The 57246-nt window shown below is 39.0% G+C and overlaps 6 protein-coding genes across 11 annotated transcripts; 3 read left to right on the top strand and 3 right to left on the bottom strand.

Annotated features, from left to right (window-relative positions):
- Nucleotides 1-200: 200 nt before the first annotated feature.
- LOC116312715 (phospholipase B1, membrane-associated) lies at nt 201-12663 on the top strand. Its single transcript, XM_031730172.2, has 21 exons — nt 201-215; nt 314-414; nt 555-636; nt 726-830; nt 3380-3475; nt 4360-4431; nt 4613-4690; nt 7253-7313; nt 9087-9145; nt 9239-9306; nt 9386-9429; nt 9800-9899; nt 9988-10039; nt 10130-10210; nt 10296-10361; nt 10440-10534; nt 10787-10868; nt 10947-11051; nt 11129-11224; nt 11372-11446; nt 12165-12663. Exons 2-21 carry the CDS (start codon nt 371-373, stop codon nt 12438-12440), a joined length of 1737 nt encoding a protein of 578 aa, XP_031586032.2. The 5' UTR covers nt 201-215; nt 314-370; the 3' UTR covers nt 12441-12663.
- Nucleotides 12664-16482: 3819 nt separating this feature from the next.
- Nucleotides 16483-24984, top strand: LOC116312749 (serine/threonine-protein phosphatase PP1-beta catalytic subunit-like). Its single transcript, XM_031730222.2, has 8 exons — nt 16483-16881; nt 18724-18855; nt 19300-19530; nt 19978-20082; nt 20384-20455; nt 21579-21730; nt 22096-22230; nt 22319-24984. The coding sequence occupies exons 1-8, from the start codon at nt 16830-16832 to the stop codon at nt 22421-22423; spliced, it is 984 nt and encodes a 327-aa protein (XP_031586082.1). The 5' UTR covers nt 16483-16829; the 3' UTR covers nt 22424-24984.
- Nucleotides 21595-31113, bottom strand: bpnt1 (bisphosphate nucleotidase 1). 4 transcript variants are annotated; one of them, XM_039598427.1, is made up of 11 exons: nt 30912-31113; nt 29518-29643; nt 29308-29412; nt 28143-28250; nt 27946-27994; nt 27671-27754; nt 27443-27534; nt 26374-26571; nt 25490-25595; nt 25217-25369; nt 21595-21714 (listed from the first exon to the last, which is right to left on the bottom strand). In XM_039598427.1, exons 2-10 carry the CDS (start codon nt 29635-29637, stop codon nt 25218-25220), a joined length of 1014 nt encoding a protein of 337 aa, XP_039454361.1. In that variant the 5' UTR covers nt 29638-29643; nt 30912-31113; the 3' UTR covers nt 21595-21714; nt 25217. The 4 variants fall into 4 exon arrangements, with proteins under 4 accessions (XP_039454361.1, XP_039454360.1, XP_039454359.1 ...); XM_039598426.1 differs by lacking the exon at nt 21595-21714 and adding an exon at nt 24599-24706 and having other exon boundaries at nt 30912-31111; XM_039598425.1 differs by lacking the exon at nt 21595-21714 and having other exon boundaries at nt 24599-25369; nt 30912-31109.
- Nucleotides 31114-31345: 232 nt separating this feature from the next.
- On the bottom strand, nt 31346-33521 carry saysd1 (SAYSVFN motif domain containing 1). The gene is made up of 2 exons (XM_031730226.2): nt 33282-33521; nt 31346-32550 (listed from the first exon to the last, which is right to left on the bottom strand). The coding sequence occupies exons 1-2, from the start codon at nt 33483-33485 to the stop codon at nt 32227-32229; spliced, it is 528 nt and encodes a 175-aa protein (XP_031586086.1). The 5' UTR covers nt 33486-33521; the 3' UTR covers nt 31346-32226.
- Nucleotides 33522-33626: 105 nt separating this feature from the next.
- On the top strand, nt 33627-39019 carry grcc10 (gene rich cluster, C10 gene). The gene is made up of 4 exons (XM_031730227.2): nt 33627-33751; nt 34198-34251; nt 37004-37180; nt 38532-39019. The coding sequence occupies exons 1-4, from the start codon at nt 33664-33666 to the stop codon at nt 38669-38671; spliced, it is 459 nt and encodes a 152-aa protein (XP_031586087.1). The 5' UTR covers nt 33627-33663; the 3' UTR covers nt 38672-39019.
- Nucleotides 39020-39142: 123 nt separating this feature from the next.
- Nucleotides 39143-47687, bottom strand: LOC116312769 (cytospin-A-like). 3 transcript variants are annotated; one of them, XM_039598423.1, is made up of 12 exons: nt 47037-47687; nt 46088-46206; nt 43938-44330; nt 43176-43249; nt 42322-42899; nt 42154-42241; nt 41973-42048; nt 41852-41888; nt 41447-41543; nt 41187-41303; nt 40012-40071; nt 39143-39891 (listed from the first exon to the last, which is right to left on the bottom strand). In XM_039598423.1, exons 2-12 carry the CDS (start codon nt 46125-46127, stop codon nt 39802-39804), a joined length of 1650 nt encoding a protein of 549 aa, XP_039454357.1. In that variant the 5' UTR covers nt 46128-46206; nt 47037-47687; the 3' UTR covers nt 39143-39801. The 3 variants fall into 3 exon arrangements, with proteins under 3 accessions (XP_039454357.1, XP_039454358.1, XP_031586114.1); XM_031730254.2 differs by having other exon boundaries at nt 39144-39891; nt 43938-44411; nt 47037-47684; XM_039598424.1 differs by lacking the exon at nt 46088-46206 and having other exon boundaries at nt 43938-44411.
- Nucleotides 47688-57246: the final 9559 nt, after the last annotated feature.

Genomic DNA, 57246 nt, shown 5'->3' on the forward strand with positions numbered 1-57246 from the left:
GATCACCTTTTTCATTGGAGGAAATGACCTGTGCGAGCACTGCTACAACTCTGTAAGTACTGGCTTGTAGTAATAAGTCATAGGTCATTTTTAAGGAGCCAAAACGTTCACCAAACCCAAACGTGAAAATGTTATATCTTGGTTTACAGCTACGTTACTCTACAGAAAATTATGTTCGCAATGTCCGAGAAAGCCTGGATTATCTTCACAAGGAGGTAAAATCATCAGGCAGGCTGTCACATTTATAGATGCAGTATGTATGCTGGTCCTGGTCAGTGTTAGCATTAGCATTAACTCAGCTAATGTCTGATAGGTGCCTCGGGCTCTGGTGAACTTAGTAGAACCTCTGCAGGTAACACAACTAAGAGAAATGCACAAAGATCCCTCACTTGAATGCCCAACCTGGCTGGTGAAGTAAGTATCACTTTTTTGTATTCTGAGATATAAAAAAAAATATGTAGGTAATGCATTGCTCAGTTGCTCTTTTTATCGTCCACAGTTATCATTTCATAAATAATCTTAAACTGTTGTGTAACCCCTTGTTATCTCTCCAGGATTATGTGTCCTTGCGTTATTTTGCCAAAGTCCAACTCTGAGGCTCTTCAAATGTTGGAAGACCTCAACAGAAGCTATCAGGTAGAAAAGTCCAGAAAAAGGAAATCTCATTAAAAAAGGAGCCCTAAAGTCAGTCCCCATTGATCGTCATTGTTTTCTCTATATTTCAGCGAGTGCTACATGAACTCGTGGAGTCCGGCCGGTATGACACTCGCTCAGACTTCACTGTGGTTATCCAGCCTTTTTTCAGAGACATCATTTTCCCCAGGCTGCCGGTCAGTAATAAAGCACAGAGCACAGGATTTACGGGTGTTTATCCACAGTTCACCTTATCCAGTATGTAACAACATGGCCCCTGCAGCAGTACACAAGGATTTTGTTGTTATTCCACTATAAAACCACTGAATCGATGGCTTCCACATAGTTTGTTCAAGCAATTCTGTATTCTGCAAAGCATAAGGTCTAATTTTAATTACGTTAAATCATCACCAAAAGATGTGAAATTTTAAATACTAGCTAACAAGAGAAAGGACTATGGAATTTCTGTAGAATGGTAGAATGAGATTCTTGTGAGAAATTGTTTGATATTTTGTTAAATACACTTGTGATTGACTGACTGATTGATTGATGCTATTCCAAAGTTAAAAAGCCATCAACCAGCACCTCTAAAGGTCAGTCTATTCTGTCTGCTTTCAATGGTTTAATTTAATCTGTATAACAACTGAAATATTTGTAGGAAGGCTGTATGCCGTGTCTTTATGTGATCTTTAAGTTAAACTAAGCAGCTGCCGGCTGTAGCTCCATATTTACTGGATGAGGGTGGACTCACTCTTCCTGAGAAAAGCTGACAAACCTCTAATGCTGCTAGAAAAGTTTTTCATATATAATTTAGCATTCGTTGCATTATTTTAGAGTGAGAGTGCTCCTTGAAACAGTTCAGATTGTGTATTTTAAAAGTATATTTCTCAAAATGACAAATTACTCCCTTAACATTTAACGTCAATGTTAAATGGTAAGTTCTTACAAAAACAGCTTTATTGACATTTAAAAAAAAAAAACAAAAGAAAATACTGCAGCTTCTTTCTTTTCTTTTCTTTTTGTTTTTTGAAAGATCTACTGGTCCTGATCAGATATCTACACAGTAGTTACAGTTAAGCCCATAATTATTCATACCCCTGCCAAATTTTGACTTAAAGTTACTTTTGTTCAACAAGCAAGTTCTTTTATGAGCAGAAATGACACAGGTGTCTCCCCAAAGATAATAAGACGATGTACAAGAGGCATCATTGTGGAAAAAAATATTTCTCAGGTTTTATTTATATTTTAGCAAAAAGTATCATGTCCAGAATTATTCATACCCTTCTCAATAATCAATAGAAAAGCCTTTATTGGCTATTACAGCAATCAAACGCTTCCTATAATTGCAGACCAGCTTTTTGCATGTCTCCACAGGCATTTTTGCCCATTCATCTTTAGCAGTGAGCTCCAAATCTTTCAGGTTGGAGGGTCTTCTTGCCATCACCCTGATCTTTAGCTCCCTCCACAGATTCTCAATTGGATTCAAGTCAGGACTCTGGCTAGGCCACTGCAAAACGTTAATGTTGTTGTCTGCTAACCATTTCTTCACCACGTTTGCTGTATGTTTTGGGTCATTGTCATGCTAAAATGTCCACTGGTTCCCAAGGCCAAGTTTTTCTGCAGACTGCCTGATGTTGTTATTGAGAATCTTCATGTATTGCTCTTTTTTCATGGTGCTGTTTACTGTGATTAGGTTCCCTGGTCCATTGGCTAAAAAACACCCCAAAGCATAAGGTTCCCACCACCATGTTTGACAGTGGGGATGGTGTTCTTTGGGTTGAAGGCTTCTCCATTTTATGCCAAATGAAGGCAACATCATTGTGACCAAATAATTCAATATTTGTTTCATCTGACCATAACACTGAAGACCAGAAATCTTCTTTGTCCAGATGAGCATTTGCAAAGGCCAAATGAGCTTTTGCATGCCTTAGAAGTGCCTGGAGAAGTGGCGTTTTCCTTGGTCTGCATCCGTGGAACCCAACAGTGTCCGTTGGACTGTCTGCCTTGAGACATTGCCACCAGCAGAGCCCAGATTCACCAGAATGGCCTTGGTGGTGATCCTTGGATTCTTTTTCACCTCTCTCACTATTCTCCTGGCCAGCACAGGTTTCACTTTTGGCTTCCGACAACATCCTCTGAGATTTTCCACAGTGCGAACATCTTGTATTTTTAATAATACTTTGCACTGTAGCCACTGGAACTTGAAAACATTTGGATATGGCCTTGTAGCCCATTCCTCACTTGTGAGCAGCCACAATGCACAGCTGCAGGTCCTCACTGAGTTCCTTTGTCTTAGCCATGAATGTCCACAGACCACCTGCAGAGAGCTGCTGTTTTTCACCTGTTCAGTTGATTAAAACAGCTATTTCCAATTAATCAGGGTAATTAGGATGCTTTAGAACAGCTTTGACTATTTGGAATGGTATGGAACTTTGGATTTTCCCAGAGACTGTGACAGTTTGTAAAGGGTATGAATAATTCTGGACATGATACTTTTTGCTCAAATGTAAATAAAAGCTGAGAAATATTTTTTTTCCACAATGATGCGTCTTGTACATCATCTTATTATCTTTTGTGAGACGCCTGTGTCATTTCCAGTCAAAAAATAACTTGCTAGTTGAATAAAAGTAAGTTTAAGTCAAAATTTGCCAGGGGTATTAATAATTATGGGCTTAACTGTATATTCTGACCAATGCAAGTAGTCCAAAATCTTAACATTTACATACTTATTGTGCATTTTTCTCAGGATGGCCACCCTGATCGCTCTTTTTTTAGTGCTGACTGCTTCCACGTCAGCCAGAAGGCCCAGACCATGATGGCTCGCTCCCTTTGGAACAACATGGTAAATATATGGCAAACAAAAGGGACTCCTTTTGTAAAACACTTATTCTGACCCGTATATATTTTTGCTATTTGATACTTTTATTTGTACAAAAGCTACATAATATGACATGACTATTTGGTTCTGACTGAATATGTGTTTGTCAAGCACCGATGAAGACGTAGTTGCCACACTTCAGCTGTTTCATGTGCTTCTAATTGTGCCACATATCAGCAAGGATTTTTTTCTTTCTTTTGACATCTCTGCCTGTGCCACTGAAGAGCCTCAGTGGGATCAGCCATCACAAACAGCAGCACTTACCTTTTTTCGTAAACAAAAAGAGGCTGTTACAGTATTTCGCACACATGCCATTTAGCTGTTTACTGCATTATTAATGACTGTTGAGGATGTTGTTCTGCTTCATTAAAATATTAATAAGTGGGTCATTGCATGGAAAACAACAGTGTTTCACCCCCCACCCAGAATCAGAACATTATATAATAACTGTATTATATCTAATGGAACTAGTACTATGGAAATTTTCTGAATTACAGGCTTTTGAGGTACTTAGTGGTGGGTAAAAACCACTATGTGCTCCCTCAACAATGCCATTATAGCTACTGATGCTATGTGTAAAAGGCAGGAATATTGTAAATATCAGCTGATAAAACTACATTACTAGTATGAGTAGCTGAGCTTATAAAGAATAATATATATTTTCTGTACCCTTGAGGCATAAGGATATAAGAATTTATACCATCTAACAAAAACTGTATCTGGTATCTGGTAGACGTAATCTTGACTATTTAACAGATTGTTAAACTTCCACTGATTTATTGGTACTAATCATTATGCTTAACATGCTGTGTGCACAAATCACAAATGTTTTTTTTTAACTCTCAAAGTTGGAGCCACTGGGCAACAAGACTTCTTTACAGGACTTTTCTGTATCCACTGGCCTGAAATGCCCAAGTAAGGTAGGAGAAAAGTCAACATGTTTTCGTAAATCCTCAATGGAAAAATTGCTATTCAAACTTAGCTTAGATTACAAATGTTGTGGTGTGTCGCATTTCTTTGTCTAGACTCTAGCCTCTATAGATATTCATCACTTTGTTATCACTATACATCACATTTGATTGAAGTTCTTTTTATCCACAGACTTCACCTTATATTCGGACCTACAACAACAGCAATTACATCTATTCCAGTCCCTCCCCAACACCTCAGCCTAATACAGTGAGTATCTAACTTCCAGTTTTTTAAGGTCTTTATCCTAAAATGAAAACCAGCAACTTCTATCACAATTAAAATATTTTGTTGTTTAACAGCCAAAGACCTGAATGGCACTCAAATTAGCAACCTACCTATTATCAACCTACTAAATGTCAATCAGAGCTTTTGAACCACCCATCTTCTGTCTTTTATCTGGGTTAAAGTTACTAGGACAGTAGTCTAAGCAGTGGTGTCCAGACCTCTCTCCCCCTAGCTACCTCGTCTACCTCATTCAGGTGTTAGCTGTTCCCAAGCTAGCCAAGAGACATTATCTCTCCTGTGTGTTCTGGTTCTGCCCTGGGGCCTTCTCCTGGCAGGACATACCGAAAACCACTCCCCTTGGAGGCTTAAAGGAGGCATGGTCAGGTGCCTGAATGAACTCATATGCCTCCTTTTGATGTGTAGTGGTGTGGACTGAAATAGTAGTAGGCTCTGCTCTGAGCTCTTTTTGAATGACTGAGCTCCTCACCCTGGAAGATCATTTCCACTGCTTGACCTAAAGCTCATCTTTTGGTCAACATACAGAGCAGGGCTCGCAAAATTTCAAAATCTCTGGTAGCCCTTCGGGCAGGCACTCTTCAGTTTTTGGTAGCCCAAAATAAATTTAAGTAGCCCGAATAAAAAAGAGAGCAATTTTTTAATGTTTCCTTTACAATATTATACATTAAAGTATAATATTGTAACGGAAACAAAAATTAATCAGAAAATTGTTAAAATACAAATCACAACAACTGTATAATAATCACAGTCATCAACTCAAATACTTGTTTCTAATTGAACAGGAATTTCTATGAACTTGCAAGAACTGTGTAGAACATGAATCAGTCTGTGTCAGATCCTGAATCTGAAATTTCCACTGAAGTCAAGGGGTAAGTGGAACCAAGATCGAGGCCATTTGCTTTTTGAAGTTTGCAAAAACTGCTAAATTTGGCCAATGGTGGTTCACTCTTTGCAACATAGTACGCTTTTGAAAGATTTTTCAGGACTTCTTCTTGTGCTTGGTTTATTTTTAGTATGTTTTTTGCAATTGCTGTTTGTTCTGGGAAAGATATTGCAGACTGGGCAATAATGCATTTCTTGTGTTTCTGCGGTTCTGATGGGGTCTTTCTTAAAATTACTGGTCCCAGTTACAAAGGCGCTTGTCGACTCAAATGAAATGAAACTCACGACACACCCGGCAGAACATGATGTTATTTAGCTCGTCATATTCCAGCCACAGAAATTCTTTTGTCCATGAAACCAAAAAAGCTGAGCTTTCTTTTTGCCTCATAGTCTGATTTGTCATAACTTTTCCGTTTTGTGGTAGGCTTTTCTTTGGCTGCCCCTTCTTCACCCTGACCTGTCTTATTTGGCTCAGCAGAACTAAAATACCGGCGTAAATCCTGCTGCTTTTACACAGGTACTTACATAACGGTCAGCGATTCTCTGCGTAATCAACCTCTCACATGTTTAAGCTTGCTGTGGGAGATTTCACTTGTCACGTTTGAATAGTAAGCTAATGAGTGATAAGACGACGTCAGAGGAATTGGTGCGCAATTAATCGTCACTCACCAATCAGTGCTGCCGCTCTCTACACACCGTTCGCGCGATCGCAAAGTGAAAGTGAAAGCAAAAAACAAGCGCAAATTCAAACGCGATTTCAATATGTCGTATATTGACAGTGGCTCATCGATGCCAATAACATACTTACTCAGCTACATTTGCGAAAGAAAATGCAAAAGCATTGACACATATTTTTCCTTCCTATGATAGCCCGACGGGCAGGGCTGAGATGGATTTTGGTAGCCCGACTGGAAAAATCGCTAGCCCCGGGACGTCGGGCTAGCGATTTTGCGAGCCCTGCAGAGCTTGTGATTGTCATAAATGCCAGGGCTTGTCTCAAAGCACACATTCAAATTACACACAACATTAAAGCTATAAGATTGTTTAAACCCTAGTAAACAGACTCCCTTTTTTTTAAGGTTTGGGCTTTTTTGAAGGAGTCATGCACTGGAGTCTGTTGGGTCTCAGAAGAAGCTCAGAACTGCTTAATATTTATCTAAATAACTAAAATAGATGCCAGTAATGAGCAGCCTGAGGGCTTATGATGGTTTGTCTTGTCCCAGGGACTTGGGTTAGACATGTGGATATTTTGGAATTGCTTCCCAGTATTGTCCTTGTTTTTAATTATTTCTATAATTCAGCTAGTATCTCTTATTATTGTTAAAAGGTTTATGCACTTTTGTTGTGTATGTGTATTTCCGTCATTTACAAATGCTTGCTTCAAGGCCGAATAAAGCTGTGATTCTCCAGATCTTAGCCCCAATAATAGAAAACCATTAAAATCTAATTAATGTCTGCTTATTTTCTTTGGGTAAACATTAGATAAAAATCAGTACAATGCTTGGACAGACTTTCCATTTTTAAAGGTTAAAAGACACAAATATTGTTTTTAAGAAATGTTATTGAACTGATGCTTCACGAAAGCTAAACGTTCTGATTAATTAGGACTGATTAAAGTATTTTTGGTATTTGCAATTCTTTCAGAACTGGGGAAGTGACTTTTCCTGTGTAAATATTGCACCATCTGACACTGCACCAACTTCAGGTAAGATGGACACCCACATACACACAGACACACACACAAGACGTGTCCACTATCATCCACTTAATGCAATCCCAATTCCAAAAAGCTGGATAGATTTTGGAACCAGGAAAATTAAAAGCCACTTTAAGCTAATGTACCAAACTTTGCAAGAACTAAAACTATGATAACCTATAACACTATACTAAAATTCAGTTTAATTCAATTTTATTTATATAGTGTCAAATCACCATAACAGTTGCCTCAAGGTGCTTTATATTGTATTGTATTGTAAAGACCCAACAATAACAGTCCCACTTTGACCAAGTACTTGGGAACAATGAGAAGAAAAGCTCCCTTTTTACTGGAAGAAACCTCCAGAAGAACCAGGCTCAGGGAGGGGCAGCCATTGCCGTGACCAGCTGGGAGTGAGGGGAGGAAGACAGGACAAAAGACACACTTTGGAAAAGATGCAAAGATGAATAATAAGTAATGATTAAATGCAGAGTAGTGTATAATTCAATTCAATTCAATTTTATTTATATAGCGCCAAATCACAACAGAAGTCGCCTCAAGGTGCTTTATATTGTACAGTAGATCGCACAATAATACATACAGAGAAAAACCCAACAATCATATGACCCCCTATGAGCAAGCACTTTGGCGACAGTGGGAAGGAAAAACTCCCTTTTAACAGGAAGAAACCTCCGGCAGAACCAGGCTCAGGGTCATCTGCCTTGACTAGTTGGGGGGTGAGGGTGAGAAAAGGAAAGAAAAAGCATGAAGAAGGGAGGGGAGAAAGAAAAAATGGAGAGTGATGGAGAGGTGGAAGGAGAGAGGGGAGGTAGAGGGGTGAGGATATAGAAAAGCGGTGGAGGAAGATGAGGCTACACCTTCTCATGATCAAGTGAGGAAGCAGGAGGGTCCCTCCTCCAGAAAAACCAGAAGCCTTTCTTCTTTTTTGCCTTCTTTTGCAGGCACTGTTCCTGGAGCTCTTTTTTCTGTAGGATGAGGGTTTTCAGTTCTTCCATTGTTACTGCCATTTCCTCCTCAAGTTTCTTGCATTTTTTCTCCAGTTCTTCTAATTTTGCTTGTTTTTCTTCAAGCTTTTCTTTCAGATCTTTAGATTTTGCCTCCTGTAGTAGCTTTGCCTCATACATGTCTGTATTCCTCTGTTGTACTTTGTTGTACATGTCTTCTAAGTCGTGATTTCTGCTTTGGATTTCTTGAAGCGTACACTGCAGGTCATTATGTGTTTTTTCCAGTTCTTGCTCTTGAACCTGCATTTCATGTTTTTGCACTTCAAGTTCTTAAGTTTTTCGAGCTCTGTGTTTTTCCTGAGCATGTCATTGTTCTTGCACTCCAAGTTGTTATTAAGTTCCTTGAGCTCTGTGTTCTTTCTCAGCATTTCATTGATCCTATGCAGCATGCCTGAGCATTGTTTTTTCAGTTTTTCCTTTTCTCCTTCTAGTAGATATAAATTCCTGCTTTATATCTACATTTATTTACAAAACATTTATTTACAAAACCTTGTTTTCTATACCTTGTTCATCTGAGAAATGTGCTTTGAACATAGATATTTTATACTGGTGAACTGCCCGCTATTGACGACATAATAAAACATCCATCGGTAAAAAGTAATTAATACTCTGAGTAGTTTTTGAGAAGAGTACTTTGTATTTTTACTCAAGTATTTTTTAACACCAGTACTTTTACTTGTAATTGAGTACAATTTAACCAATGTAACAGTACTTGTACTTATGTACAAATTTTGAGTACCCTTTCCACCTCTGCTAGTCCACAAGCTGAGGCCAGCAGACATTAAGGTGGTGGCAGCACTAGGAGACTCTGTGACAGTAAGTGCAATAACATAATTATTCCCCCTTTTTAAGCAGAAAAACAAACTTTCTGCATCTTTAAACTGCAGTGTGGTATATTTGTTTTCATAGACAGGCACTGGTGCTAAAGCAGAGAACATATTTGAGCTCAATACAAAGTATAAAGGAGTATCATGGAGGTATGATATCATTATACAGGATGCTGACTGTAATAAACCAATGTAATGCTCATTGGCTTTTTTCATGTATATCTTAAAGCATTGGAGGTGATGATACTCTGGACACAGTCACAACACTACCAAGTGAGTTTATGCCACTCGTTGGGCAAAAAACAGTTACTTTATGGGACTGAAATAGCTGTTTCTACAACATGGATTCATGGGGTATTTCAAGTCTTTAGATGATTCTTTCCATTATACGTGTGACTAATCTCTGATTTACTGTTGAAAACGTCCAGAAATATAAAGCCTGAAAAGAATAGTTACAGGAATTTGACTTTTTAAAACAATTTCTGATTTGCTGTTAAAGATTTTGATTTGAAATTGCAATACAACTTAATAATAAAAATTACATGATAGCAAATGACATCCAAGTTAAATGGTTACCCCACTGTGTACAAAGAGAACGCCACTCTTGCATATTCTCATTACTCATTTATTTGTATTTCCTCAGACATCTTAAGGAAGTTCAACCCCTCTCTGAAAGGCTTTTCCAAAGGTCAGGGGTTATTGCAGAAGCACTTCAACATGGCTGAACCTGGAGTTAAGGCATCGTATGTACACCTCAGTGAAACAAACCTTTCACCAACCCTCTGTCATTTCTGTAACATCTTAACGATCTGTGTATTCACTTGTTCACAGAGATATCCCATCACAAGTCCAAGCTCTCATCAAGGCCATGAGAGAAGATACGGTACATGAAAACCGAGTTAGATTTAAAAATGAGTTACATTTAGTAATTTGTTTGTTTTTGATAATCGGTTTTGGTACATGTGCCCCACAGGAGGTGAATTTTGAAAACGACTGGAAACTTGTGACAATATTCATTGGAGGCAATGACCTGTGCAATTACTGCTTCGATCAAGTAAGTGTTCCCCAAAATTACTGCATTGTACACAAACAACAATTCACTATGGAACAATAACACAACATGTGCTTGACCTCTGTAGAATAATCTATCGCCCAAGAACTACAGCCATAATCTTAAGATCAGCTTGGGTATGCTTTACAAAGAGGTATGTTATATTTAAAATAATGAACTGTACTGTTATCATGAGTTTAACTAAGTTACATTTCTCTCCATGTATCTTTAGGTACCAAGGTTGTTGGTTAATGTCGTGGAGATCATGCAGATAACTCTGTTGAAATCAGTTACGAGGGACACTTTGGGCTGTTCACTAATCCAGAGGTTGGTTTTGTAGTGCGTGTCTTTTCTGACCTTTTCATAGAATGAAACAGGGATTTTACATATGTCATGTAAATCACCTTTTCAAATGTGAACAAATAAATTTTCCTTTGTTTTAGAGATGAGATTGTTCGGAGATGATGTTTGCGTCGACTGTAACATATCGAATGTATCATCATATTTCATTTGGTCAGCTGACAATGTTATTCCTTCTAAGCACAATAAAACACAATAATAAAAGGATTTTTTTTGCAGGACCAGCTGTCCCTGTGTTATCAACCCATCAGAAAACTCTCCAGAGCTTGAGGAGATGAAACGAATCAATCACGAGTACCAAGTAGGTAAGCAGTTTGTTTTAAAATCCTTTCGATAACTTCTTTATTTTAAAAAATTAATTTCTGTTATATTTCTTTAGGCTGAGCTCCAGTATCTTGTATCTGGTGATCTCTATGACGGAAAAGAAGACTTTGCTGTTGTACTTCAGCCATTTTTACGTAATTCCTTCATCCCTAAAATTGGAGTGAGTAACTGAGAAACAAACCAAGCACAAATTATCAAATGCATCCATATTGGTACATACTTCATTTTTTTCACCAGGAGGGTGAGCCAGATACAAGTTTCTTCTCTGTGGACTGTTTCCACATCAGTGAGCGAGCACATGCTGAAATGGCCATTGGTCTGTGGAATAACATGGTGAGCTGCGGGAAATAATGAACCAAACTGAAGCAGGGTGGTAAACTCTATGCAAACTTTTAACTCAGTAAAAAGTTTTAACTTCGTGCAAACTTTTCTTTTGGCTTGCCATTTTAAAGATTTCATCTCTTTTTTTCTTTCTTACAGTTAGAGCCTATAGGCAGAAAGCAGGCCTACAACAACTTCACATATGACCGCTCCAAAATTCACTGTCCCTCTGAGGTATTTAGGAAGATTTTAGAGAAATTCTACTAATCATGTTGCTACAACTATTTAATAATTAGTTGATTTAATTCCACTTACAATCTATGATTTCAAAACTAGTTTTTTTTATTTTAAAAAATACCTAAAGTATAAAAAAAGCAAAAAAATATTAGAAATATATATACATATAAATATAGGGGCCACACCTGTCAGCTAAGAACAGGGAACTGAGGCTACAACTTCCACTGATTCACCAAAACTGGACAATTTGGTGTAAACAGCATGATAGCTATGTCCATTTTTTTTTATATAACAACAGTATAATCATCTTCTGATGGCTGTTTCCAGCAGGACAGTGTGCCATGTGACAAAGCTCAAATAATCTCAAGTTGCTTTTTTGTTTTTTTTACCATGATAATGAGTTTACTGTACTTAAACGCCTCCAGTCAGCAGATTTCAATCCAAAAGAACACCTTGGGGATGTGGTGTAACGAGAGATTTTTTAACATGCAGTCGACAAATCTGCAGCAACTGCGTGACGCTATCATGTCAATATGGACATGTGAATATGAATAGGAGAAAATATTTCATAATATGTCACACGATTTTAAAAATGTAGTGGATTATTCCACAATGTCGTCCAAAATTAAGTTTTGTTGCCAATGTTTCTCCTAAGCTCAGAAATTCTTACATATACACAGCTCTTAAGTTTTTAACCTTTTTATCTTTCCCATAGGCCAGTCCGTTTATCTTCACCAAGATCAACAGTCTCCCAAGTCCATCAGGAACCACACCTACTCCATTTACAGACTCCACCCACAGTTCCAACCCTGCGTTAACAGCCCCTGTGCTCAACTGTTCCTCCTCCACCCCTGTGTGGGTTCCTGTCCTTGTGGGAATTGTAGGTTTAGTGGTGGGTTTTGCTGCCTGTTGGATAATTCTGTCCCTCGGTCATCATCGCAAAAGAAAGGCAGAGAGAAAAGAGCTTGAAATGAAAGGAACAGCTTTTTGATGTTGTCTAAAATCGTGTCAAGAATCAAATCAGTGAGCTGAAATCTGCACAAGACTTCATTAGGGAATTTAGGTTTGAAGCCATCTCTCAAATATTTAATTTTACTATTAAAATATTCTTTAAAAGTGCTAGCAGGTGTGTGAAATATTTGTAATTACTTTGTATTGCACAAAAAATTTGAACTATTCATAATTAACTGTATGAATCCTGTCAGTTTGTACATTTCACTCTCATCATACCCATTTTTTATTTATTGACAAAATAAAAATGCTTCAGTATTTGTGTGCGGTTTGATTCATTTGTTTAAAACAGAGTTGAATTTAGTGTTTTTAAATCTTCTAGCAGTTTTTCTGTCCAACAAGTGAAGCATTAACTTTGTATAAATATGCAAATATTCTCTAGAGAAGAAATCCCACTGGCTCTGGTGATCCCTCTAACCTTGTCATAGCACGCAGCAGCAATTTGACATTTGTGGTTTGGATTTATATATCAAAGTTGCTCAGCTTATCAGTATTTTCATACTGTTATTCATTATCATGCTACTCTCAGGGTGAACTGGAGTAACTTTGAAGATCAGTCATTTCTGGCTGCATCACGGAAAGTGCTCAATTGGGCAAATTAAGAAAATGTAATGTGACTCCCACCTTAATCATTAATGTCAATAAGCAAATGTTGCACACATGCAAAACTGAGAAGGTGAACTGGAAAATATTGATAATGTATAGTATGTCTATATCACATAGATAAACATTATTTATTGGATTTATTTATGGAAATACAGATCACATCTTTTTCTTTTCTTTGATGGAATTTTCTCAATAAAAGACTTGAATAAACTATGATGAAGAGTTTCTCCCAGGGGAAAGCGACTTATTTTGTCTAATCACTTTGGACAGTCCCCTTTCACATCTGAGACAAATATAATGACTTCACACCATGTGTTGAAACATACATTAATAAAATTTAAGGACAAAAACAGAGAAAAGCGGATAGAAAACATAAACAATCAGAGAAAAGTTCAGATTCCTCCACTGCCTTCTCTCCCAGACATCTCGATACCTCCACAGGTTTGTCAACTAGACCAACTGGACCAACTAGTTTGCCATTTTTCATCCTTATCATAGCTCCCCACAATCTCTCCATCTAGCTGTGAACATTTAACTTTAGTAATCACACCATTAAATGGATACAGTCTTATCTCTCCGATACAAAACAATGCATGCAAATAAAGAATAGTAAGTCACCCTATCTTTACTGTACGCAAGGTGTCCCTCAGGGTTCAATTCAAGGCCAACTGTTATTTTCACTTTATGTAAATGACTTGCCCAATGTGTGCAAAATGTGGACATGATTATGTATGCTGATGCTATGGTAATTTTTACACAAGCCAAAACTGATGCAGCCCATCAGCTTTCATTGGCACTACAAGATTTACAGAAATGGCTGAATGACTCATTCCTGTGCCTTAATGTTAAAAAGTCCATATCAATGTTTTTTAGTAAACCTAAAACAACTGTGGCTGCAGTAAACTTTCGCTTGGGTGCACAAGAACTAATTAATGTTGAGGAATTTAAGTATTTGGGAGTGCTACTAGACTCAAAATTATCCTTTAAAAAACACATTTAAAAAGTAGTGAAAACTGTAAATGTTAATATACGGAACTTTAGACATATCCGCACATCATTAACAGACACAGCAGCGATTACATTCCTGCACTCTATGATATTGGCTCATACTGAATACTGTATTACAAGTTGGTCCTATACGAGGTTTGCTGCTATTGTACCAATCGAAGTATGCTACAAAAGAGCATTGAAAATATTAGACAAGAAACCTTTTTAATATCACCATTGTTAAATTTTAGGTAAATATAGGTTTCTAAATGTTACTAATTTCAAATTGTTTAAATCTGCCTGTCTAATATACAAAGTTATACATGGTCTGGCACCTCCACCAATGAGTGATTTTATTAAACAAAAGTATAGCAGCATTGCTGGGTCTCGATTGACTCGAGCCAGTGTTAGAGGTGATTGCGAATTGGCATTTAGACGGACCACCTTTTCACAGAATGCTCTGTCATATCAGGGAATGAGCTTCTGGAATACTCTTCCACTGTCAGTGAGGGAAAGTACAAGTCTCCCTATCTTTAAGAGTAACTTAAAAGGGTGGCTGAGGGACACACAAACATGTGATCATGTTTAATTAATCATGCTTTATATTGGAAGTGAAAAAGAGTTTGTGTATTTACAAAAAGGGAAACAACTATTAGTGTAATGGGTCAGTGCAATATCAGGACAGTCAGGGCATGTGTAATACTGGGGTTTGTGCAATATAATTGATGTGTTTCTGTTACTGTTATCTATATTGTCCTCTGTCATTGTTTGTTCTAATATGATATGATCACTGTTTTTGTCCTTGTCACATGATCTGTAAATAGTGTCTCTGTAGGTTTTTACTAATTTATCTGTAACACCAACCTGCCAGAGGGTCTGCAGATGGAAATTAGCCCAAGGCATATTTACATTTGTTAAAATGTTCATTAATATGTATTGTCCCTCTTTCTAAATAAAAATAAATTAAATTAAATTCTATTAAAATGACCCTCATCCAGATCACACTGCTTACAGGCATTTTCATAGCATAAAAAGATAGAGCTGGAGTCATTTAAAAACCAGGAGAGGAACATCAAGTCTGTATACTGTATAACTGAATGCGAAATTTGACCAGGTGTGTGAATTTCTCCTATATTGGCTCCCTGTTAAATCCAGAATTAAATTCAAAATCCTGCTCCTCACAAGGTCTTGAATCATCAGGCTCCATCTTATCTTAATGACCTTATAATAACATATCTCCCCATTAGAGCACTTTGCTCTCAGACTACAGGCTTACTTGTGGTTCCTACAGTATTCTTCCCCAGCATGTCTTTGTCCTGTCTTTCTCCCTTCTCCCACAAACCAGTCGTGGTGGATGACCTGGTTCCCTGGTTCTGTTGGAGGGTTCTTCCTTCAACAGGGTTGTTGGGGGTTCAACAGAAGGGAGTTTTTCCTTCCCACTGTCATCAAAATGTTTTTTCAGAGGGGGTTGTATACATATATACATATATATATATATATGTTTACCTTAACACAAAGCACCTTGAGACAATTATTGTTTTGATTTGGTGCAATATAAATGAAATGAAATTGAACCCCCCCCCCCAAAAAAGTCATTTAAATGCTGCAGGACTCAACCCCGCGCCTTCACCTCACCTCCTAGCTGACTGAATGCAACCTGCATAGGCTCTGATTGACTGTTGGATAGCTAGGTATCCCCATTGTGGGGTGAACTGAGAGGTGCATTCAATTGTGATAGGACATATGACCCTTTGACACATCTAAAATTAAGGGAATAAATACTCTGTCTCTTCTTTTATCACTGCTGTCATTTAAATGTGTGTCTTTTTTCTCCTTTGGTTGTGCCACTGAGGTTGCAATCCAAGTTTGTCTTTCCTGCTCCTTTAGTGTTCACAGTGAAATGAGAGTGTTCAGTTGTACGCCTGAAAGGGAGAGCATTCTACTGAGTTAAGGAGTCTAACCAGAGTAAAAGTATTTCCTTTGCAAACCCAGCATTTCATTTTTGTATCAACATGTTTCACTTCACAGGGGTTGTTGGATTTGTAAATACATGCAGACATATAAAAGATAAACTTAAAGTAACTGAATAAAAATGCCCTGGAAAATGCTATCTAGCTTAGCACAACGTCACTACCTGTAGCTTGTGCAGTATAAAATAACATTATTAAACTTTTAATTTAATTATGCTAAATTTATATGATGCATTTGAAATTGTGAAGTAGTTGATGACTGATTTCAATTATATTAGTTCAAATAAGGATAAGGTTTATATGCACGTGTATATGTGGCGGATTTTAATCTAAAAAAGGGAGGGTGGGTAGGCCTCCCAGCACTGTCTACTTTCTTCTTCACTTTTTTTTTTTCTTTTCCTAACCTCTTCATTTGAATACTTTTTAAGACTCTAAGTCAAGTGCTTGTACTGCATTACTGGACTCTTCTGAACGTCTTAAATCCCTTTATTGATGAAGCGAACAGCGAAGTCAAGCTTTACAAAAGTAAAAACTAAACAAACGAGTTGGGGTAAACTAAACTGAATGAAAAACAAAAACAAACAAAAAACCCCCAGAATAAATAAGCTAATAAAAAATAGAAAGCTATAATACCTCTGGTAGTCGGCACTGTGTCTTGAGAATACAGTCTTGCCTTATTTTAAATCAAAAGCTTCCGTACTTTTGTACATTTAAGTGTGATAGTAAGCTTGTCCCCTCATCGAGCCTACAAGTCAGCACTCAGGGCCAGTGTTGTCCATTACCCTGCCTGTGTGAGCATCAGAAACATGGCGGAAAGCGAGTTGAACGTTGACAGCCTCATCTCTAGATTACTGGAAGGTAGGTTAGCATTTGTGATCTAGCGTCTTTATGTGAATTTATTCGGGGAGGAGAAAAAGGCTATCTGGAGGTTCTTGTTTGTAACCAGGAACTTCACGACATGTTTCGAAAGCATTTCGCCATCGCATCCTTAGCTGTCTGTTATTCATCGGTATCAAGCCTTAAGCTAACCGCCGTGTTAAAAAGCTATACGGTAAACGTTATACCCAAAGAGTGTGACATCACTCTATCTGTTCGTTATTGCTGGTTAACGCTAGTTTTGAGATTGTGTGGAAAATAAGAGTGATGTCAAATTGGCTTGCTGTTGCACGATAGGGATAGTGAAAGCTAATTACATTAAGTAGTCGTATAAGTTGAGGGTTTAACAGCACCTCTTTTGTTGTAGTGGGTGCTGGTTAATATTTTTCTTATGTTGGGGAACAGGAAGAACTGTGAAATTTTATGGTTGCTTAGTAACACTAACTGTTCTCGTTTCCAAGGCAGGTAACTAAGTCGGCTACCTCTGCGGACACACCCCCTTTACGTAGGGGATCACTAAAGCCTGCACAGCTAATGAGCCTTTGCTAATTTAAACAGTAAACCAGTGTATTTCCTAGGCTGTACCTGGGGTGGGAATCAACTCAGTCCAATAGTACTGTTCTGAGGTATTGGTATTTCCTACGAGTACCTGATACTTTTAAATAAAGCAATTCCATAACTTTTAAGAAAATGAGAATCTTGAGTTATTAGTTTCTGTACAATGCATAATTTAAGAGATAAAATAAATGAAATGTATCAATAAAAATGACGTACTTGATTGATAAAAAAGCGTCTTAAATGAAAACAAAATAAACAAAACTTAAAATTTAATTGTATTTTTTTGTGCAATTTCTAAAAGCAGAAAAAAACCTGGGTATGATACCCAGAATTATAAAGTAGTTTAAATAAACTCCACATCCATCAGTGTAAGTAAAAGTGAAGTGAACTGCTTTTACCTTTCACCTTAATCTTTTTATTTGCTCATAACAATTCAGTATTATTTTTGTTGTTGCTTGCCTGAAATCAAATAAAGAATTGTATACGGAAAACAATAAATAATATCAGGTTAAACATCCTGCTTATAGGCAGCTGCACTTTGTGGTAATGGAAAAATAATATGCAAAATCATTGTTACTGTCTTTACACTTCAAAATTCATTAAAGCCTTCAATTCCATCTACTTCAATGCATGTCATGAACTAATTTTGGATGTATTTGTTCTGCACATACTGAAATTTGTGCATTTAACATCTGCAGAAAGAATGATAGTATTTAACATTACTAGAACTCCACTGTAATTAAAAATCAGCATCATGCTAATTTATTACAAATCTTTATTGTTTTTATCTGTGGTTACCATTATGGGTTTAATGTGCAACTTGTACCTACTGTCAGTTTTTCAATAACATTTGTGAGTAAGCTTTCAGCTTTGGCTAGCACTACCACATTTCTAAACAACCTTGTTTTTTTTCTTCATACATTAATCTGCCCTCTAGACTAGACCGCCTGCGCTCACTCACTCATAAACTTCCAACTGAGCCAACAAGCTGTTCATTCCTGATCTTGCCAGTTCATAACAACCCATGTTGACTGGCATAAATAGCATATTTGGCCAGTAGCAAAGCAAAACTTGGTGGTCAGATTTCTTTAATCTGTGGTGCAAATGTAAATAAAAAGACAAAACTTGTGACTTGAACATACTATTTCTTAATTAATAGCTTTGTTTAATATAAATGTTTTAGGAATTGGTGATATGAGTGAATTTTTTTTCTTTTTCTGTTTTAATCACAATAATGATATATATGTGTTACTTTTTACCTTGTAGTGCGAGGATGCCGTCCAGGGAAGATTGTACAGATGACAGAGGCTGAGGTGCGGGGGCTCTGCATCAAGTCCAGAGAGATTTTCCTCAGTCAGCCAATTCTTCTTGAACTTGAGGCTCCACTCAAAATCTGTGGTGAGAACCCACCTATATCCCCAGAGGGCATTTATATAAGTTGTTTTTATTTACTTTGTTCACTACATTTACAATGCTTACGGGTTGAATTGACCAAAAATCCGCTTGGATTTGTCTTATGTGTTTTAAGTCCCTTCACAGCAAGACAGTCCACCCCACAATGCTGTTATTTTTGCTCCCAGCTAACCATGTTTAGATTCACAGTAGTTCACCGTAACACAGAAACCGCTTTAGTGAAGATTATGAATGACCACCTTATGGCCTCTGACACTGCACTCAGCTATGTGCTTGTCCTGCTAGACCTCAGTGCAGCATTTGATACAGTTGAGCTTAATGTTTTACTACACATTTTATAAATATGTTTATAAATATGCCATTCATTTTCAAAGATATCTGTATAATCACATGAGATCAATAAACTGTAGGTACAAATTTTCATTTCAGGTGATATCCATGGGCAGTACACAGACTTGTTAAGGCTATTCGAGTATGGAGGTTTTCCGCCAGAGGCCAACTATCTGTTCCTGGGAGATTACGTGGATAGAGGGAAGCAGTCATTAGAGACCATTTGCCTTCTGCTCGCTTACAAGATCAAATATCCAGAAAACTTCTTCTTGCTCAGAGGGAACCACGAGTGTGCCTCCATCAATCGCATCTACGGCTTCTATGATGAATGTAAGTTGGAAAATCAGTGCTTGTCTGCATCTGAATACTGTTAGATTTAAATTCTGTTAATTTAACTTGATGGTTACAGTTTCATGGATGTAAAGATTAGCTGCTTCTGTGGTTTGTGTCGATACAAATTGAAGAACTATTTTATTTTCTCTTTCCATTATTCAATGGAAATAAGCACTATGGCGATAAATTATGTGTAAAAGACAAAAACGTTTGATCAACATTGGATTTAATCTTTAATATTCTCTAGTGCTTACTGCACTAGAGAATACAAATCATGATTATTAAAGTAATCTGACAATGATTAAACTTCAAAACATATATTGAATTTTCTGAAAGCTAAAAATGTGAAAAGTGAACATTTCTGGTTGTGAGATAATTGAAGTTTTCATGGATGTAAAATAACACACCTGAATCGGAAATTGTTTTTGGTTACATTTTCCTCAGGCAAACGCAGGTTCAACATAAAGCTCTGGAAGACATTCACAGACTGTTTTAACTGTCTGCCCATTGCTGCGATTATTGATGAGAAGATTTTCTGCTGTCACGGAGGTTTGTGAAACATATCTGTTATGTAGGAGGTAACTGAATAATTTGTCTCCGTGAATTAAAAGTGTGCCTCTAAATAGGCAAAATGAGTGATCATATAGAATTACTCCATTTATCAGTCTTAGGTATTTAAATGCATCTGAGGGCTCAGCTAGTAATATATTTTGTTACTATTGCATTAACTTTACATATTTTTAATAACTACAGTAAATACTTTGTAATTCATGAAATTAGTCAACTTTGGTTTTGTCATGTCTAAATTTCTTACTGATGCATGTAGTAAATACTGTCCTCTTTTGCTCAGGACTGTCACCTGATCTGCAGTCCATGGAACAAATCCGACGCATTATGAGACCCACTGATGTCCCAGACACAGGTCTGTGTTTAAGTTGATAGATGAAGATCATCATATATATCTGTAGTCATTTCCCATTGTGCACATGTTCAGTGTAAAATAAATTATAAATACATTGTCACCTACTGCTTTAGCATGTAGACTGTATATAAAGGATGGACATAGCTGTGAGGTTTAAAGAGTAAAGCCATTGTCATAGTGCCTTAAGCCCCATTCGGATATGAAACGATTTGCTCATGGTGCCTTGCTTTGTAGCTGACAGATGTTCATTACAGGACATTTTAGGCACTGGTTGTCTAGGTAACTCTCTTATGTTTTTACCACCCCCTTATATGTCAGTCAGCACTTTCTTTGTTCCCACTCATAGCTGTTTAGATCACTCACCTCAAAGATGAGGAAAAATGTAACTCAGGAGTGGTCCACTTCATGTCCTTAACGGTTTTTTCATCTGTAGTCATTTGAAGCATCTGACTGTTAATGACATTCCCTGATCTTTGCTTGCCATATCGCTGTTAGTTGTTCCATTTTGAACCCCCATTTAGACTGATTTTTTACAATGGCCAGTTAGGGTGACCATACCCATCACTTCTGGTAATGCCATCACATAGCCACGCCCATTTATGGTCACTGTCACGGTACATGTAGCTACCGCCACATCAGCGCTGACATATGAGAGGACAAGTCAAAACCAGAAATTTTAAAACCAGTTTTGTTTTGTTTTGTTTTTTACACAAAGTATCTTATTCCAGCTTCAGCAGCACAACCCTCCAGTTAACAAAAATCAAGTAGAGCACACCCTTCAGAAATGGCGATGTCAATTTGAGGTCGACTTTGTTGGATGGTACCATAAACACTTGAGATGAGGTTATGGTCTTGCTGACTAGTTTCAGTGATGTATGGTTTAGGGTGAGCCTGACTTGTGATTGACAAGTCTCTACTGTATCAGTGCATGGTAACAAGTTTGGATTTAAAACACCAAGATGTTGCTCAGAAACAAGTCTTCACAACAGTTTCACTAACCAACGGGTGAAATGTCCATTTTTTAAACATACAATTACATGTAGCAGTTTACAAAAATAGGCACTTGTCAGTGAGTAACTGCTCAACTCGACGGTGCTTCTGACCTAAACGTGCCACATTCCAGGCTTGCTGTGCGACCTGCTGTGGTCTGATCCAGACAAAGATGTCCAGGGCTGGGGTGAAAATGATCGGGGCGTCTCCTTCACCTTTGGGGCTGATGTGGTCAGCAAGTTCCTCAACCGCCACGACTTGGACCTCATCTGTCGAGCACATCAGGTAACACTCAAGCTACTTGATGACATACAACTGTATTAAAATGACTGAGCTGATAATTAAACTTCCATTTGTTAATGAAAACAATTTTGGTCAGTTTTAATTGAATTAAATCATTTTTATTTATTACAGCTCGAAAGTGAAAACAGATCTCATCATTTTCTATGCAAAACATGTTCCCTAAATATCCTTGAATAACTTACAAGTACCTAGTAGAATATATTTTTGGCTTACTGAGTGGAACATTAAGCTACCAGAACAATCTTTAAAAAACCAAGACTTAAAAATAACTGAATTGAATTGATTACCAAAATAGGTGCCAGTTAATTTTCAGTCAGTCATCTTGTATTAATCCTGCCACCCCACAGGTTGTTGAGGACGGTTATGAGTTCTTTGCAAAGCGGCAGCTGGTGACCCTGTTTTCTGCTCCCAATTACTGTGGGGAGTTTGACAATGCAGGCGGCATGATGAGCGTGGACGAATCACTCATGTGTTCTTTTCAGGTAGAGCATGTTAATTTTGATGGCACATTAAATCTCCCTTAAATCTTCTGTAGGCCTATCTGTCAACACCGCTATCTGTTCTTTTCAGATCTTGAAGCCGTCAGAGAAAAAAGCTAAGTATCAGTATGGAGGGGTGAATTCAGGGCGCCCGGTCACCCCACCTCGTACCACTCAGGCACCTAAAAAGAGGTGAGCAGCTGGCCCCGACTCTCCTGCTCCTCCTCTGGCTGGGCTTTGGCCCACATCCCTGCAGGCTGCCTCAAACACTCCAGCCTTCTCAGTCAGTTTATTCATGTGTAAATAGAAACTCAAAGAGAGGGTTTTTTGTTTTGCTTGTTCTGTGGGTATTTTTATGAATATGTGAGTGATTTTTCTTTTTTAATGCTACAGTATGTATTTACTCAGCTCATTCAGGAATATTAACACCAACCTTTTTTCGAAATGGGCGAGATGCTTCTTTGCCTTCAGATTAAAAAAGTCGTGGTTTTGTAAATGCATGCACGCTTGTGTGATTGAGATGAGCTCTTTGTTTAAGCAATGTGTAAAATCAGCAGACTCTCCCAGCCTACAGGTCCAAATAATTCCAGTCTCATCTCGATTCCCACTGTGTTATCTCAAGTATTACACTGGTTAAATCATTAAACATTTTGGGAAATATGCTCCTTTGTGTTCCTGCAAAATATCAGGTAAGACTTCTCACCTGTTAAATATGGCTTTCATAGCTTAGCACAAGGACCTGAAATCACTCTTCAGACTTCCCAGTATAAAACTTAAATTGACAGATGTCTTGTTAAGGACACATTGCATCTCTATACTTGTCACGCTTTCAAAAGTATGGATATGCTCTCAAGGACCCCTCCACAGAATGGCTGTTTGCTGCATTAGTGCATTTCCCACCATCACGGGTGTTAGTTTGCGAAACAGATGTGCCATGAGCACAGATCCATTAATTGGACACAAATTGTTGTGCTTCCAGTCTGAAAGTGCAAAAGACTCTGGAGACACTCAGGACTAACAATTTTAAGTTTTCCTAATTGATACTTTGAGGCTTTAGTTGTGTTTTTAGGTGTTGATTTGGTTTAGGCAGCAAAAATATCTGGTTAGATTAAGGAAAAGATCATGGGTTGGGTTTAAACAGGTGTAGCAAATGTTTTAAAGCAGCGCATGTGGGCACAAGAAGTACTTCCAGCTGAAGTGCATTAAATTCAATGCTGGGGTAAGTGTCAACAAAAAGGACAATTTGTGTTCACAAGTAGTCGTATTGTTTACTCCTTCAGGTTTTGCAGTGAGACTGAGCTGCAGGGTAGCATAAGCAAAGTATCTACCAGGTCGATGGTTAGATTCAGCTCCTCCATTTTTTTTCAAGTTTATTCACAAATTAAATTTGATTAAATTTAAATTTCATTGCGATCAAATTTTGACTACTTTCTTAAAATTCACATACTATATAAGTATGTACTGTACAGGGTGTACAGCATTAAAGTTTACTTAAAGAAACACCTTTAAAATTAGTGTGGGTTTTTTTTTTTGTTTGTCCAGATAAACCAAATATTGTTAACGTTCTTGTTAATATTATTGAGCTTTGGAGGTGCTGATATGTTGATTTCGTTGTATTTGATCTCTGCTAGTTATGCTAGACACTTGATTCCAGTCTTTATGCTAAGCTCTGTTAGCTGTATCTACAGTCCCAAAGAACAAAAAAAACAAACAAACTGTTAATCAATTCACCATGAATCTCACTCTTAGCAGGTACGGCCAAAGCATATTTCCCATAATGTTAAATTTTATCTTTAAACGTGACAGCTAAAACTTTTCTTACGACTAAAGAATGTTTTCTCCCTATGGAGATGCCAATAAAATCCAGAGACTTTTATGATGTACGTGCAATAAATATTGCTAGAAATCTTGCTGTATGCAAGCACAATTATGTGAGATGGCTATTAAAGCCTCTTAATTTCAAAAAGATGCCAACTTGTGCTAAATCTTTAGTTGGGCATTTGTATAAAGCCGATGCTCCTCGTAGTGTTTCAAGTCCATTTTTCCACAACTCATACTGTACTGTGTACATTTTTAATCCCTCACATCACTGAACAAGCATTAGTGGGTGTTTCCATTGTTGGTATAAAATATCGATAAAGCAACAGTGTATATGGTTCCTTTTTTCCTTCTGAAGTAAAAATCCAGACATCATGGACCCAAACTGCTCAGAGAGCACTTTGAGTGTGTCCTTTAGTCTGATAAATACAGTAAATGTGTAGAAAAGTAGACAGATGTGCCAGTGTGAAAAAAGAGAAAAAGAAGGTAAGAAAATGAAGAACACGGCATCTTGTTAGATACAAGACGAGGCTTCAAATACAGGATTAACTAGTAGTTGTCAGTTCATTTTTAATGTTCACAGCTCAGTTGTATGTTTGTTCTTCACAGCAGTGGGGTTTGACCATGCCCTCTTTCACTGTCCAGAATGCACTTTCTGTTACTGTGTGTGAAAAGAGGGTAAAATGTATCAAGTCAAGATGCCTGCATTTTGTTTGTTGTTGGCATTGCATTACGTATTGACTGTTCCGACTTTGTGGTTACCGAATCAAGTACAGTACATCATTTCCAACTCACTAACCAACATTTAACCTTCATATCTTGCCTTTTGCCTTGTAAATCTATTGGTCTTCAAGTTGAGAAACAGTATGTTAAGATGTTCTGAGATTTGTACAAGTTTGTTTCAAATGAGTGAAATAAATGGAAGCGTTGTTAAGCCTGCTTTAATACTCGTGTCTGATTCATTAAATGAGTGTAGAACATAGTTGTGGTTTGGTTAGTCCACTGACACTCAGAAATCACGGTGATTTGTTTTAGGCACAGGCATACAGAATACCCTCAAAACTGCTGTTACTAGTTACATTTGAAAATTAGATACACCAGTCAAATAATGTGCTTAATAAAAAAACAAAACAGTGATTTTACACTTAGTTTTGGGAACATAAAGACAGACCTCAGTCTGACTTGAGAGCTTGCAGCACTGACTGTGGTACTCTGCTGACGTAGTACTCGTGGTTACGGAGTGTAGCAAGAACCCCGGCAGAGTTCATGTGCTTTACATTAGCATCATAGCGGTATGCATTTCCATGCATATCAGTCAGTTTACCTGCATTAGAAAAAGAGATGATAAGGAAATATTTGGGAAACGACTTTAGAAAGTGGTTTAAACACTAAAAAACTGTGTCTGTGCATGACATTATGTTGGGATATGATTAAAAGTTGTCACCTCCAACGGCATGCAGGATTGCTTCAGGAGCACAAGTGTCCCACTTCTTGCACCCTGGACTAGCAAAGACATAGGCAGAAGCTTTTCCTTCAACAAGCTGGATAATCTGCAGGTAAAGAAGCACGGATGGAAAAATGTACGTTCAGTCTCTCTGTGTAGGATTTATCTATAAAACTAGACAAAAGCATTCACTGTTCCAATTTTTAATTTTAATAATGTGAAAGAAAAATCTCACTGCATCATAATTCAGTGGTCACTATTGCAAAAAAAGTGAGTTCAATTTGTTAGCACTTTTGTTATATTGATTTACATCTTTCTTTTATTATTTATATAGTAACAACCTTCACCACCTTCATAATGGGGTGCGCTTAAACTAAAGCATAAAGCCTGCAACAATAGAGAGAAAACCACATTTACAACAATCTTCTATGAATGCTACTTTGCAATACTGGGAATCTTTTAATATAAAGAGAACTCCGGTTGATGTGAGGGGAAAGAAGAGCAGAGAGAGCTGATAACCAATAAACTAAAAAAAGCACAAACTCCAGGACAATACATAAAATAAACCCATGCAGTAGTCGGATGGAGTAGTGGGATATAAATGAAAGATGCATTTGGTAGATTATGTGAGGTATGCTTGCAGACGAAGCCCTATGACAGCATAAGAAGAGCACAGGACCCTACTTTAACAGAACCTGTGGATTTAAAGCTTGTGATGGCACACGGGGAATCAATCAACTGACTCTTCATTCTATACATGCAGTTTTTATGTCTTGATGATCTCTGAAATTAAAGATAATGTTGATAAGTTTTAAAAAAACCCTGCCCGAACAAGTACACAGAGGTGTTACCACTGTCAGAAGAAAATTTTAGATCCATCTTACCTTATTTCCAGCACCACCCACTCGTACAACTTCGTGAGGCTCCATGGCATCCACACAGTCTGTTACCAGCTTGTTGCTATGGGAACGGGTGGTGGTGACAATCCGTCTGTCACCTGGAACTTCCTGGAGCTGGAACCCAAAAGCGCCCAATCCCAGCATCCCCCACATGGTTCTTCCTAATTGTGTTCCTGCACCAAGCTGATGTTGAAAATGTCACAATTAACCTTACTCACTCAACTACTACAGACTGTTTCTTATAGGTATGCTACATTTTGGACACTACATATATGTGCAGCTGCAAAACAGTCCTACTGTGATATCATGCTTTTACATTCCCTAATGTGCACAACAATGAGAGAAGCCCAGATATCAAAATGTGGAAAAGCAGGGGTTCAAGCAACTGGTTAAAAAGCTTGACCGAAGTGACAGCATTCCAGGTAGAAAATACTTTTCAGTTTCAGTTTTATTGGGTCTCAATATCGTGCAGGTCCTGCAGAGTTACAAGGTTAGATTACTTTAGTTATTCTAAATTTAGAAGTTAAAAAGTTAATCATCATTAATATCATCATTGCAAATTTCATTGAACTATTGTGTTATAATTTTAAAGCTATATTTCTCACTCAGATACTTTAAAATAACAGCTTGTTTTTAAGCTGCTGGCCTATTGTTGTTACAGCTTGCATGTAGATTTTTAATAAGCAAGCTATTTTATAATGCATCTCTAAGATGTACAATACAATTCAGCAACTGAAGACTAAAATATGGCTCTAGTCAGCGTTTATCAGGAGAAGATGGGCCACTGCACAGCTGAGACATCTAATTTTGCCTCTGAGAAGCCATCAAGCTCACCAGGTACAGCATGCTCAGTGGGTAAGAAAATCACATTATTTCCATCTCTGGTGGCTCTTTCATCTGTGCAGCTTTTTTGTGCTGTTTTTAGTGTGTCTTGTGATGATTTTGTTGTGTACTATAAGGTGAATGATGTTTACAAAAAGTACTACAAAATAGCCGACACACCATGTAGCAAAACTGTTAGTCAGTTTGAACACAGTTTTGATTTGGCTTGTACCTTGTAGTTGTAGAACGGCTGGTTGATCACGCCTGCGATGGCTCTGCCTCCATGTGCAATCCCAATGAGCACTGTCACATTATCCAGGAGCCCTGAAGTCAGGAAGCAGCAGGATGTTAGCTGGAAGCCACTAAATGAAATTACTGCACTTTCACTCATAAATATTTCTAGTGTGGCCATAATAATTAATATTCTGCGAGGCCAGGCTTAATCGTTGCCTTCCCATACAGAGAGCTGTGCTGTGAGGCTGAGGGGTGTCCAATCCTTTGTGTGGTGCCTGGGCCACAGCTTGGAAATGGAGACACCTCGATGCTAGGGTCAGCAGAAAGACAGTGGACAGGTGGATAAGCAGGAGCAGGGATGCACAAAGAAGAGGCAAAAAAAAGTAGCAGTGAAGTTCTGAGAGCTGAGAACCAGAAAGCAACCCAGCAGGCTTGTGCACACAGCAGCTGAATATACAGAGATGGGAGGAGAATTTTAAGACATGCTTCGGAAGAGCATACCTTCTGTATATTCCTTTGTGCCATCAATAGGATCTACCCACACAACTATCTGAAATTCAGAGAACAAGTATGTATACACCATAGGAGGTAAACAGTATCCAAGCAACAACTGTACAACACTGATTTGTAATAGCAGAAAATACTTTTTTATTCAGGTGCTAAACCTCTGAAGTGAAACTAAACCCACATGTGATTACCTCTTCTTCTTTCAGCTGGCTGTACTCAGGTGGACAACTCCTCTGAAGAATTTCCTCTGACTGGCCAGTCTCAATTAGATCTTCCTGTATCTCTTCAGAAGGGAGATCCTGAACAAAGTATATAAATATTTATGACAATCAGAATCAAAAAGACTTTATTTATCCCCAAGGGGCAATTAACATACAACAGAGCAGCATGACGTTGAAGATAATGACAGGGCATAAACAGGCAATAAGAGTGAAATAATAAATACACAGAATATACAGTATATACACAGTTTTAAAATTACACAGTTTTAAAATTAAAGTGACTGAAAGGTGAATAAATAACTGTGTGTGAGTAAAAGTCAGTAACGTGTCAGCAGTATAAAAAGAGTGTAGAGTAGTTTATGTTTATGGGTGTGGGAAATGCTCTTATCGGCTGGAGTTAAAAAGCAGGGTGGCTTTGGGGACAAAGGTGGCTCTCCTCCTCTCAGTCCTGCAGGAAATGCAGCGGAGGCATCGCCCAGAGGGGAGCCATTGAAATGTGGGGTAAATAATGTGAGAGGGGTCATTGATGATTTTGGCTGCCTGTCTAAGGGCCTGTTGGCTGAAAACCTGTGCCAGTTCTGACAGGCAGTCCAATGATTTTTGAGAACACTGATGCAGTGTGCTGCAGTCTGTTCCTGTTCTGAAGGCTGAGGGAGTGGAACCAGCAGGTAGTGGAGGAGGTCATGATGCTTTCCAGGAAGGCAAAGTAAAAAGTCATCATGATGGGTGTGCTGACTACAAAGGAGTCGAGTTTCCTAAGGAGGTATAGCCGTTGGTGGCACCTCCTGAGAATCTCCTCTGTGTTGGCAGAGAATTTCAGGAGGTTGTCAAAGATGGTTCCCAGGTATTTGTACTCTTCAACTACCTCCACTGGCTTCCCATGGATGGTGGCGTTGACTGAAGCAGCCAGATCCCTCTTCCTACTGGAGAAGGTCACCACCACCTCTATGTTTGTGGATGTAGTCCAAGATGAAGATTTTTGCATCATCGACACCTCTGCGTGCACGGTAAGCAAACTGGAGTGGGTCCATCAGGGGGTCAGTTGCTCTTACAATGAGCTTTGTCATAATACGAGGATGTTTTTAGGTCTAGGAGCCCACAGCAAATAATTTGGCTAAATATTGTTGCAACTTACCTCCTCTCCAATTATGGTGATTTTGGGGAAACGTTTGGACAGTGAAGCACAAATGCTCTGCTGTGCTAGTCTGTCTGCCAGTGTTTGCAGATCATTAGCTCCCGTCTGTGCAAGAGTAGAAACAGAAATTTTAAACTTTAAACCTTACATGTTTAACCATGAGTCAAGCTAGTGTTGTTAAACCACAAAATGCACATAGTGGGGTCAAACCTTTTCCACAATACCAAGTTCTCCACTGTGAAGGACCTTCCGTACAATGGTCCCAGCCTTTTCAGCCACAGCATAGGCTGAGGCCACCAGCCGCATAACAACAGCAGGACTTCCAGACATTGCTTTCTGGTTGGTGTAGGGCAGAAGAAAGTAAAACTCATAAAACTAGGAGTGATTTTGTTCATTATGCCAATCTGCTATAGCCAGGTTTAAAAACTCAAATTCATAGTACTCTAGTTGATAAATATAATATCTTAAATAAAAGATAACAATGGTGACCCTTAAAATTAACACACAAAAAAAAGAGTCCTTTTTGGATTTATTCCTGAAAAAAATAGCTGAAAAATACCAAATACTCTGGATAAGCAAATAGCTTTTACAATCCCCCAGTTAAATTAAAAGAATACGTAGAATACTGCAGCTACAAGAGTTAATGACGAAGTTAAGCTGATCACAACACACTAATAACAGAAAATAATAGTAGCTTCTTTTCGTTGTACATTTTTCTTATCTTAAGGTACATCAAAAAATATTTTTAGGTTATTTTAATAAGATTTACACATTCAAATGAAAATATTTAGCTAAAGGCAATCATCCCATTAAGTCACAACAACACTAGTGCCATCATCTGCCAATATTTTCTAGTAAAGTGTTACAAGTAACGAAAATCGAAAATGTCAGTTTAATGTTATTTTTCTCATTTTCTGTTATTTATTTACTGATCGATGATCATATTTAATATATGCATATATATATATATCAGACTGGTCTAAAAACGACTACTCAAGCAGGTCTTTCCACTCTCCTCTCCCTATAATGCTAAAGGATGTGGATATCCCGAATATGGTCATCTGTGGCATAGGTCATGCTGTGGGTGCAGCAGCTGATTAATTGACTAATCATTCAACTGTACTTTATAGTGTAAATCAATTATTTCTAGTATATCTTGTACTCATATATATAAATCTGTATAGTAACTAAAACTGTTACACAAACATAAGAGAAAAGAACGACATTACTCGCTGAAATATAGTGCAGTACAGGTATAAGGTCTCACAAAAAGACAAGACTAAAGTTTAAGTATGTTAAGATTGCATTTTAGTTAGTACAGTACTAAATGTACTTAATAACAGCCTAACATTGATAGTTTAAAACTCAGTGAATGTCGTCTTTCGATAACCAGCTTCGTAGCTTAAATATTAAGTAGTTAACTTTGAATTTTAGAGTGATTAGTTTAGCTAAGTAACTAAAAGTCGGGTGTAAACGGAATTCTAAGTAAACTCGTGCAGTTAAGGCTAATTAGCCACCATGCTATAGCTCAAAGCTAGGTGACTAAAAATCTAAAATGAAGAATATTAAAAAAATATATCCTCTTAACTTCGATGAGTACTTACTGATGCTAACGCTGTGCAATAGCCACAGTTTTCCTGGACTGCACCTGGAGTTTGTGAAGGAGGGAGATGCAGGAAGTGGTAGACCTTTGATCCCCACAAGATAAGTACCCCCTCGCCCACAAGACAAACTCTCAGCAACGTTTTAGAATGAACCCTTTAACAAATAATAAGAACGCCGACACGGATTAAAGTACAGCGATTATCTCTCATATATGAATGTGTGTCAGTAATTCGAGTTTGTGTTACGCAAAACAAAGTTAAATTTTGCTTAAAACTGGTCTAACCACAATGTAAAACCTTTACGGAAGTACCGGAATATGGAGGTGAACCATCTCGCTTTTGCTCGTGAAACACGTTTTCTCTGTAATGACAGATGTGACGGGTCAAAGTGCCCGCCGGTTTCGTAGAAAGGGAGGAAAGGAAGGACAGCCGTATAGTTTTTTGTTTAAATTTTATTTAACATTCAGTTTTCTTGACCGTAATTCTGTTTTCAGTGAGAAAACTGCGTTTTGCATTTTAGAACTCCACTTCGTGAATCGCAAACACAATTTGTTATCGGACATCTGTGCTTTTTTTTTTCTCCTAATTTTCTGTCATGTGCAGCATTACAGTGGTGGATGTTCATGTGTCTACACAAATAATCATTGAGAACCAAAAGCTGCTGCTTTAAATGCAGGGTTTCAGCACTTGTTTATACATTTGACCCCGTTTGATATCAATAAGACCATATACCCTTAACTTGGTCATCTCTAGTGAGTGCCCACTGCTGGCCACCCACATGCTTTTTCAATCATCTGTTTGACAGGAGCAACCAATCAGCAGTAAGGTCGCTTAAAGGCCTAGAATGCAACAGACTATTTTGAGCTACTCTAGTAGTTAAAGAAAAAACACAAAGATGTAAAGTTAAGAAATTAAGATGTAAATATAAAATAAAGTAAAATAGCCATTTACTGAGTTAAATTAAAAGCAGTTCATCTGACTCAGTAGAGGCTGTTTTTTTTCCCTTTAATCCTCAATATGGTTTCTGTATTTTCAAATAAACCCACATTGATCAGAGAATTAGGGGTACATCTATGTTCAAATGAAAAAAACCTTGTATAACAGACATGCTAACCCACCATCATGATTTAGCCATTATATATGACTGATGTACACTATCAAAATAGTTTACAGTAGAAACAGAAATAAAACTTTTGGCTGACCAGTTACATTTTAATGTGGCATACAGAAGCAGCAACTGAAAAATGGGAGAAAAGTTAACATTTTTCAGATGAAAATTTAAATATTTGATGTCAATGTGCATATCACAAGCGAGTCATCTGTTTGCCAGAGGTCTGTAGCCCATCTCTCCCTCTAGCTGCTCTGCGGTTAGAGCACCCAGCAGAGGTTGACAGTCTGGATTGAAGACTGAATAAGCACTCAGTTCACCAGGCTTGCGGGGCGCTGGGCTCCGGAGTCCTTCATAGAGCCAGTAGAAGAGGGAGATGACAAAGAAGGGGAGACCAAACTCCAGTTCAGCAAACAGACCCAGCAGAACCAGCCATAGCAGCACTTTTAGTAAAGTGATGTTAGAAATGACAAACTGTCTGGAAGCTAGCCACTTTCCCAGAGCGCTATCCAGCAGCCAGTCTCCACGATCCTATAGCGAATACACAACAGAAAAAGAAGAACAGAAGAATAAAAATATGTGATGCTACAAATACACCAAACTGTATAAAATAAATAAACAATAGGATGTCAGTTTTCTTACAAACAGCTCACAAATTGTACATAACTTAGTGGGGATTAAATGAACATTTACAGTACAGTGGGTATTCCTTGGCTGCTGAGAAATAATATGAGCTTAAAAAAAATGTCTGTCAAACGTCTCTAAAACATATCTTTTTGTGAATGATATCAAGTTATTTTGAGTAAAAAACAAAACAAAACAAAACACCCCCATAACATTAGAAGATATTTTAAATGGCCAATGTAGAAAACAGGGTAGGTGAAATAAGGTCAAGCAAATACCTTCAATTCATTTTCTTTATTTAACTCTTTATTTTCTATATACACCCTTCGTAAATCCTGTTAACTACAACCTATTTACCAGTGTGAGCAAATATATTAGATATAAAAAAATAGAAACGATGGAAATCACTTTTAGCAGGTGTACCTAATGATGTGGTCTGTGCGTATGTTTACTGTTATATTTGAAGGTTTACTTTGTCATTGTTCGTGAGTGTGTTTTTTTAAATTATTGCCAATTCTAAAACAATACTATCAGTGCAAAGCAGACGAAGCACTCTGTTTATCACGCACAGTCCGATCTTTAAAATAACAAGCTAAATCGTGAAGTTCATGAGCTTCCCGATTGAAATGATCTCTTACCCTGCTTTGAGAGCCGTCGGTCGCAGCCTGGTTGTTTCGTGCCCTGTCTTCTGACTGCAGACTGTCAGCTGTGGGTGTTTTATCACACTGAGCAGCGGTGTCTGCTGCTGTCTCCCCTCTGGATTGTGAACCAGGAGTCTCACTCTTCTGAGCAGCTTTTTCAGCCTGTCGTCTGGCTCTGAACTCTGCCAGCTTTTGCTCCATGGATAATTAAGAACCGACAGCAACTCATTCACAACTTCTATAAGCTCACGTTAAAGTTACAAGCCCTTCGAAGCACAGTAAATCTCTCTCTCACACACGTCATCTAAGTTTGATGACTTGCTACTAGCTTAGTAACAGGTATGTTTACATTTTACGTCGACGTCTACCTGAAAGCAGGATGGTGTGTCGCAAGAAGCCTCCAACAGTCCCCGTTTTACGACAGTTTCACAGTTCTGTTGCTAGCTTAGTGATTGTTCTCGTTAGAGGTGAGTTCCCAAATGTTATACTGTTTTATGTTCATTTAGTTTGGTAAAAAAATAAATAAATGGATTTTTAGCTGCTGTTGCTGTTGATAACCGTCAAATTTTAAGCTACTGATAGAAAATAAACGATCGGAGACAAATGCTAATCACAACATAACCAACACGTCTCCTTTATGTTTACGTGTCGTTGTTGTATTTAACTTGTTTGTGCTATTATTGCGGTTTCTATATTTTTTTATTGGTTTATCAAGCTAACAGTTATCATTATGTTATACATTGAAATATATTTCAATAAATAAAACAAAGATGCTTCCTATTCTTGAAGCTACCTCGATCTTCCTTTAATTTTCCTACTTTTATTATTACAAAATGTAAATGTTTTTAATTTTGTCTACATCAGTCTGTGTACAGTGGCTTTATTTTTTCGTGGCTTTCTGTTTTCTCTGCAGACATGGCCTCAGCTCCAGCACAGCAGCCCACTCTGACAGTTGAGCAGACCAGAGGTGAGAGGAATAGCTGTTTTTTTATATATATATATATATATATATATATATATATATATATATATAAAAGCTCCCGTTTCTACTTGTTTTTATTCTTCCCCAGGTGGTATTGTTGCTGAATAAATACTGGGCAAGTACTCGTACCGTTGCATTTGTAAGACCGAGACCTGTACTTATCAGTAGGATTTTGGATTATCCAGGTAGCTTCAGGGTTAACCCTAGGTTTTCTGTACTACATAGGTGGTTCACTTTTTACCGAGGTAAGTGATCACGGTAATTTATGCTGTAGACCTAACCTTCTCTGGACGTGGTTAAATTACATGAAACCATCACCTACTGACCCATCCTGGAAGACCCAGGAGACCTCTGTGGGGAGAGCTGTAGGGTGTAAAGTTTCTGTGTTTCCTGATGGGCATCAGTAATAGATACAGATTTTTAGACACAACTTATTCCTTATTTTCTGTGTTGGCAGCAAACTATTTTACAACAGCTTTTTGTTTTATGAGTAATAAATAGTAATATAAAATAAGTAGTAATATATAAACCTAAAACAGGACGGCTACACTGTCCTTAATGACCTTATATCAAATTTGTACATGGCCTAATCCCGTGTTTGAATTCTGCTTTTATATCTAATATTTACTTTCAAACCCTTAAACAGCACTGAGTCTGCAGCTGAGAGAACAAAAACTCATATTTTTAAGAGCGGATTAGGTTCTGAGTTTAAGTTTAAAATCAACTGGAAGCGGCGTGATTCACTGATTCTTTTATTCACAGCACGTTTTAATTGCAATATAGATTGTATGCTGGTCTATGCTTGTGTGTGCAGCTTATTAATGTGTACCTTACTAAAACCACTGAATGAAGCACAGCCTGTGGGTCACATTATAACGGGAGTGCATGATTAACTTGGTGATTTAGAAAATGTATAAAATGCTGTTATGCTTAATTCTAATCTGCTGCTGAGTCTCTTTTACTCTGGAGTAATTATAGCTACTAGAACACAGGACACACAAAGAATGCCTGTTCAATCAATAATATGATTTAAACTTTTATCTGCAATAAACTATGGCAATGTAAACATCTCCTTTATTCAGAATAATATTATTCATAATAATATTAAGCTGTGGGACAGTAAGCTTTATTATTCAAATGGATCCAGTTTAAAGTTTCAGAGCTCTAATGTACAGCCATCACCTTAGATATAAACAGCGGGACTGAGAGCGCACTCAGTGTTAAAATAATTAACTGGAATGAAAATATTTATTTTACTGTTTTGTGTGCCAAATCTAAAGCTTTCATCCTTTGTCCTTTTTACAGCTGTTTAACATTTTACTGGTATATTATTGCTTTTATGTTCTTTATAGACTTTTAATCACCCATTGATAATGTTTCTGGAGTAGGTGACACTCATAGGGATCATTTTCTGTGGAAGAAGAGTCATGTGATCCGTGAAATGCCTCTTTTAGATTGGTTAGATGCAGCCAATACCACCCCTCTTGTGTTAACGCACAAGAGAAACCCTGGGTTAACTTATTGAGCTGATAACCAGCTTTGTGTGACCGTTTATCCTGATCGCCAGTGTTAGCGTAAGTGAATCTAGATAACGGTAAAATAGCCTGGGTGTTGTGAACTCTCTTCGTAGTATAGGGCCCTGGAGTTGGATGGGGTGCACTTTTTTGTTCATGAAAAGTAAGAAGAAGAATTAGTGATGGTGACTTTCAGGCTCCAGATTAGTTACTGTACTGCCATCCATCCTTCTTCTTCCACTTATCCGGGACCCGCGGGGCAGCAGCCCAAGCAGAGAAGCCCAAACCTAGCAATCCCTGGCCACCACCTCCAGCTTATCCAGAGGAACACCAAACCAGGCCAGCCGAGAGATATAATCTCTCCAGCGTGTCCTGGGTCTGCCCCGGGACCTCCTCCCGGTGAGACATGCCTGGAAGACCTCTCCCACAAGGCGCTCAGGAGGTATCCTTGTCAGATGCCCAAACCACCTCAACTGGCTCTTTCAATGTAAAGGAGCAGCGGCTCTACTCTGAGCCCCTCCCGGATGGCCGAGCTGCTCACCCTATCTCTAAGGGAGAGGCCAGCCACCCTTCGGAGGAAACCCATTTATGCCACTTGTATCTGCAATCTTGTTCTTTAGGTCACTACCCAAAGCTCGTGACCATAGATGAGGGTAGGGACGTAGATCGACCGGTAAATTAAGAGCTTCACTTTTACACTCAGCTCTCTTCACCACAATGGACCACTACAGCGTCTGCGTCACTGCACCAATCCATCTGTTGATCTCCCGCTCCCTTCTCCCGTCATGCGTGAGCAAGACCCAGAGATACTTAAACTCCTCCACTCATCCCTGACCTGGAGTGGGCACTTTACCCTTTTCCAGCTGAGGACCATGGCCTCAGATTTGAGGGTGCTGATTCTCATTCCCACCGCTTCATACTCTGCTGCAAACCGTTCCAGTGCGAGCCAACAGAACCATATCACCTGTGAAAAGCAGAGCTGATATTAATTACCGTAATGTGGAGGCATAAATCCCTTTGGGTTGTGTCAAGCAGGGTGTGTGATGTTGAAAAAAAAAATCTGCTGCAATGTGGAGCTGCAGACAACGTCTTGTGAATAAGGTATAAGCTGGCAGTAGTCAGTTGATAAGTAATTTCTTCTAAAATGTGCAGCAATGTCAGGAAAAGTTGTTTGTTTTTTTTTTACCTTGTGGAGCAGCTACTAAAGAAGCTTTTTTTCACAGTGGTTTTGAGCGAGGTGATCCAGGCATTCTCAGTACCGGAGAATGCCGCACGGATGGAGGAGGCCAGAGAGAGCGCCTGCAACGACATGGGCAAGATGCTGCAGCTTGTGCTTCCTGTGGCCACCCAAATTCAACAAGAGGTTATCAAAGCCTACGGATTCAACAATGAGGGGGAAGGTGAGCTTTTTTTGTATCTTAAAACTAAGAATGTGCTTGGTTTTCTTTGCTAGGTTAGAGAAAAAAGCGCAAACAGTGTACTGTGAAAATAAGCGGCTCGCCCACTGCTGGCCTCCCATTTAGTTTTTGTAGAAAGAAAAATTATTGTAATCTCCCTGGTCTTGATATGATTAGGGATGCACTCTGTCCAAAGAGCCAACCCAAGTAGTAAGATTATCTGTGGACTTTTTTTTTTCAGGACAGCAGGTTCCTTTCTCTGAGTTAAAAGTACCAAGTGTAAGACATTATTTCCCTGAAGGCTTAAAACAATAGGAACTACTCTAAAGTTCAAATAATTTTAAGACACTGTTCAGACTAGAACAAATGATCCCACCGGTGCTCATTAGTGCTGGCTGATATGACGCAGAGTACTCATATAATTTAATTTGGGTCTTAAATTTATGAATTGGACATTAAACTACTCAAAGAAGAACGAATAAATGCTGCATTTATAAATCATATTTGTTTCTCATCTAAATGTTTCCTACCGTTTTCTATCTCTAAAGATATCGCCATAAATCTCCCACACAATGCTGTTAGAGAAACCAAACTTTGCAGGGTTTTAGTCACTTTAGATGTATACCAGTCACACATTGGAGAGATGTCTGATCAACTACCCGAGACATAAAGACAGTTATAACTAGGAGGCTTGCAACAGATTGCATAGCTCAGACAGAGGCTCGATGGAAAAATAATGAAATTGTTATGGGATTAGGTACAAAGACGTCAGCAGATGAGACCGCCTGAATCCACAGAGGAGCTTTAAGATGCAACAACAAAGCCAGACAGTGTCTTTAAAACACTTAATTTCCACCTACTGAGTTCATTATTATGAAAACTAATATCATCCTCACTACAGTGTCACAAACATTTGCACATCACTGTTTTTTATAGATACTAAATGACATATTTTAAATGGGCCTCAATTTTTAATCTCACACACACACACAGGGAAAATTTTCAAATTAAACATGTCCAAAGTTTTAAATAATAAAATCAGTGTATGTATAAGTAATCCCTGGGAGCCCAAGGCTCGGGTTTAATGTGGTCAATTCAGGCACACAGCACAGATGCCCCGCCTACTTGTGGTTTAAATTTCCTGTCTGCAAGGTGCAGCCAATCAAAAGGGAGTTGCTATAAAGGAAGACGAGTTGAAATGCAAATCTATTCTAGGAGAATCTAAAAAAAAGTTATAAACTAACTATAATAGATCCCTTTCAATGGAAACTTCCAGTCGGTACTGGTCATAGGCTGCATGTTATTCTGGGGAGATGATATAATTTGTCATGCTGATCATCTGCTTCCCTTTAAGGTGTCCTTAAATTTGCCCGACTGGTCAAGATGTATGAAACCCAGGACCCAGAAATCGCAGCCATGTCTGCTAAACTGAAATCTCTTCTCCTACCACCACTTTCAACACCACCTATAGGAGGCGCCATTCCAGCTTCATAGGAAATATTTACTTCCATCCATTGTTCGCAAGGATACTTCCATTTAAACTTTGGAATACAGTGCAGTTATGAGCAGATCCAGCATGCCGTCAACAGTTCTGTCTTTATGTGGAGCGGTTATTGTTTAAAAACACTAAATATTCCAAGAAAGACAACACAACTTTTCCGGTTTTATCTCAAGTACCCTTGCTTAATTATTGCTTTTCTTTACTGTTCTCTATTTATTTGTCACATGTTACACCATGACCACTTTCTTAACCTTAATCATTTCCTTTGATGCCATGTTTTGTACCATTTTTATATGCTGTCAAATGTCTTTTTTTGTTTAAATTAAAATGTTTTCTCTGAACCTGTGTGCATTGTTAATGCAGAAACTGTGCAAAAAAAAACCTTTCCATTTAAATGCTTTATTATTGCAGGTAATCTATATAGCAGTGTTTACCATATTTAAAAAAAAAAAAAAAAAAAAAAAAAAAAAAAAAAAACCTGAATCGATTACATATATACATTTCCTTAAAGGCAATTTTTCCTTTTACATATAGGATTTGGGGTTAAAAGATCACTATTCCAACATATAAAATCTGAGTACATATCTACCTTATACAGCTCTTAGGCTTTGATGCATAAATACATATTGTGGCAGAAGAAGTTCAGGATAAAAATATTAGTCGAGATAAATAAAGTGACCCAGATTCTGGAACCTACACTACATTTACATTCTTCATAAAGTGCTTTTTTTTTTTCCCCTTCACCAAGGCAAACTGTGCAAAACTAGTGCAGCTGGCACCCAGTTTATGTGGAAGTAGTTGTTCAGTGTGCAGTCTTTCTGGCATATTTATATTTTTGTGTCTTGTGCACATTCATTGAGCCAGGTATTCAGATCCAGAATCACTACTGTGCATGTTTAATAATTTCTTTTTTTTTTTTTTAAAAAGGGCTCAGATAGTGAAATGCTATTTAGTTTCTTCCACGTGTTTCTGTGAAAAAGAGATTGTGCTGGTACCTAAACTTAAGTCATGAAATCCAGTATTGCCAGCGTGTTTTAGTTTAGAGAGCTGAGCTCTGTCTTGTGTCTCCGTGGTTCAGCTCCTGATTCATAGTTATAGATATGAAAAATGAAGGAGGAAGACTTCACATCTCAAAGTGGCGGAAAATACTTTCGACATATCCCAAGACCCTCTGCCAGTCTGGTCCTTCTGCCTTCAGCATCTCCTCCGCTGTCTGCCACACAAGATAAACATGAAGTTTTAAAAAGCAGATAAAGAATAACAATGTTAAAGTTGAGCCATTTGTGTAAACCACGCAAATCTGAGTTGAACAAGAAGAACAAAAATGTCTCACTAGTGTGGCAGAGATCCCGACACTCTCTCCCATCTTAAAAGCAAGCTCCAGGTTTGCCTTCTGTAAAAATAAAGACACGTTTTGTATGAACATTTACAGACATGAATGTGTAAATGCAAATATACTTCATAGTCCTTGTTTTTGTATTTTATATGAATCTGTATGTAGGATTAAGATAGCAGATATGGAGTATTCAGGTTCCACACGTATAACCATAGGTGCCATCACAAGCAATTTCCCTTTGACTCCCAGCACAGTGTCAATAGTGTTGAGGAGATGACAGGAGACAGTCTGTTACACACAGAGAGCTGTAGGAGGGTCAGAAAGGGCACCAACCCAGCAGCTGGACTTGTATCTCCTCCTTTGTGTGAGAAGGAACAGAAGGAGACAGACTTCCAGCGACCTTTTGCACACGTTTCTCACCAAACTTACAGAAACTGAATCCATGGGGGTGATTTGAAGGCCCGGCGTTCTTTAGTGGGACTTGTGTCCAGCACGACGCAGCATGACACAGACCTATTGAGGCTCGCCATTTGCACCCAGTTCTTTTCAGAGATGAGAGCAGGTTCACACTGAGCACATGTGAAAGAGTGTGAAGATGTAATGCTGCCAGTCATTAACTGTAGGTCTTCTCTGTTGGTCTGTGACTGTGCGGACAACCTTGTCCAGCTCTCTTTTCTGCTGTTTCCTTCACATTTGTGAGGCTATGCTGAAAGATGCAGCAAACCTTCTCGTGGCGGCACATGTGGTTGTGCCATCCTGGAGTAGCTGGACTAACTGTGCAACCTGAATAGGAACAATAGGACATTCGAAAAAGGGTATCTAGAGAATAATCGGTCAAACGAGAGCAATAGTGGCCACCACTTGCAAAATCATCCCCATTTGTGGAGTCTTCATGTCTTATTGTTGCCTTTCCAGTCCACCTATTGTGACTTCATTTGCACAAAAGCAGGTGAAATGGATTCACAGTGTAGAATCTGACTGGACAGATTAATATCCCTGAAGCTTTACTGACTTTGTGTTTTACTGTGTCGAGCACTGCACATTTGAGTTTACTATTCAAATTTAATCTGGTGTCTTTGGTATGCATTTGTATTTTATAGCTTATTTAATATTGTGCAGATGGAAATTAAAGAGTGTTTTCTCTTATGATATAATTGTTTTTGGAATTTTACCTTATCAGCTGGGTTCAGGCTGTCATAGGGGATGTGAGTTGGTAAATAGGTGTGATAAACAGCACAGAACGCCAAACCATCTTCCCAGCTGCTGCTGAAGTTGGTGATCTCAATATTCTGCCACAAAACATGAAACAAAGATGCAATCGAGGTTTTTTTTTTTTAATGGATTAAAATATTTGCAATTTGTCTTAATTTAAATTGTTACAGAGAGTCACATGATTTCATAGCTCAGCAATGCTCAAGTTCTCCTCTCTGACCTTATAACCTTGAGTGCGAGTTTGGCACCAGCGCAGCAGGGAGTTTCTCCTGGAGCCGCCATGGCGCCTCAGCAGAGCACTGAAACCATCCTGAGGTCTGAAGATGGAGAAACATTTTAACTGCGAATTGCTCATTCACTGCAAACTGTTTCAGTCATTTAACCTGAGAACATGAGTGGAAAAAAAAGCACAATCGGACAAACACACAAATCGATTCTAAAGTCATACAGATATAAAAGTCATATGGGTCAGTTTTAACTGTTTTTGGTCTAAAGAGTTGAAAACTGCCAATTGTATCAGTGTGTTTTTGGTTATTTTTCCACAAATGCTTGCCAGCCTCTCTTTCCACGCAAAGACATCAGCATCAACTTTACCAACAATATATGAGGCTTATCAGCCACTCACTTGAAGGAATCTGAGCTTTGTTCGTCATCCTGTTTTCCTGCATCACACAAATGCAGACACAGTTGTAATAAAACAAGATGCTATGGTTTGGTTAACGGTGAATCGGCAGACTGAAGCACACCTGTGTAAAAGCTCGACCAGCTGTCCTGCCTCTGTAAAATTCGGTCCATCCGCCTCCCTTTTGTCGGCTCTTCTTTCTGAAACAGTTAAGTAATGGCATATTTGACATTTCATTCGACATGGGATGACATTGATCATCTCAGGGTCTCCCAGTATATCACAATAGTGTAAATGTGTTAAACCTTGCACAGTGGCAATGTTGTACTCAAGTTTTTTGAAGCCCCATTTGGATTTGAAGAATCTGTTGGAAGCGGGAGACGAGAGAGACTCCTAAAAAGATAACAATTTTGTGTTGGATTAGATTTTGTTGTAACAAGGAGACCACAGTTTGAGCTTTTATGCAGACTCACCAGGATCTCTCAGAGAGCATCACAATCTTTCTGGGATCTTTCTGTCCACGTCCGTCATCTTTCTTCTTCTTCTTCTTCTCCAGGGCAGTCAAGCTCCGAATGTATCCCTCTGCCACCCCTTTCCCTTTCAGCTGCACATTTTCTGACTCGCTCGTCTCCTCAGGATCACAGCCTTCTTCTGTAGCATCCACCTCTTGATTTGTTTCATGAGCTTCTGTCCCTGCTTCAGCTTCCTCTGTAACTTCAAGCATTTCCTCCTGCTTCTCCTCAGAGTCTGGTTTATCTGAATCTTCATACGTTTGACCTCTGAGGGCATCGAGCTCGGCTCGATCCTGCTGCTGCTGCTTCTCCAGTTCAGCCAGTTTGCAGCAGGCGTCTTTGTGTTCAGCTCTCAGCCTCTCTAGCTCTCGGTCCGTCTCCTGCTGTTTGCTGAGGGCCTGTGCCAGCTGCTCCTTTACAGTCCTGTGGCTCTCCTGGAGTGAACCCAGAGCCTGCTCCGACTCAACACGGAGCCGGTCGGCAACAGACACGGCGACCTGCAGGTCACACTGGAACTGGTGCCACTCCAACCTCTCTGTCTGAAACCAAAGAAACACTAATTGCACGTTAAGGCTTGCTCTCCGTTTGTCATTGCTACATAAATATCTGTCTACTAGTCAGTACCGTGTGACTGATTTTAAGTCTGACCTGAGCTGTAGGAATGTGAATGTTGCAATGTCGTCACATGACATTTAAAACAGAAATAATTACACAGAATTAGACAAATGCAGAACTGAATGCTGCAGGAAAACAGAGTTCTGAATGCTAAATAACTAGCAGGTTCACGCCCTGAAACCTGTAGACCAACAACTCACCCTGAGTGTCTCCTTCAGGGTCTCCAGCTCTTCAACCAGCTCTTCTCTTTCTGCTATCAAGTGCCTAAGCAGCTCTGACACACGAGTTACAAAACAAAACAACTGTATCACAAATGTGTCCCTTTAAGTTACTGCATATTATGCTGCTGTTAATAATCAATTTTCCACATGACACTTAGTAGGTGATGATGATGGTGATATTTAAACCACTTATAACTGTGATGGATAGCTCCTGGAGTCATACCAGGTTTTTATATTTTACATGATTGTTTTTTTTTTTTTTTTGCCATATTCCATGTTTGAGTTTCAGTTTTTCAGTTTGTTTTCTCCTGGGACTAGACTAGGTTTTTTCCTCTTTAAGTCAGCTTTTTTTCTGATTGGCTGCTTCTTATAAACACAAGGTTTTAACAGCAGGTAGGTGGGGCCTTTGTGCTTATAGATACCATTGTGCTGGAGAAGACCATATTGAGGATATTGCCTCTCTTTAATATCATACAGATATAGAAGTGGAGAAAAAAACTGCCTGAAAACAAGTGTTGGGAGGAATGTGAAGCCTGAGCTTTTTTTGATTCTTCACATGCAGATTTCATTATTTGAAACTTTTTCATGTTTATTATGAACACGTACTTCTGTAACAATATATATGTAATCTTTAAGTAGAAACACTTTCTGCTTCCTTTCTCATTTCCAGACATCTCTGATGTGTCAGTGACAGCACACTTAAAAAAAAACAAACAAAACAGGTGATGACAGAGGGCATACCTACTGCTCCTGTGGTAATATCAGTGCTGGGTGTTAGGCCCAGTGAGGCCCTGTAGTGCTCCATTAGACTGAGTAAAACCAAGGTCATCTCCTCTCCAGCTCTCTCTGCTGTAGCCTGTGGCTCCAGCCCGCTGTCTCTGTCGTTCCAGCAAGGCTCTGAAGGCGAACCTCTGGACAAAGGCAGTGATACTGGAGTGCCCGGATTGCCCACCGCTGCCTCATTTCTCGCTGCTGCATCGCTCACGTTTGTCTCTGAGGCGGCGACGCTGTCGACGCTGATTACAGCCCATTCTGAGGGAGCCGACAGCCGCTGTGTCCACTCTGCGAATGGAGAGGTGGAGGAGGGGGTGGTGCTGCCAGCTGCTGGAGGAGTTTGTGCCTTATCAGAGGAAGCTGCAGGGGATAAGGCCATGACAGTCAGCTCTGCCTGTGAGGGTGTGGTAGGAGGCGTTTGGAAGAAATCTAAAGGAGAACCTGAGAGGAGGGAAATAAAGAGGTAAAGGAGAAAAATGGCACTGTCCTGAGCTAAAAATCACCTGAAATCTGTTGAAAAATGTGCCGATTGCAAAGCCACCCCTCTTCTTTTCCTCACTGCAGATGTAAGCCTCGCTGCCTGCTTCCTTATTTACTATCCTCAGCTGACTGATGCAGCAAAAAACCTCCCCTGCCAATATCTTGGCTGGCGAATGCAGGCTGTTCCCCCGTGTGGCAAGATCCAGGAAGAGAGATAATTTTGATCATAGAGCTGCTCCTCACTGCAGCCAAAAAGTGACTATATTATAAAGAGCTGCATAAAAAAGAAAAAAAAAAAAACACATAAACAACACATTAAAAAAAAAAAAAAAATCTCTAAAAAGACACCTGGAGAGCCGAATAATGATTTTGCTAATGCATTATTAGCATTTTAGTTATGTGTCAAATCAGGAAATATCCACTAGTGTGTCATCTGTTGCTGAAAACTAATGCTAGAGCTACTGGATTTCTCTATGTTGTTGATATTATCCTGTTTATAGTGTGAAGATTTTGGCAGGCTACACGGATCTTCGCCTCCTTTGACTCTGATCTTTTTAAGCTTTCCCCTCCTTGTCCTTGTGTTGTGCTGCAGGATTCTGCAGACTCATCATTTCCCTGGCAGCAGCATGATGTAGTCTGCTCAGCTACCATGGGGGAGCTATCCTCATCCTCTAGCATGAGCTCAATTCCTGCATACTGACAGCCAAGAGACAAAAACACTAGACTTATAAAGTTGTAAAGTCAAATTTCACACATTAGCTCAGCCAAATGTGACGCTTTGAATTCAAGGATACTGAAGGGCTAAAGAAGCCAAAAGTCTGATCCCAACTTTTACTGAATCTTATTGGATGTGGTTTCTATTTCACTGTCATGCTGATTCATCATTTTGTTTGCTGAAATATGTTTTTTGATCATAAAGGGCTCGACACCAGAATTTAGTTTGGTTTGAAAATAGTGAGTCTATAAAATGCAAAATATCCTCACTGACACGCTCACAATTATGAGTTTACTAAAACAGTTCCGAACACATTTTCTGCTGCTTTGGACAAAACATTGAGCTTTGGTTAAAATAATAACTATAAATAAATTAAAATGGTTACTGGGGGAATATAATCTTTGTTTAACAGGAGTGTTAAAGCCTGTTATAGTTAGTGAATGGCACAGAAAATGAACTCATTCATGCAAATGTATCCTGAAGTGTTCACTTTCTGTAGTCACCCTGTTTTCATCCTTTGGTAATGTGGAAGCACAACAAGCACAAATGTTTTGATTGATGCCCTCTTCAGTGCGAGAGCCCCAGCTGCCGTGCTGTCTCACAAAGTAAAAGTAACTGACTGTCTTCCTCGTGCCGTCTCTTTGCTGGTTTATTTTTCACACTTGGAAATACAGAGGAGACAAAGAGACGAAGTGAAGCTGACAGTTTCCAGGACCTATCGTACCAACAGTCTAAAAATAGTCAGACTTAGAAATAATGATCAGAAGAAACAAGACAGTTAAAAAAAAAAAAAATACAAAGCCCGAAACTTCTACACAGTATTTTTTATTACTATACTTTGAGGAGTAAAGGAAGAACAAATAGATTAAATAAATAATTTCTCCAATGTGTTTTGAAATTGGACCATTGGATGCTGAGTTACCTGTAGGGACATGGCTGTCTTTGCCATTGTGGTTACCCATGATCCAGCAGGGGTGGATATCTTGATAGGCTATCCCAACTGCCCTTCACTGTATCCTGCTTTGTGAGACTCTCTGTTGACTGGCCAAAAATAAATAAACACGGTTTTCATGAGTATGACTCAGTCCTGAACATTTGATGAGCACAACAACAGAAGTCCAGGAATTCTTGTCCCAAGCACCCCCTTTAGTAACAGTTTCAAAAAACTATAGAAACTATTAGATTTGTCCAATAAAACTAGCCTCCAGTAAATTTGCCTTTGCATAGTTTTCATTATCCTGGTTAGCTGGCTAATGTGAAGTAAGGCAACACGAATGTTTGGTGGCATAGCAGCATCTTGTCTGTCAACTCCACGGCAACAGAATGAGGTTGTCATGTTTAACACGTGGCTGTGTCTCTGCCATGAAGAATGAACTAAACCCCATTAAATAATCAAGCAATTTAAGGCTTCCTTGGAGAAGGGGGAGGAGAATACACACGAACCGAAAACTGAGATTTGTTCACACACTGGAACACTATTCAAGTTTATTCGGCATGCAAGATATAATGTGACACACACGGTCCATTTCAAATGACTCACACAGCTGTATTACCCACAGGGCTATACAGGACAACTAACTCTACCAGCCCGACCTGTTAAACTCCTAAATCATTGCGCAGCTTAATGAATTGTGTGCCGTATTAAAGAATGAAGCCTCTAATTGATGAACGTGTCTCGAAAATTGTCTGTCTCTCAATCTCGTTTCTAAAAAGCTTCGCATTTTTGAATAGCTCTGTTTATCAGTGAAGTTTGGCTCATGTTTTTCTGCATCCATGGAGGAAAAACGTGCAGTTTATCGAGCCATTTTGGTTGTTATATCTAAACAGTCGCCTTTCTCACGCCGTCATAGCTCCAGTTTCATTCATCCTACCTGCTCAGCCTACCAGCTGGACGCCTTCCAGTTTGGCCCCGACTGTCCGTCCGGCGGGTTTCTTCTTCGGGTGTCTCGGGACAAATTTGCCTTTCTTCGTCCCGTATCCCAAATTCAACGAAAGGCACAGAGCCAATCAATAACAGTCATTTCTTCTTCTTCTTGGGTATCCTACATTACCAAACAGCTACAAAAAGGCAGCCATATATAACTCCAACTCTAAATCTAACTCCGCTGCTTCGCCTTTAAATCCAATGCGTCAAAAAGAAGGAGGCAGAAGCAAACTGATTGCGCAGCAGCCGCACGCTGGATAAACAGCATGAATGTTTGTTAATGGGATTATTTAGATCTCTGTTTTTTCAATCTCACAATACAACAAATCCAAACACCAAATAGTGAGTAGAGTGCAGGATAAAATGCGCTTGCTGAGAAGCAGTCACACCGGCTACGGGCTAATTATCTTTTGTTAAATGCAGGTGTGGCGCCAGGTAACAGGTTATACTTTCACACGGTCCGTGGGTGCAATGTGTCACATTGCATCTGTCGAGAGAATGGAAACCAGCCAAACAGCTCAGGAAATATTTAGTGGACAAAACTTTAACCAGAAAGTCCCCAGAGTGGTAGCTATCGATCCACAGACCCCGTTCGTGGGCGGAAGCTCAAACTGTTCCGACACTGAATAAATCACTGCATACTAACGAGTGGAATTTATTTATTAATGTTTCTGAAAATGCACACCAAGGCCGTTGCTCGTTTCCACAGAAAGGAAATTATATAAAAACGTGGATAAGGACACCTCGAATGAAACTGAAAAACCCAGACATGCATTTAATCAGGAAAAATGGGATCCCATCAAACCTGAGAGCAACGAAATTACATGTGGCAAACGTGGTTAAAGTGCTGTTTTATTTCAAGCAGTTTTAATTATGTTAAATAAGAACTTACGCAAATTTTAGATGAGATATCCAGGGCAGAGCTGTGCAGTGATCCTTGAAGTATATATATATATATATATATATATATATATATATATATATATATATATATATATATATATATTTTAAAGAACATAACCACGCACTGAATTTAATTTAAGATGCCCCAGTGTGAAGAAAACGTGAGAAATATATATATATATATAAATATATATTTATAAATATATATTTTCTTTCTGCACACCACACAGAACAATCAACATCGAGAAAGAGAAATAAAGAAGCCAAAAACAATGAACGTCTTCACTAACCAATAGTTTTGTAATGTAAGGTTAAATACAGGAGCGCAAAAGACAGAATAGAGGATTTTTTATGATTAGTGTTATTATTGATGTTGTTATATAGTGTCTGATTAGAAATACAGCGAACCCGCTAGAATTTCAGCACCATGGACAGAGCTCAATGAAGCCAATCGTCTCTGGCGTCCTCCAGTGTCCACATTTAGGAACGACAGGAGGGCTGATTTTAAAAAGGCAATAGTATTTGGATTTATTAAGAGTGTTTTGACTCATTCCAGAGGGCCTTTTAAACTTTATAGGTATAAAAAATTGGCTGAATTGGATTTGCTTAGTAAAAGTATGCAAGGACTTGAACAACGTGTGTTTTGTTTTAGCATAGTTATTATCTATGGGCCCACCGGGAGTTAATCATTTAGAGTAATCGTGCCATATATAAAATATATACAAATTATCCTACTTTTTAATAAGTGTTGCAGTGTCTGTGGGGTTTTATCATGATATGTTACTCCTTAGACATCGATTGCTCCCATCTGCCACAAAATCTACTTGCAGGCTCTCGACATTGTTGAACAGATGTAACTTCTGTTTATTGTTTGAGTTGAGGCTGATTTGAAATGTGAGCATCAGTGAAATCATGCTGATCGTTGCAGAGTGCAAAGAGGTTAAGAGACGCAGGCCATTTTCAGCTTCTGGCAGCTTGAAGCTCTGCACCCACACGGTTCGTCTGCGAACTATTCACCTCACTGCAAAATCACTTTCTTAGCAATCATGTTTCTCCACAATAGACCCACTGACTTTCCATAACACTGTCCTAAAGCTCTTTGTAAATATATTTTGTCTGCCACAGAAGTTAACTTGAAGGCTGGGGAAAGCAGAACTTTATAGATCTTTGGCTATAAGAGCTGATATGATATCTTAAATCCCAGGAAGCGGCAAAAGTAACAACAAAGAAAGAAATACCGACTATAAAGGCAAGGCTCAGGTGTGGATTGACTCCTGAATGTCAGTTTTGAGATGCTTTTAAGAGGAGATAAATGCTGAGTTTGAGCTTTGCCACCACACTAGTGATAACAACCCCCTTCATGCAGTGTTGCCCCAGCAGTCTCCCCGCAGGAGTTTGATTCACACCCAGTAACTTAAAGTTACCGTAGTAATGCACCTTCTTTTGAATTCCTCTCTCCTTAATTTATTTTAATCTTTTGATTTGACTTTTTTCCCTTTAAAACCTTCTAAGCCTTTGCATTTTACAAAGTTTTGATGATCAAATAACCACAATAAAGAAATAAAACGACAGTAAAAAAAATATGAAAATCATGCTACTCTCTCTTTTTCTTTGCGTCACACATATTTTCAACTACACAACACAATAAATAACTGGATTCCACAAACTATTTGGTTGTTTATCATCAGCAATTTTGAACATTCCCCCCTTTATATGTAATTTTTCTTTAAATGTGATATGACTGTTTACGTGTTTGGTGCATTTTACTTTTAAGTTTGCATTTAAAGTTTCGTGTCATTTCCCTCACATTAGATGAAGACAAGAAGGCTTTTGTGGGTGCAGACTTTGTAAAAATGGCGTCTGATATAGGCTGCCTCCATAAGAGCAGCTGCGCTTTCAGTCACCACAACATCAGTGCATTATAAGTCATCTCTCAAGAATGAATTCTGCCGCCGCATCGGGACTTGCGTCGGACAAGAAAACACACAGCACAAGCCGCCTTCATCATGGGAAACTACGACAGATTCGCTGCAGATGTTTCCAACGAACAAGGCAATGAACATTTTCACGGATACCAGGGGACATGATCGCCGTCCACTTATTTATGTCCCGTTTACTATCGAAGAAGAAGTGACCTTCTCTGAGGCGGAAGATGTCAACGCTGAAAAAGGTAAGAAAGAAGACGCGCATCGTCGTGTTTGTGCACGAACAGAGCCTGCCACGCAGCTTGTTTTTCTTCTTGTTCTTGTTGTTACTGGATGTGATTTCAGGTGCATCTAATGGAGGTTTTGGGGTTGGTTTTTTTTTGATCGTCTGAAGCCAGAGTGCCGCACCTGGCCGCGCAGACTGAGAGTGTACATTTCAGAAGCTGCCAGAAGTTCTGCAAGGCGCGAATGAGTCACTGTGTGAGGGGTGTTTAACTTGTTAGGGTGTTCCTCTTTCCTCCACCGATCAGTCAGTGGCACTCAATGATGCACCTTGTGGGTGAGGTGGTGTGGGAATTAGTATGTATGTGTTTGGAGGTGGTGGGAGGAGGGGGATGAGGGTGGGGTGGTGTTAGGGTGGATTTTATTCCCTTGGTGAAAAGCCATTGTGAATGGAGGGGACCCACAGCTCCTTCCTTCAAGTTTCTTCTGTCTGTGTACGCCCACATGTTCCCATTGCTCCCCTCCATTCAGTCAATGTGTGTGTGTGGAGTGACTCAGCTGTAGTGTACTATATCTGTCATCCATCTTTTCATCTGTCACAGGTGTTACCATGGCTACTACAGACTCACTGCTGTCTTTTCTTTGAGAAGGACTCAGGTAAGTGGTGGGAGGGGTGATTAAGTCAGACCTAATGAGTACATGTCATCCACACTAAAAGGCAGTGCTTTTCATTTAACATGATGTACACTGGGTGTGTCTGAAGGTATGATACAATAGTATAGTGCTCAAAGCTTCCTTGTTCTGTTCCCTTTTTTTTGGCGGTATTCTTCATGTCAGCACCCCTATATTCAAAAGATTATTATTTACGTCTGCAGTGACATATTTGGAGGTATGAATCTGTTCTGGGACCTCCTTTGCACTTCTAAGACATGAGAAGGAGTCATGGAGAGCAGCAGCAAGACCTCAGCACAGAACAGAGGAAGCATTAATAACAATAGACATGCCACTGATTAGGTTAGAAATACAAATATCACTTGATAACAAGCTGAAAGAGTGAACAAATGTTACAGCAGGCCTGTCTGTTCAGTCATGAAGCTTTAATCTCACACGAGCTCATACATCCACCCTCGTACACTCTCCAGAGTGTTAACACGCCATTTACAAGCAGTTAGGTCATCATTGTGGCTCACCATAGAGCCGAAACATTCAGTGTCATCAGCAGACAGTCGTCACTAAGGATCCACGAAGACATTTTTTTTCCCATAATTTCCCACATAGTGAGATCTTCCAGTTTGGCTTATAGCTGGAGTTGATCCCGGGTGTATGGTGGCTCACCATTTCTTCTGCTTAGGTAGAGTTAAATGCAGAGAATGAGGTTTCCCTACGGTGATCAAAGATCGATATATTATCTAATTAACCATGTAATCAAGTTCTTTTAATATATTTCCACTAATGTTCAAACATAGGCAATAAAATCCAGACCCCTGAGTTAACAGTTAATGTCAGTTTAGAGTAGTTTGTAGTGACCTGAGGTAGAAAAAGACTGAAGTCCCAACTGGCTGCCGCTACATCACAGCTAAGAGAGGTTGAAAGGTCTTATAATGAAGCATTTTTATTTTTCAATTTGAGAACATCAGAGGAGAACCAAGATTTGATTTTCTTCAAGGCAAACATGGAGGTAGATCGTCAGAGGGCAGTGGAAGGTTTGGTAGAAAATTAGAGGTGGGTGCCATCAGCATAACAATGGAAACTGAGCTTAAATTTATAGAAAATAAAACCAAGAGAAAGTAAATATTTGATAAATAGGAGATTCCTCAGCATGTACGACAGAAAATTAAGAAAAACATTTAATGTCTTTTTTAAATCCAACATCCTTCTCAAAAAAAAAAAAAATTAAGTTTGTGAATTAACTACTTGTTTTACTATTAGTATACCTCCTAACTAGTTCCAAAACTGTCCTGTGGTTCTAGTGCACACATATGCATGCTGTTGTAAAATAAAACCTCTGTCTGCATCCCACAATGACATAATACCAAACATCTTCAATCATACTAAAAGCTATTCTTCAAAGGGGATTTGTGTCTCCAGCTGGAATTGCACCAGCAACCAAATGAGCAATGGAACCACAGCACATCTTTCATGAAAATAAAAATATTTGGCGTGGGAGCCCTAGCAGAGTACAGAATGACTGAAAATTCCTGGTTTCACTCTCAGCATTAGTAAACCGTATAGAAATATATTGGTGCACACTCTATGGAGATCTGACTTGTTTTGCTTGCCACAAAACTGATATATTATAACTTAAAAGTTTATATGGTGAGTTTATTAGCAAGGAGATGCCATTTTACAAATGCAGCAGACAGGAAGAAACATCTGTTTAGAAACACAACATCTACTTCATTAGTTCCACCAACAGAGACATATCTGCCTGTTTTATTGAAATTTCCTACAGTATATTCACAAGACTGGTGGTAATTGGTGCTTGGTAGGTGGGAGTTGGTCTACCATGGTTTTCTTTCTTGTTTTTTTCTGAACCACAGTTGGGGATTGTGCCGATGAGCAAGGTAGACTGTTTAAAAACAGCAATGATCGCGCAATCGACTCAAAACAGTTAACTGAAAGACTGGAGTGCTGCGTTTGACACCAGGAGGATCACCTTCCACGTTACATGAAACCATTTCATCCTTTCTTTTTATAAAAATATCACTTTTTAAACCAAAATTGAATTCAAATGGCTCTTAAATGAGCTCAGTTGTTAGAACGGTCACCCCAAGTGACAAGGATTAATTGCTGCTTTCCTTTCTCTGTGCTGAGCCGACCTATTCTATTCCCATGGCATCAAATACTGCCATTTCGTCAATGCCACCGGTGTCTCAGAGATGGGCACAAAGTGTCCTCTGGTGTATGTGCCAAGCCTCCCAAGACGTTCGACCAGCAGGCAGCGGTTTGTGTCCTGCTTGAAAGCTTTGTTTGATTTACATGTTTTATTTTCAGTTGCTTTTTGGTTGCATTTTTGCAAAAATAAAACACCAAGGGGTCCTGACTATGCGTCTGTATGTGAGATGCGCTTGAGCCAACTGCATATGCACCAAGGGCCTTAAAAAGAAGAGGCAGGCAGGTAAAGACAACAAGCAAACCCTGGATAGTGTGGGGGAGGCGCTGAGAATTTGAAGATGGAGCAAAAAGGAGGTGGTTGTTAATTAGCTAAACTCTGCACGACTCCTTAAGTTGACAGAGGTCAGAGCACAGAGCACCATCCAAGGAAAAAGCACTCCAGGGGTCCTCTGCCTTTCTCTTGGAATTTTTTTTTTTTTTGGCATTGCAGATGATCAAATGTTGGCTCACATCAGCACAAACCTCAAATACTGTCACTACCCCTTCCTTTGATGCGTTTGAAGCCAAAGGCCAAGATGAAATTATTTATTTTTCACAGTGAGAGAAAGAAGAACACACTGAAGAAATGAGGTTGAGTATATTTATAGATTATAGACGAAGAATAAATTAGATGGCGTGTGAGTACAGTTCCTCTGGCCGTGGTCACGGCTGCTCTCACAGACTGAATAGAAAAGATAGCCTCATCAACACAGAGAGCACCTATTTGGCTGTGATGCTTCAACACCAACAGTGCTACAAGTCCACACTGGTCTAGTAGCTGCCATACACAATAAATGGTACGTTACAGTTGCTTTAGATGGTGAGAACATCTGTTTTGACTTTATTCTCAAAAAGATCAATAATATTTTTGTCAATGTGGCTTTAATACTGCTTCATATAGGATAATACACTGACTGATTTTTTTTTTAATTGAATGACCCAGGTGACACTTCCATCAGTGCTGTGCTGGTGTCAGTTCTACCTTGGTCTCTGTTTGCGAACAAGCCCACATTTTGACAGGTAGCATTATGCAGTTTTCATAATAGGAAAATCATGGCAGAATCTTGGGACTGCATCTCTAAACCATTAGTTATAAAACAATTTTCTGGTACTCTGTCCCATTGCCTCTGATGGCAGTGGTTCCACCTTTGGGCCCTTGGTACCTTTGACACCTTTGTGGTTTTGTGTGCGGTGCTAGCATTGGCTATTCTGCACCTGCACCTTTCTTTTTTTTCTTGGTGGAACTGCAGGAAGCAGGTTATAGATTAGTCAGGTGGACCAACACCTCAATAATAATAAAAAAACATTTGAACTTTAGTTAAGTTGCTGCACAAAATTACTTACCGAGCTACCTTAAAATGGTAAACGGCCTGTATTTGTGTAGCCCTTTACTTAGTCCCTAAGGACCCCAAAGCGCTTTACACTACATTCAGTCATTCACCCATTCACACACTGGTAATGGCAAGCTACATTGTAACCACAGCTGCCCTGAGGTGTACTGACAGAGGCGAGACTGCCGGACACTGGCGCCACAGGGCCCTCTGACCACCACCAGTAAAATGGCCAGTAGGAAACGGGTGAAGTGTCTTGCCCAAGGATACAACGACCGAGACTGTCGGAGCCGGGGCTGGAATCGGCAACCTTCCGATTACAAGACGAACTGCCAGCTCTTGAGCCACGATCGCCCCTTATCTTAATGTCTGTTCTATGAGAGGACTAAATACAGAAGTTTAAATCTTTGTTAGTAGGGTAAAGCAGCAGGCACTGAGTGTCATACTACAGGTTAAGGAGCCTTTTGTCTCATTTTAATCACACCTGACGGTCACAAATATTCTTTTTAGGAAATGAACAGTCAGCCAGGATGGATTTCGACTCATTTTTGAACTGTACTTCACGCAAAACATGCCCATCTGCTCTAAACAGCTGGTTATGCCAAATGGTGCGAATACTATTCAATGTGAATTTTAAATTGTTGGTTAAAAATACAGCATATTAATAAAAAGGAAAGTGTTCTCATAATTTCCACGACACCACTATAAAAGTTCAGCATGTTTGTTGGCGTGTAACGGCCAGTGATTGATCATTTTGAGGTCGGGTTTGACTGCTTTTACATGGAGTCATTACCTTTTGTTTTTCCCAATAATACCGCAGGTGCAATTTGCTATAGTAGCTGTTCTCCTAATGTTTCAAATCATAAATGCTCCTAGAGGAAAAAAAACAAAAAGAAAAACAGTAAAAAAAAAATTAATGTATGAAGTTTTTTGCATTTGAAATACTTGAAAGATGATCATGTATGTGTTAATCATCTTCTCAAATAGCCCTTTTACATTACAAATGAGCTGACAGAGGAGTTTCAGCACAGCCACACATCAGAGATTATCTGCGAGTTAATCATGTGTAGGATCTTGCTGTGATGTTACAGGCTTTGTCAGCACAAAGGCTTGTGATGAAGTGAGTACAGATTCGAGGACATCTCTGCCCCCGTTTGATGTGCGTAACTTAAAGAACTGTTAAAGGATTTAAAAAAAATATATTTTTTTTGTTTTGTCTTTTTCTTCCTTTATCAGCCACCCGCAGAACTGGCTCTTGATCATGCCTTGGTCATCATTTTTTCAAGGTTGAGGCAGACTGTTAATGACTGTGCGCACCACATCGTTTTAAGGAATGTAAAGCAAGCAAGGGACGCATCGTGGGCAGTGATGCTGTTTATGACCTCTGGTCACACAAAGAGCTTGTGCTTTAAAAATGAGCATGTTGAACATTTGACGTGTCTCTTTAGTTCTGTGAGTCAGAACGGGATTAAACCACTAGGTGGGACTGTTTACTTTGATAAAATGCCCGACTACTGCTTTGACATGCCCGCTGGTGTATTTCAAAAACTGTCCATTCCCAAAATCCAGTGCAGACAGTAAGTGTTTTCTGTGTAAGTGTAATCCCATATGCATGAGTAAATTTGTTAGAAGCAAGTGCACATGTGTTACCGTGTCTCTCTTTTATAACTCGTCTACAAGCTGTAATAATCATTTAACTAAAGCAGCAGTTCTTTACAGTTGAGGTGAAATAACCACAGGAAAAAGTGTTTTATGCCTTTAGAATCAAACTTTTAATTCATTAGGTTGATAAAGTCATGTTTTCTGGCTTTTGCTGGTTTGCAGCATTAACCTCGGGGGTAAAAGCTAAAAGTTTGGGGTCCATTATAATGGGCACATTCCTCGTTAGATTTACTTTCATATTACTCAGTTTGTTTCATCTAAGGGTTCCCTGTAATTGTAGCTAATTTAGGTCTTTGTGTACGCACTGATTTGGCAAACACAAATCTGTTTCAATTTGATTTTATGAATGAAAACACAGGTTTTGTAACTTGAGCGTGTTGGAATACTTAACATCTAACATTTCTAAATATACTGTAATAAGCATGTGGGCCAGATTCAGCCTTGTTTGATTTGCTGTCAGTCTGCACACACATGGAAAACTTTTTATTACAGCATTTTTGATTGAGCTCGTAATTAGGGTTTACATCTTTGTGTATTACTTGCCTTTTTTTCTATCTGCACTGCTGCTTACATGTAATTTTTCATATGCATTGTGCGATCATGTTTATCTTGAGCGGCAGCTCTGTTCTTGGGAATACAAATCAATCTTTAGTTGGGCCTAAAATCAATGTCATCCTTCCTCAATCTGGATTTATTCATCTCTTAGATTGTCTCTCAACCTTTGAAGCTACACTGTGCTATAGGACAGAGAAAAGGCTGGCGAAGGAGGGAGGACGTGAGGGGAATGTGAGGGCGGCTGAACTTGGAGACGAAGTGCTCTGCTGGTTTTCAGAATGTGCAGCTTCAGTTCGGGAACAGAGGTGAAGTCAGGACTTTGAAATGTGTGAGGCTGAGGTAATTTGGTCGGAGCTGGTGGCGCATTGGCCCGAAGTGAAATCTTTAGTTTTGGCGTGTACCTCTCTGCAGCCTGTTCGTTTCCCTCTAACTTTCTCAATGGAGGGCATGCCAATTGAACACCTGCACATGGCATGAGAAACGTGTCTGATCTTCATGACGTAATCAGGGCCCCGGCAAGACCAGGAAACGACTCCCTCTTTTTTGGTCGGAAGAGTGATGTCATCGCAGGGAGAGCGTGAGGTTGGCTGCGGCTTTATTGAGCTTGGCATTTTATTACCAAGAGTACCAGACGTGTGACCACATGCACCAGTCCATGCGAGGACACAGACCTGGGAAGCTGAGA

This window comes from Oreochromis aureus, linkage group 15 (genome assembly GCF_013358895.1).
Source record: "Oreochromis aureus strain Israel breed Guangdong linkage group 15, ZZ_aureus, whole genome shotgun sequence".
Lineage (NCBI taxonomy): Eukaryota > Metazoa > Chordata > Actinopteri > Cichliformes > Cichlidae > Oreochromis > Oreochromis aureus.

What these genes read in the sequence shown, in the direction of transcription:
- LOC116312769 (XM_031730254.2), bottom strand. Translation starts at nt 46,127, where the DNA reads ATGGGTAACCACAATGGCAAAGACAGCCATGTCCCTACAG. An exon ending in CAACATTGCCACTGTGCAAG is followed by an intron (nt 42,049 to 42,153) that starts GTTTAACACATT and finishes TAACTGTTTCAG; the next exon opens with AAAGAAGAGCCGACAAAAGG. An exon ending in CTGGTCGAGCTTTTACACAG is followed by an intron (nt 41,889 to 41,972) that starts GTGTGCTTCAGT and finishes TGTGTGATGCAG; the next exon opens with GAAAACAGGATGACGAACAA.
- LOC116312715 (XM_031730172.2), top strand. Translation starts at nt 371, where the DNA reads ATGCACAAAGATCCCTCACTTGAATGCCCAACCTGGCTGGTGAA. An exon ending in CACAGTCACAACACTACCAA is followed by an intron (nt 9,430 to 9,799) that starts GTGAGTTTATGC and finishes GTATTTCCTCAG; the next exon opens with ACATCTTAAGGAAGTTCAAC. An exon ending in AAATTCACTGTCCCTCTGAG is followed by an intron (nt 11,447 to 12,164) that starts GTATTTAGGAAG and finishes TCTTTCCCATAG; the next exon opens with GCCAGTCCGTTTATCTTCAC.
- LOC116312749 (XM_031730222.2), top strand. Translation starts at nt 16,830, where the DNA reads ATGGCGGAAAGCGAGTTGAACGTTGACAGCCTCATCTCTAGATTACTG. An exon ending in GGCTCCACTCAAAATCTGTG is followed by an intron (nt 18,856 to 19,299) that starts GTGAGAACCCAC and finishes TTTTCATTTCAG; the next exon opens with GTGATATCCATGGGCAGTAC. An exon ending in CTACGGCTTCTATGATGAAT is followed by an intron (nt 19,531 to 19,977) that starts GTAAGTTGGAAA and finishes CATTTTCCTCAG; the next exon opens with GCAAACGCAGGTTCAACATA.
- grcc10 (XM_031730227.2), top strand. Translation starts at nt 33,664, where the DNA reads ATGGTGTGTCGCAAGAAGCCTCCAACAGTCCCCGTTTTACGACAGTTT. An exon ending in AGTGATTGTTCTCGTTAGAG is followed by an intron (nt 33,752 to 34,197) that starts GTGAGTTCCCAA and finishes TTTTCTCTGCAG; the next exon opens with ACATGGCCTCAGCTCCAGCA. An exon ending in ATTCAACAATGAGGGGGAAG is followed by an intron (nt 37,181 to 38,531) that starts GTGAGCTTTTTT and finishes CTTCCCTTTAAG; the next exon opens with GTGTCCTTAAATTTGCCCGA.
- saysd1 (XM_031730226.2), bottom strand. Translation starts at nt 33,485, where the DNA reads ATGGAGCAAAAGCTGGCAGAGTTCAGAGCCAGACGACAGGCTGAAAAA. An exon ending in CCGACGGCTCTCAAAGCAGG is followed by an intron (nt 32,551 to 33,281) that starts GTAAGAGATCAT and finishes TATTCGCTATAG; the next exon opens with GATCGTGGAGACTGGCTGCT.
- bpnt1 (XM_039598427.1), bottom strand. Translation starts at nt 29,637, where the DNA reads ATGTCTGGAAGTCCTGCTGTTGTTATGCGGCTGGTGGCCTCAGCCTAT. An exon ending in CACAAAGGAATATACAGAAG is followed by an intron (nt 27,755 to 27,945) that starts GTATGCTCTTCC and finishes TGCTGACCCTAG; the next exon opens with CATCGAGGTGTCTCCATTTC. An exon ending in GCCTCACAGCACAGCTCTCT is followed by an intron (nt 27,535 to 27,670) that starts GTATGGGAAGGC and finishes TCCTGACTTCAG; the next exon opens with GGCTCCTGGATAATGTGACA.